Raw genomic sequence first — 72,089 nt, 5'->3', positions numbered from 1 at the left:
TTAAATTTCATAGAATCACAGATCTCCAGATTCTTAGAATTGCAAGGGACCTTAGATATCATTTAACCAAAACACCTTATTTCAAAGATAAGGAATCTGAAAACAAGTAAGATAGATTTTATTATCCTATTTCCAGAGAATATAAACTAATGAGATGCAGGCCCTAATTGAACCTTGTATGTTAAACAATATTAAGTCCAAGGCCTGTCTCAACATTGTTTCATGTTTTGAAATAGTAAGAGTGTATCTTCGATCTTTTTGCTCTTATCTTTCTATATTCTGTTTCCTTATAATACTCTTTCTAAATTTGCCTTGTATCTTAGTATTCTCCATTGTAAGAACTTGTTTACAGGATGAGTATAGCTGTCAGGCATTGTGGACTAGTAATTTTTTTATTTTTTTATTTTTTTTTTTTAGTGAGGCAATTGAGGTTAAGTGACTTGCCCAGGGTCACACAGCTAGTAAGTGTTAAGTGTCTGAGGCCGGATTTGAACTCAGGTACTGCTGACTGCAGGGCCGGTGCTCTATCCACTGCGCCACCTAGCTGCCCCAGTGGACTAGTAATTCTAATTCCATTTCTGACACTCACAAAGCTTTCCAACCAGAGTGAAGTCACTTAACCTTTGTGAACTTTGGGCAACTTTCTTAGATTAATCTTCTAATATACAGAGAAGGTATATAATTCTGCCAGAGGGGTTTGTTGGTTTATTTTTTTTTTTTGGTGAGGCAATTGGGGTTAAGTGACTTGCCTAGGGTCACACATCTAGTAAGTGTTAAGTGTCTGAGGCCGAATTTAAACTCAGGTCCTCCTGACTGCAGGGCCAGCGCTCTATCCACTGCGCCACCTAGCTGCCGCCCAGAGGTTTTGCATTTCAATATTTATTCCTAATTATGTTTAAAAAAAACCTTGTCCCTGTTAAAAAATTTTCAAGGGTCTATTGAATGAGGCCATTAACTGTGTCCCTGGAACACACAGCCACAATCCTTTTTGGTAGTGTGTGGCAGAGCTTTGCCCATTCAAGGTCTCTTCCTCTCTTCTGCAGGAGTATGGAAGGAAGGCAAATTGGCTTCAATAAATTTAATTTGTACATATTCAAGTTTGACTTCCCACTAATAGGGCAGCCACAATGCTAGAAATTGTAAGTAAAAATCAAAGACACTTAAAACAGTGCTAAAATAGGGGAAATGTAATAATCTCTAGAAATGTCTAGTGGACAGGCACTTTCCCAGGGTGTAATTCCTTTTCATTGTGGTGTCATTCTTTCAACGTTTGATCTCTATTTTCCTTTAAAAATGTATCGGAGGGGCAGCTAGGTGGTGCAGTGGATAAAGCACCAGCCTTGGATTCAGGAGGACTTGAGTTCAAATCCGGCCTCAGATACTTGACACTTACTAGCTATGTGACCCTGGGCAAGTCACTTAACCCTCATTTCCCCACAAAACAAAAACAAAAATGTACCTGAGTTTACTCAGAAACAATTGGTTAAAGTTCCACGTTAGCTTGGACATAATGGCAAGGGTCTTCTTTTATTTAACATCTGTGACCTTTTGTTGTGTCAGGTAAGACAAGCCCTTCTAGAAGAAAAGAAAGTGTTATGTGTGTAGACATAGTTAGCTTTGATTCCAGCCTAAAATAAGCCTTTAAGGGATAGAGACAGTGGGACATAGTGGAAAGAATGTTAGTCTGACAAGAAACTAGAGACTTATAGTGTTTTTGCTCAGCTCATAACCAGTTGGATGACTTTGAAGTAATGATGTAGTTTCTTCTTCCACTGATAAAGAAGACAGAGTTTTCGACAGAGTCAGAAACATCTGAAAGACCAGGTCAGCAAGCTCTGATCTTAGTAAAACACTTTCTAGCTATTTGACTGACCCTGGGCATCTCTCAGCCTCACTTTTCTTAACTGATAAGTTGGCATAATAATAATTATGGTACTTACTTCACTTCTTGTGATCCTAGAATTAAATTATGTGATATAAAGTGTTTTTAAAATATTAAAGTATTTCTATAAATGTCTGTTTTATTACTATTATCAATTTCTTTGGGCCTCATTTTCCTTATCTAGAAAATGAAGCAAAAGGACTAGATTAGGGATATGAAATATACATGCTTGGGGGGGGGGTGACTTATAACTTTCTTTTTTTCTTTTTTTTTGTAGGGCAATGAGAGTTAAGTGCCTTGCCCAGGGTCACACAGCTAGTGTCAAGTGCCTGAGAACTGATTTGAACTCAGGTCCTCCTGAATCCAGGACCAGTGCTTTATCCACTGTGCAACCTAGCTGCCCCTGGCTTATAACTTTCTTCAGAGTGTAGGCATTAAAATTAGCCTCAGGCTCCCTGAGCTTGATAGTGACAGTGACAGTGAGTCATTTTTCTATACCAGGTCAACAGAGGGAGACAGGGTTGTCTTCTTACTCTGGGGAGAGGGTCTAGCCAGGAATGGCTACATGTAGATCATTCTAGTGCTCAAAGAGAGATTACACACTAGGGCAAAAATGAATGTTCCACACTCCATGCTATTGTGCCCCTAGATCCACACGTGGCCCTATGACAGGAACATTTGTGAACTGGCAGGTGTCTTGCCTATTACACAGCTGTGGGGCATAGATCCAGGGTAGACTAAGCCCAGAGATGGCGTACAAGGGTAAAGTATGATTACAAACCTTAAACAGTGTACCAAAATAGGACTAAGTTTAGGAGGAAACAGCAGGAATCCCCAGGGGGTAGAGTAGAGTCTTCTAGCTCAATCTGAAATCTTCAGAGGCCTAAGCAGGGCAAGAATCCCAAACCAAAGGAAGTCTATAATTCTATCACTAAGAACCAGCAAGGCTTCCCATATGACTGACAGTAGCAGTCTACTGTTTTTCAGATTTAAATCCAGGTCAGGAATTTGCAGAGGTCAAACCAGGGGGCATCATCAGATTTTTTCTGGATAACACCACTCAGGGAGTGCTGAAAAATTTTAGGTGCCTAGGCTAAAGTGGTCCTGAGATTCCATAATACTACAATATAATAGCCTCTAGAAAGCAGCAATATGACTTGCCCAGATGTTCCCTCCAGTAAATAAGAGCCCAATTATAACATAAAGTCTAAATTCAGGAAGTAGGTTGGAAGAATGAGTAAACAAACAAACAAAAAGAATCCCACCATAAAAAGGTATAATGGTGACAAAGATGCTCAAGATACAAACCCAGAAGAAGAGAATAACTTGAAAACATTAGCAAAGTCTCAAATTAAAACACAGTTTAGACACAAATTCAACCAGAATTTCTAGAAAAGATGAAATGAGAGCATTTAAAAGAGTTCAAAAATGTTTTTATCAATGAAATAATAATCATAGATGCAAAACTGGGGGGAAAATGAGAGTTAAAAGAGAAAAAAAAAGACAGAGAATTAACCTTGCCAAAGATATAAACTTCCTAAAAATTAGAATGGACAAGTAGATATCAGTGACTCTATGAGACAATGAGAAGTATTAACACAACATCAAAAGACTGAAAAATATAGAATAAAATGTAAAATATCTCACAACAAAAACAACTGACTTGGGAACCAGATAAAGGAGAATGAAATTAAAAGTCATTGAACTGCCCGAATGTCATGACTAAAAAAAAAAAATGACATCATAATTCAATAAACCTTAAAAAGAAAAAGTCCAGATCTTTTTGAACCAGAGAACAAAGTAGAAAGAGGAAAAAAATCTACTGTTTACTTCCTTAAAAAATGAAAACCCCTAGGAATACCATAGCAAAAATCCAAATATCTCAGGGAATCTTATTCATCCCACAGCCCCTGGCTTCTAATTCCTACCTAATGAGCTTTCAAGAATTCAGTTTCTGAGGGAAGGATATGGTGAGATCAAAAAATTAAATATTTTCCTAATAGCTAAAGGAAAAGGGACTAGACCTGTGCCCTGAAGGTCTATACTTTCTCTGTGATTGATAGTGCTCTGGGGGCACAGCCAACATAGCAGAAAAGAGGAAGTAATCCAATATAACTCTCCCAACATTCCTCTCCAAGCAACTTTAAAATAATGCCCAAATCGAATTCTGGAGCAACAGAACCAATAAAAGGTCAGAGTGAGACGTTTTTCCAGACTTATACAACTTAGGAAATCAGTGGGAGAAATCTTTGACTCTAAGTTTGGAACTGCCCTGGAACAGATGGCAACACTAGTGGTGGGCCTGGAGACAACAGTGATAGCAGCTGCTTTGGGAGTTCTTAGCCCAGAGGCAGTAAGGGGTCAGACAACTGTCAGAAAGAGGTTAAAAGGGAACCTTTGCTGGCTTTGAGTGCAAGATCTGGCAGTGTTAGGCAACTTTATTGCCCATGTGCAAGTCTGGGTTGCATTTCTAGGACAGAGTGGTCCATCACAAAGGAGCAGTGTCCATAGTCACAGTTTCAAGGCAGAAATGAGCACTAGCATTTGCAACTGCAGGAAAACTGGGAATCTGGTCATAGTCCCAGGGCTGACAGGAATGTTAGTACTTGTGGCTGCAGGAAAGCAGGGCCCTTTCTTGGATAAAGACCAAGATGCAAATTAAGAGAGAAGTAACCACACCCCTCCCTGGATCATACTACCTTGGAAGCACTGAAAAATTGCAGACTCCTGAACTTAGCTCTGAAAAAAGCAGCACAAAAAAGCCTGAAGCTTGGGACAGTGCCTCCCCACTTCAAGGTAAGCAGAGCCCAATTTTAACATAAAGATCAAAGTCAAGAAATATGATGGGAAAATGAGCAAATGTCAAAAAAAAAAAAAAGAAGAAGAATCTGACCATAAAAAGCTACTACGGTTGCAAGGAATACAAACATACAAACTCAGAAGACAACAGCATGAAACAGCCATAAGAAAAACCTGAAAAAAAATAAAGTGTGAATTGGACATCAACAAGAATTTCTGGAAGAGTTAAAGAAAAACATGAGTAGGAAAGGAAAAATTGGAAAAAGAAATGAGAGTTATGTAAGAAAATCATAAAAAGACAATTAACAATTTGGTAAAAGAAACACAAAAATTCACTGAAGAAAAGAATTCCTTAAAAAGTAGAGTTGGCCAAATGAAAAAAAAGAGGTACAAAATCTCACCGAAGAAACTAATTGTGGAAGCTATGTTTTGCAGTGGATAGAACATTGGCCCTGGAGTTAAGAGGACATGAGTTCAAGTTCAGCCTCAGACAATTACTAGCTGTGTCAACCTGGGCAAGTCACTTAACTGTGCCTTCTCCCTCCCAAAAATAAAATAATTCCTTAATAATTGGAATTGGGCAATTGAAAGCTAATGACTCCATGATACACCAAGAAACAATAAAACAGTCAAAAGAGTGAAAAAAAGAAGAAAATGTGAAATATCTTATTGGAAAAAAACTGAACTGGAAAATAGATTGGGGCAAAATAACAATAATTATTCGACTGCCTGAAAGCCATGATTTAAAAAAAAAAAAAAACAGCTTATGGGACAGCTAGGTGGCACAGTGGATAGAGCACCAGCCCTGGAGTCAGGAGTACCTGAGTTCAAATCCAGCTTCAGACACTTAACACTTACTAGCTGTGTGACCCTGGGCAAGTCACTTAACCCCAATTGCCTCACTAAAATAAAACAAAACAAAAAAACAGCTCATCCATCATATTTCAAGAAAATTTATCAAGGAAAAATGCCCTAATATCCTAGACCCAGAGGGTAAAATAGATATTGAAAGAATCCACTGACTCCTGAAATTTACCTCCTGAAAGAGATCTCAAAAGGAAAACTCCTAGGAATATAATTCCAAATTTCAGAGCTGTCAGGTCAAGAAAAAAAGAGTGTGAGCAATGAGAAAGAAATAATTCAAATGCCATGGAGCTATCATCAGGACAACATAAGATTTGGCAGCTTCCATGATAAAGAAGCAGAAGGCTTAGGATATGATATTCTGGAAGACAAAGGAATTAGGATTACAACCAAGAATAGTCTATGCAGTTAAACTAAATGTAATGCTTCAGCAAGAATATTGATATTTAATGAACTAGAGGACTTTCAAGCATTCCTGATAAAAAGACCAAGACTGTATAGAAAATATAGTACTCAAATAAAAGCCTCAAGAGAAACATAAAAAAGATAAGCCTGAAAGAGAAATCATAAGGGACTCAATAATGTTAAACTTTTTATCTTCCTATATGATAAGATCTTATATATAACTCCTAAGAACTTTATCATAGGGCAGTTAGAAGAATTATACACAAAAAGCATGAAAGAGTTAGTTATGTTGGATGATCTCAAAAAAAAATAAAGGATTAAGAAAAAGTGTTACACTGGGAGAAGGTTAAAGGGAGAAGAAGAATAGGAAAAAATATCTTACATAAAAGAGTTGTTGAAAAAAGGAGCTTTTACAGTGGAGAAAAAAGGAAGGGGTGACAGGCAACACATGAACATCAATCTCATAAGAATTGGTTCAAAGAAGGAAGAATCTCTCTATAAATATGTGTGTGTGTGTATGTATGTATGTATAGATTTTTCTGTGTGTCTGTATATTCTCTATATTTTTATATTCTATATATGTATGTGTATACAAATAAATACACATACATTCAGTTAGGTATAGAAATTTATCTTACCCAACAGGGAAGCAGAAAGGGGAAAAGGGAATATGGATTAAGGGAGGTAGTCATCAGAAGCAAAACAAACTTTTGGGAAGGGACACAGGGTAAAAAGAGGGAGAGAAGTATAAACAAAAGAAACTAGGATGGAGGGAAATATACAATTAGTAATCCTAACTGGGAATGTGAAAGGGATGAACCAACCCATAAAACAAAAGTATGTAGTAAAATGGATTATTAACCAGAATCCAAAATTTTGTTGTTTATAAGAGACACACTTGAAACAGAAAGACACAGTGTTAAAATAAGGGGCTAAAGCATAATTTATTACACTTCAGCTGAAATTTTTTAAAAAGCAAGCATAGCAATCATGATCTCAGACAAAGCAAAGGCAAAATTAGGTATAAGTAAAAGAGATAATCAGGGAAGCTACATTTTGCTAAATGAAGTAATATCAAAAAAATTACAGTTCTCTGATAAAGGCCTCATTTTTCACACATGTAGGGAATTAAGTCAAATTGAGAAAAATAAGAGCCATTCTCCAAATTATAAATGATCAAAGGATAGTTTTCAGAAAAAAATCTATCTGTAGTCATATAAAAATGCTCTAAATCACTCTTGATTAAAGAAAGGCATATTAAAAGAACTCTGAGGTACTACCTCACACCTATAAGAAATGACAAATGCTAGAGAGAATGTGAAAAAATTGGTACACTAATGAACAATTAGTGGGGTTGTGAAATGGTCCAACACTCTGGACAACAATTTGGAACTATATCCATAGGTCTATAAAACTGTGCATACCCTTTGACCAAGTAATACAACTACTTATGGTGAAGCCCAAAGAGATCAAAGAAAATTGGCAAAGGACCTATATGTATGAAAAAGGTTTATGGCAGCCCTTTTTGTTGATGGAAAATAATTGGAACTTATGGGGATGTTCATCAACTGGGGAATGGCTTAATAAGTTGTGGTACATGATAATGATGGAATATTATTGTGCTATAAGAAATGACGAGGAAAACGATTTCAGAAAAACCTGGAAAGACCTGTATAAACTGATGCAAAGTAAAGTGAGAAGAACCAGGAGGTCATTGTAAAAAGCAACAGCAATATTGTAATGATGAATAACTATGAAAGACAGGTTTTCTGATTAATATAATAATCCAAGATAACTCCAAAGGACTCATGATGAAAAATATTTTCCATCTCCAGAAAGAAAAATATATGAACTCTGAGTACAAATTGAAGTATAATTTTCTCACTTCATGTTTCTTGCTTTTTTGTGGTGACATGGGTAATAAATATGTTTTGCATGATTTCACATGTATAATTGATATCATATAGGTTGCCTCCTCAGTATTCATCTGAGGGACAAGAGGGAGAATCTGGAACTCACTTTTTTTTTAGAATTAAAAAAAAAGAGTTATCACTAGAACACTGAGAATTAAGTGACTTGATGAAACTTTAACAGTCATTATGTCTCAGAAACAGGACATAATCCCAGGTATTCCTGGGCTCATATTAAACTCTTGATTCATCATGTCATATTGCCTTTGTAGTTTCTTAGGACAGAGAAGAATTGGGTGGAAAAACTTTTTTTTTAGGTCAGAATGTAAATAAACATAAGATATAATGTAGAATGTTAGTTCCTTGAGCATAGCTCAAGTTTTGGGTTCTGTTGTTTTGTTTTGTTTCATTTTTTTGTTGTTTTTGCATCTACAGCACTTAGCATAATATCTAAAAATAATAGGTCTTTAATGAATGTTTAATTAGTTATGTTTTAATTTGCAACTTATGTTCAAAACACTAAATTACCTCTATAAAGACCTTTTCAATTCTGATCAGAGAAAGAAAGAAAAATTATATATGTAAGTTTCTATTCTCTTTTTGTTGAAAATTTAGACAGGACAAAAAAACAAACTTCACAAAAATATATATGGTATTGCCCAATTAAGTTTTGTAAAAAGAATTTGCTTTTTAAAAAAGCAGTTGGAATACTATCAGCTTGAATGATCTGAAGCAAAAAATGCAAAATCCTGGAACAGAGATTGAGATAAAAAATATTAGAGTTTCATGGAAATGTAGTTATGTGCAAAAACAATAAACTGTAAATTCTAAGGCTGTTAGAGTCATTTAGATTTTTATGGTTTTAAACTGTTTGTAATGGGCCTATTTAACAGTCATTCTGGTCTAACAGTATTCTTCAGCAAAAACAAATAGCTTTCTTCTATTCAGTGGCACCCACCTATTAGCAGGCTCACTTGGCACAATCTGCCACAGACATCTGCTCCAAAGAAATATTGACGATTAAGTGGGAGAAAGAGATTCAGAATTCAGCCATCTCCTTTGAATGCTTTCTCCAAGTACTGAAAATATGATCATTGCTTTTATTTAGAAATGTCTCTTGCACACAGAAAAATAAGCAAAGCTATTAAACTAACTGATAAATTCAAATATTGATGCATTTATAAATTGACTTAACAGATTTTTTAAAAAATTGAATTAACTAGTTACATTTGTCAAAGAGATTAAACTGTAGGTACACTCTAAAATTTACTTATACAAAATTATACATATGTATACATAAAGCAGATAAATATGTATGTGTGTGTATGTATGTATACATAAAGAAACAGCATGCATATATACATAAATGAAAGCTCTACCTCTAACCTTGAGTAAATCATTTATCCTCCTTAGGCCCAAGTTTCTTCATTTCTAAAATGAAGGGATTACACTAGATCACTTTCAGGGCTCCTTACAGCTATAGATATATGTCCTGTGACAATAAATGCACAATGGAATGGCAGAGTAAGGAAGAGATTTGGAGTCATGAAGAAATGGGTTCAGGTTCCAATCAACAAATACTAGCTGAGCAACCACAGGCAAATCATTTACTCTTTGATGGCCCCCTGGTAGCTGTGCCACTATAAGCTGCAAATCAGTTGCCTAATGTGCACTGGTGGAAAGAGTTGCCATGTTGAGAATTTCTTACACCAATAAGAGCCCAAGTCCAGACTTTAAAAATAATATGGGTGGTGTAGAGAAAGGAGCACTGGATTTAGAATTAAATGATCTGGACTCAAATCCTGGCTATTCTGTTTATTACCTGTGTATATTTGAGGAAGTCAATTATTGTCTCTGGGCCTTAGTTTGTTCATCTGTAAATTGTCAGTTGGTCTACATGACATCTAAGATTCCTTCTCACTCTAAACCGATGATCCAAAAAGCATGCAATATATCAGTCTAATCAATAAAAGAGTATTCCTACAGCAGGAAAGAAAAATTCACATGTTTCATTAAAATCCTATTTACAGGGGGCAGCTAGGTGGCGCAGTGGATAAAGCACCAGCCCTGGATTCAGGAGGACCTGAGTTCAAATCCGGCCTCAGACACTTGACACACTTACTAGCTGTGTGACCCTGGGCAAGTCACTTAACCCTCATTGCCCTGCAAAAAAAAAAAAATCCTATTTACACCTCTGTGGTCAATTCCAATTATGTGTTTGTTTCAATTAATGTCTTCTTCTCTCTTAATTATTAAGGCCTTGGCGGCAGCTAGGTGACACAGTAAATAGAGCACCAGCCCTGGAGTCAGGAGTACCTGAGTTCAAATCTGGCCTCAGACACTTAACACTTACTAGCTATGTGACCCTGGGCAAGTCAATTAACCCTAATTGCCTCACTAAAAAAACGAAAAAAACAAAAAACCCCACAAAAACTATTAAGGCCTAGTTGATAACTTTAAATTTCACACAATTAGCATTTCAAAGCTAATTTACCTATTCAGACCCTGAATTTTGTACCATTTCTAGCCATATTCATTCATGGTCATTTTTCTCTTTCCAAGAACATCATGAACTCCTTGAGAATAAGGATCAAGTCATATGTTTTGTTCCTTTGAAGGGGCTCAGAAATGGCCTTTATGAATGTGAGGTGATTTTTGAATGGAGACAGAGATTCCCAAGGATGGTTATGAGGAGGGAGAATATTATAGACATGAGTGGCACCCTATACAAAGACCTATAAGTGGGAAATTGAATGTCATATATTGTGAAAAGTCGGTGGACAATTGTGGCTGTATCTTGAAGTATGTGAAAAAAAAGTAATGTGCATTAAGCTCAGAAAAATTGGTTGGACCAAGATTGTGAATGTCAAATGGGAATGTATATTTTATCTCAGGAAATTATTTAATATTTCTGAGTAGAATAGTGTCATGTAACACTCCCCTTCCTTTCTTTCATATGTAGAAAATTGTTTGTTTGTTTCCCATATGAGATATTGTCTAGGGACTTATCTTCTAGATTTGTTTTTTGTCCATTACTAATGTTAAGGGCTAAAATTCTAGCTAGTCTGTTTAAAATATCTAATGAGTGGTCGCCAATAAATTATAAGCTTTAGCAAGAGTTAGGCTTTTAAGCATTTATTAAGAAGAATAAGAATGGGGCAGCTAGGTAGCACAGTGGATAAAGCACCGGCCCTGGATTCAGGAGTACCTGAGTTCAAATCCGGCTCAGACACTTACTAGCTGTGTGACCTTGGGCAAGTCACTTAACCCCCATTGCCCCGCAAAAAAGAAGAAGAAGAAGAAGAATAATTTGGTAAAGAGAGAGAGAAAGGCCTACATTCATCTATCTATTAAAGGGAGAGCACATTTCTAGCTCCGTTCTCCACCAGAGTCCAAAGGAAAGACAGAGAGACAGAGCGCCCGGCTCCCCCTTCCTCCTCCCACCAGCAAACGTCACTTCCTGATGCCAAAGAAAAGACACATGGTCTTGCCCTCAAAGACCTTCCTTTCATGGTGGAGTTTTTCTACAGTAAGTCTCCAGCAGGTGGCGTCATTCCAATCATTACACTAACATTCACACAGAATCCTGTTTACCAGTAACTCTGTCAGTGAATCTCATTTTCCTTGGACTGATAAGGGGTCCAAAAACATAGATGGAGTTATAAATGAACTCTCATTTTTCCTGATTTCTGAAAAAGGCACTTATATAATTATAAAATGCCCATGGGCACTCTTCAAATTAAGGATAAAATCCAAGTGCAATTAAAAAAAATCAATTTCAGCCACCCTTTTAAGTAGATAGACATCATTTATATTGCATAAGAGATAAACAGCCCTGCTCTCCCACCCATTACCCCACATACAAATACATTTTATAAAAGGACATTTGTGAAAAACAAATAATTTTGTCCTTATTTCATCAAATTATTGAATCATAAATTGTTGGAGTAAAAGGTACTTTCTGTGGAAACTAATGCAAGCATTCATTTAGTATCAGGAACTCTTGTGCCACATTTCTGAGAAGATAGAGGAAATATGACTAAATGGCAGTAAGTTTTATTTTTTTTAATTTTTCCTGGATAATTCCAAGTAATTCACTACTTCACTAAATAAGCTTTTCCATTAGTGGGCATCTCTAATTGTTGTGTTGTCATGATATTCAGTGAAATATTTAATATCTGAGTCTCAGATATTAAAAAATCTCTATAAAATGAGGACAAGAATATCCATAGCACTTATCTCAAATAACAATATATATTATATTATAGGAATGCCAATTATTATTGTTATAAATAAATCCATGCCCTTACATTGAAAATATTATAAAGGAGACAAAAAAGAGCATTCTCATTTCATTCTAAAATGTTCAAAATTTTCCATTTGGTAAAATACTAAACTTTTTTAAAGTGCAATAAATCCTGATGAATAATTTGGGAAAAGTTGAGATTTATGTAACAAAACTCCTAGTTAGGTCCTTTCACTTTGAAAAAATTTTTTTTTAAATTGATTTTCAGAGACATCTCTGGACTACTTGATTGAACTTTCTTAATTTTAGCTTTAATCATAACTCATTTATATCTAACTGCTGGCAATCTTGGAAATATTTTCTTTCTTATTACAACTTGATTAAAGATGTCTCATCATTCCTTTCTCTGAGGCTATGGGGAACAATAACATATAGCATAGGGATAGTTCTCTGCAAGTCAAGGGTTGGGACTGAAAACTGAGTCTTTTCCACTTTTGATTTTAATAACTCTTTGAAATATTGTCTAATGCCAAATAATGAATACGACAGCAACTTTAAAAAAAGATGGAGATTGGCATTCCAACAACCAAAACAAGTGTGGTGTTTCCAACTGAAATAAAATGTACAATGCAAGGGAAAAGAAAATTTAAAATGAAGTTTAGCCAGTCCCTATCTAATGGAATATCCTCTATTTGAGGATGAGGGGATATTTTATTAGATAGGGAAAAGAATAAGCTTTAGATATTGTAGCCTGCTGAGATTGTAAAAATGACTTAGACTTGGATATAGATAGAAGATGACAAATGACATTTACTCTCTAAATTACAATTGATGATAATTTGTGAGGGAATTAGCTTCATAATTTTTCCCCTTGGGTATCAAGAAATCAATCAACTGTTTTAAAAAATTATTTCCTATGTGTGAGGTACTGTGCTGGATGCTATATAAATAAGGATGTTTGTATGTGTTTTTTCTACAATTCTCACCCCAAGTTAATATTTCTGAGAAGTGAAAGAGGTTGGGATAGATATGCACAAAGACACTGAAAAAAATATTTATTGTCTGGGAATCAAGACTAGGCACTTACTTAGAATTCTCCTTACTGGCTACTTATCTTTTCAAGCCTGTATGAAGAGCCTGTTGACAAAAGCTTGGAAGAGGAGGGGTCCTTGGGGTTCCAACTTAGAGAGAGAATACAAGTGGCTCCAGATTCTGTCCAAGGAGAACCTAGAGGGATAGAAGACCTGAAAAGAAGCTGACATGCAGAGGTGCAGGATCCTTGAACATTGTCCCTATTTATAGCTTGCTATTCTAGACACTTGAGGGAATTTGAGGAAAGATTGGGAATTTTCTCTTTCAGCTAAGCTGAAATATTTCTTCTTTAGTAAAAGAACTCATTCTGTGTGTGTGTGTGTGTCTATATGTAAGAATATGTATTCATACAAAGATATATATCACTTCTCTAACTTTTGTTTGCTCTTGGTTTGAATAAATGAGTTCATTTGATATCTACATCATGTATAGACTTCATATAACTGCTATTTGGTAGAAAAGGAGTCAAGCTGTAAGAGAGCTTGAGGCAGTCCTGTCCTCCTTAAGGGATATTGTTAAGAAGGATGATATGAACTTAAAAATTATTTCCCCTTAATTAATTTTTTATTCTTTTTTTTTTTTTGCAGGGCAATGAGGGTTAAGTGACTTGCCCAGGGTCTCACAGCCAGTAAGTGTCAAGTGTCTGAGGCCGGATTTGAACTCAGGTACTACTGAATCCAGGGCCATTGCTTTATCCACTGTGCCACCTAGTTGCCCCCCTTAATTATTAATGTTTAAAAGGATTAAGGGGACAAACTCTAGAAATATCTAATCACACCACCTCGAGAGCTGCATTTAGACAAGCCCACATAGATATACATAACCTACATTGGCAATACCCACACATTACATATGACAAACAAAATAACAAAACAATGAGACTTTAGAGAATGTATGTATTCATTATATAGACAATATAAACATAGGTATTGATAAAGCTTGGACCAGGCAGGGTATGTATACTGATACTTCATGGGAGAATAGTCTCATGGGCCCTTTCCCTTTCCCTCACAGAGAATTCATAGTGATTTAAGGTTCTTAAGGAAAGGATCAAAGGCAATCATTGCTCCAGGATGTTGTTAGATCTGCCTACTCTATATGAAAGTTAATCATAAGATCATAGATTCAAAGTTGGAAGAGTTGTTAGATACCACTGAATCCAACCCCCTCATTTTACAAATGATGAAACTGAAAGAAGGTAAGTAACTTGTTCAGAGTCATATAGCTTCAAAGTGTCTGAGGAGAGATTTTTAACCCAGGTCTTCCTAACTCCTAGTCCAGCAATCTGACTATTACACATTGCTGATCCCTGTGAGTATAGAACTGGTTCTACCAAAGTCAGGAAAATGGGAATTATCTCTTTAGGTGCCTTAAAATGTGCAATAATTCCTTCCATTAATGCCCACCACAACAAATTAGATCATTAAATAGTAAGGTTCTGTGAAATGAGTGTTAACTGATCACTTCATTCATTTCTTCCTAGCCCGATACTTATGACAGACATTGATAGATAAATAAAAAAAAGAGCTGCTCATTCCTGCCTCCCATTTTCTTCTTCTCTGTATTGATGAGGTTTAGAAATAAAGTTTCTCACCTCTGTTAACCTATTAAGGAGGCATCTGTGACTCAGCAGCTAAGGTGCTAAATAACACTGCTGGGAAGCCCAATCTGGCTTCTTCCACTGTAACACTTAATATGAAATCCTAGGCAAATGATTCTTATGACCAGTTTGGCCTTTTCAGGGTTGATATTATTAAGATGTAGCAACCTATTGTGACATCTTGGAGAACCCATCCTATATCCTCATTCTAATAACTCAGTCTCTGATTTACTCCACCATGTTTAAGCCCCTGCCACCAGAGCTAGAATCTTGTCTTATTCTCCTCAATCTTTCCAAATACTGAAGACCAACCCCAAACCACAGCTCCTGTGGCTTGGTGCACAGTGCATTCAACCAGATCTTCTTCTAAATTTAATACCTGCCTGCATTTGTCCTTATCTATCAGAGTTTTTCTTTCTTTTTTTTAAATTTCATGAAACATATGACCTTGCAAGGTCCATCAATAGCTAACCTAAAGTAATGATAGTTTCTACTTCCTCAAGAAATTAATTGGGAAGAGGACACTGGGAAGCAAGTGACAAGTTATATGTCAAAAAACATTGAGGACTATTTCTGGAGTATGGTGCCATTTTTATCTGGTCATTGTAATGAGTTCCTAGGATGCAACAGCTAATACAGTTAGCAGGTTTTGTCTGAAATTTGAAAAATATCTTGGTTAAAGAGACTCTTCAGCAGCAAGTCCCACCTACTAGCCAGTGGTTGATATAAGTACATAGTGATTTAAGGAACACATTGATTATTAAAAGTTGAATGTAAATAAAATCTAAGCAAATAATGCATGGAAATTTAGGAGCCATCTCTAGTTCTTTTTGACAAAGTATATTGGGGTTCTAATTTTTCTCTTATCCTGAAAACTGTGGAAAATAGATAAATTATGCCTATGATTTATATAGGAGTATTCTAATGTATCAGTCTCACAAGCCTGTTGAAAAAAGTGAAGTTAATCTGGCTTGTTCTTAATAAACTCATTTATGGTTTTTTAACAGGATAAATAGGAAATTATTATTTTTTGGTTTTCTTTTGTTTTTTTAAATAATAAAAGTATTTTGTTATTTTGCAGTTATATATAAAGATAGTTTTTAAAAATTTGTTTCCATATGATTTTGATTTCCAAATTTTTTCTCCCTCCATCCCTTCCCTCCCATCTCCTCCAGACAGAAATCAATCAGATATAGGTTATATAAACTCATTTAGGTTTGTTCCCCATTTTCTTTGCTAAGTGCTCACAGAAGAATTATAGAACTTCTAAGAATCAAGTCAAGCTTTTCAATATTCTAAAGTTTGAAAATTGGATGAAAATTTGTCAATATCCAGTCCTGTAACACCTTTCCAGTTCTCAATGACTTTTCAAAGATTACCAATAAAGACTCAGCAATAACCTCCATATACGCTGCTAGGTGGCAGAGTGGAAAAAGTAGTAGTCAGGAAAACCTGAGTTCAGATCTGGCCTCAGACAATTCCTAGTTTGTGATCCTGGGCAAGTCACTTCACTTCTCTTTGCTTCAGCCCCCTAGTCTATAAAATAGAGCTAATAATAGGCCCTAATTTCCAGGGTTGTTGTCATGGTAAAATAAGATAAATTTTGTCAACTATTTTGCAAACCTTAAAGTACAACATAAATACTGGCTGTTACTATTTTACTTACTTCATATCCTAGGGTAGAGTTTGTCTCAGCTTCTACCCAAGAATGATTAAGTATTTTGTGAAAAATTGGCTCCCTTATTTTGGCTTTTGATTCGCTGTCAACAATTTTGGTAAATATATTTCCCATCTCTATTTCCTATCTCCTGTCTTCTGCCTTTGCACTGGCTGTTGGTCACCTTAAATGCTACTATTTCCCACCTCTGCCTTTTAAAATCTCTGGATCCCATAAAAACTCAACTCAAGGGGGCAGCTAGGTGGTGCAGTGGATGCGCTGGCACTGAATTCAGGAGGACCTGAGTTCAAATCCAGCCTCAGACGCTTGACACTAGCTTTGTGATCCCGGGCAAGTCACTTAACCCCCATTGCCCTGTCCCCCCAAAAAACCCCAAACAAAACACAAACAAAAAACACCAATTCAACTCAAGTACATATTACCTTCTGGGGCAGCTAGATGGCGCAGTGGTTAAAGCACCGGCCCTGGATTCAGGAGTATACCTGAGTTCAAATCCGGCCTCAGACACTTAACACTTACTAGCTGTGTGACCCTGGGCAAGTCACTTAACCCCCATTGCCCCGCAAAAAAAAAAAAAATTACCTTCTGATAGAGATTGCTCTTTTTTTCCCTACCACTAGTGCTTTATCCTCCTAGATTACCCTCTACCTACTCTGTATATATTTCATGTGTGCCTAGTTATATATTGTATCTCCTCCATTAGAATGTAAGCTCTCTGAGGAAAAGGACTTCTTGCTTTTCCTTTGTATCTCCAGTGCTGAGCAGGAGGCCTGGCATATCATATCTGATTAGTAAATGGTTTTTGTTGGTTGATTTCCCAGTAGAGTACATAGAAAGAAAAGACAAGTGGAATAGTTACATGTTTTTTCTCTATCATTCATTATCTACATTTTCTCCACCTTAAGCTAGTTTTGCTAGCCTTTCTTATTCTTTGTTGTAAAACTCTACATGGTGTAATGGTTAGAAAGCTGACCTCAGAACCAAGCAGACCCATGTTCAAATTCTACTTCAGGTACGTAGTGTCAACATGATCCACTAATACTGTTCTCTGTACTATTGCTTGATCAGGACTTGGGGTTCTGCCTGCTGACTACCTCAAGTCACAGCTTAAATCCTACCTTCTAGAATGTTCTTCCCTATCTCCTTTAGTTCTAGTGACATCCCTCACTGGATTATCTCCATTTTATGCTGAATATAGCTCATCTGGATGTATTTGTTTTCATGTTTTCTTTTGGAGGACATTGATTGTCTTTTACCATTCTTTCTATCTCTAACATTTAGCACAACAATTGGTACATTGTAGGAATTTAACAAATGTTTATTAAATGACTGGTGGTGAAATTGTAGGTTCAGTCTCTGTTTATCTTTGGTTTTTTATTGTAAAGGAATCTCTTTGTGAGAGGGAGGGCTATACTTGAAAATGTAGTAAGTATATAAAATCCCATTCTTTACTGGAAAAAATCCCATGTTTTACTGGAAATCTCCAACCCCTCTTAATTCTAGTGTCTTACCTTTATTATTTCCTATTTTTCCTGTATATAGTTTCTTTGTTCTCTCCTCCATTAGATTATAAATTCCTTGAGGGCAGGGCCTGTCTTTTTACCTCTTTTTGTGTCACTTAAAACAGTGCCCAGCATATAGTAGATACTTAATAAATATTAATTGACTGATTGAAATAAAACAAAAGCCATCAATACAACATGAAACAGAGAAAGGAGAGGGATTCTCTCATCTTTTCTTCAGGGCTAATTTGGTCTTTATAATTACCTGACATTTAGTTTCCTCTTATTGTTTTATGTTTGGTTGCATTGTTCTAGTCATTATGTACATTATCATCCTGCTTCAGCTTCCTAACCTTAGTATCACTTCCTTTTCTACTGATCCTTTCTCAAATATTCTTCACCTTATTCCAATACTCTTCTGAATCATAGACTTTCTCATAGGATTATATTTTCTCAGTATTAAATTCTACTCAACCACACCTTTTGTCAAATCTAGTTTCAAAACACATTTTCCAAAGAAAGGCAATGTTAAGTGTGAGTTACACATTGGTGTGACCTTGGACAATTCATCAGCCTTCTCTGGGTCTCTGTTCCGTCATCTATAAAATGAGGGGGTTGGATATGGGAACCAGTAAGGTCACTTCTAAATCTATGATGCTTTTATAAAGAATCCTCTTGTAAAGCAAATAGATCTTTCCTAAATTATGTCTAGTGTAAATCAAGATTTTCATTTGTAGCATTGGCTTTGAGGAAAGCTGCACCTGTAGTGTATTACAAATCCTTGGCCAGATTTAAGCTGGCAATGTAACAGAAGGAACATCTATTTCCCATTATAAAGCCCCTTAGCCAGCCAGTCCCCCAGCTGTTTAACCTTGGTAGATAAATGGAAAGATTTCCTTCCTAGGGCAGACAACTGAGCAGTAACTCCCATGAGCAGTAAATTACTTTAATAAAATACAGATTAAATAATTTTCAACAGTCTTCACTCATTCCCTTTAGAAAGGAAATTTTCAGTTTTGATCACTACAGTTTTTTTTTTTTTCCTTTCATGGGTAAGGGGATGGGGAGACTTTAAGAACCTTTTAACTAGAGTTTCAGATTCTTAATCTTCATGGACCCCTTCTCTAAATCATGGTTTTAGAGAATAGAGAGATATGCTAAATTTCAGTTAGTGAAAATTAAGATACATTTTTTCCCGTCAAAGTTTATGTATCTCTTAAAGTATTCATACTCTCCATGGACCCCAGGTTAAGTATCCCTACTCTAAATGCAGAGAAACATAGACATTCCAACAACAATACTGACATACTTACACCTTCTAAATGAGTTCCTCATTAATGTGATATAATGCCTCATTAAATATATATATATATATATATATATATATACATTTCATTCTTTACTTCACTAAGAGCCTCCCAATTTAGGTTAAACAACAAAGCATAGACCTCTATTACTTGTGGATGTTTCATGAGTCATATGTCAATGATCACATCATGGAGTCTATCCCCATACAGATTTTATTCCCCAAAAATAGCACTGTTGCTTCTTGTCAAATGACACTTGTCATTCCACCTTTATCCTTTCGTGTTTCTTTCCCATACTCCAGGATGAACCACAGACAGCTTTAGGTTCTATTTTTGGTACAGTTTTAGAACAGAAGGCAACATTGGTGTCATTGTTCTCAAGTTTTGATAAGTACTTTGGTGATGTATCCCTTTATAATAATGATTTCTTCTTAGCACATATTCCTGAAGCTCTGATTTCCACATGAAAAATTAAGTCACTCATAATTTTAAAATTAAAAATAGATTTCTCTTGGTGCCCAAGGAAGGTGGTGTAGTATAATAGAAAGAAGGGGGGGGGAAGGAAAAGGAGGAGACAAAAGAAGGAAATAAAAGAACTGAGCCTCAAAGAGATGGACTGACTGGTCCAGGGTCACTCAGGTACTAACTGTCTGAACTGGGATCTGAATCTAGGCCTTTCAACTAGTTGTTATTGTTTCCTTTTTTCTCTTTCAGTGATATGCTGTATTAGGTATATACATTTATATGGATGGATGTCTATACTCATATATGGATGAGTTTTCAGCAATCACTGAGACCAGTGGAGCAGCAACCCTTCAAGATCGGCTGAGAACAATTCCAGCTGCAAACCACACATCAGATTAGGATACACATGCCCAGAAAAGACCAAATGTGATGCCCCATGGGAAGCAGGCAAGGCAAGAGTAGCATGATCACATAACCAGAATACATATTCCATAACTACGTGCCTGTGAATACATGTGCCCTGACATGTTTTCCTTTCTGCATGTCCTTCCATGTGCATTTAATCTTCCTTCTGATGGTGCAGGAATTTATTTAGAGGGGAAATATTCTATTGCTACTTTTATTACTATGGGTTTTTTTTAATTAAGTACCTTTACTGTAAACTAACTGTGTCCTTAGGTGGAGTAGTAAATACTTAAACTACTATGGTTTCATCACCTATGGCTTTTGGATATAGACCATTGGGAGTATCTATTCTCAGGGTTTCATATGAAAGAGTAGAGTAACTCCAAGTGATACATTTAAAACTTTCAAAAACCCCTACCTAGAAGAGTGACTTAAATAGAATAAATTCTCAATAAAGATTCTATGAATGAAGTAAAAGGGTATAAGACATGAAGAAAGGTTCAGCTGATAACAAGGGCAAACCTCTGAAAATCTATCAATCTTGGGCTTAAAATGGGAGCATGGGAGGGACTATTGTTGACATTGACAAATCATTTCTGCTTTCTTGTACATGACCATACATACATATAAACTATTCATTCATTAGTGAGACAAAGGCATCTAATTAACACCTGAATCTACCTGTTGTGGGGGCTGGGTAGTTATGTGTGCTGAGATATATGAGCAATGATTCAATCAATAAATCTTTATTATGCATATACTATATAAGTTCTCAAAGGGGAAATAATTCCATGATGCCATGAGGTAATTGGGAAAAGCACATAAAGACAAAAACATAACAAAAGAGCTCAAGAACATCACCACAGAAAAACATCATCAAATGGAAATTAACATGTATACTAGGTACATCAATATTGGAGAATACCCAAGTAAGGAAAAATATTTTGCATCTTACTCTTACTCTTGAATGGTTATAATATTCCTGTTCTATCAACATTTCTTTAAATTTTGAGAAAGTAGGCCATGATCTACTATTTGCCTTCTTTTTTTTTTTAATTTAATTTTAATTTTTTTTTTTGCAGGGCAATGAGGGTTAAGTGACTTGCCCAGGGTCACACAGCTAGTAAGTGTCAAGTGTCTGAGGCTGGATTCAAACTCAGGTACTCCTGAATCCAGGGCCGGTGCTTTACCACTGCGCCATCTAGCTGCCCCTATTTGACTTCTTTAACAGCAAAAACATGCTATAACATGGTTTGCTAAAATATGGATTTTGCTAAACAATAGATCAAATAGTGTCCTTTATATAAAGGATAATTTATTGAGTAGATGATGTTTTGCAATGAAAAAAAATTGGGCCCAGAGTTACAGTGTGTTGTTTGAATCTGACTCCCATATGATGGGCAAATTACTCCATCTTCAAGACTCAATTTTCCCAAAAATAAAATGGGAACAACAATAGTTGTGCTACCTACCTCCTCTCTGGCTAAAGCTTAAAGTGTCGTATAAATAATAGGTTGTTATTCTTTTTGTTTGGGACTAACCCTGGGCAAAGCTGAGAAGTCAGAAATATTTCTCTTTGGTCTTTTTCCTCAATGTCCCCTCTCAACACCAAACTGATGGCTTTTTTGGTTTGGTTTCGTTTTTTGTTTTTTGTCTGTTGTAGAATTCACCAAGGAATAGGTATCTTATTTCTTTTGGTCCTTGCCAACTACCCAATGAGCCTGTATCAAAATGCATACTTGATAAATCATTCTATTTCTTTACCAGTAGATCTGAAGTAGGATGTTGTGGATATCCCAGTAGATTTGAGAGTGGGTAACGTGCAACTTGCTGAATAGTTTATACAGGGAAAGGGTGTTTGATTTTTAAGCAGCCTACTTCCCAAAGGATACAAAACAAACAAAACTCCTACTCATTCTACACTGTGCTCACGTGGAAGTCCGGAGTAAGGTTAGAAAGGGTAGGGATTGCTTGTGCAATTGCCTGTTAAGAGCACAGTAGTTCCAATAATCCCTTATATTCAGCCCAATTCTAAAATGCTATAACCCTCGATCTCTTTAGAAGTACCTAAGATAATACAGGGTGGGCCAAAAGTCACAAAGGGGTCTGATGTCTTAATAACTTTTTTAAAATAATTTTTACCATTTATAAGATTTGATTTTTCACATGTAATATAAATTCATTTCGTATATATACTGTATATGATACTATGGTACTGTAAATTAAGAATAAAAAATAAAGGAGTTATTAAATATTTGTGACTTTTGACTCACCCTGCATATGAAATCATATGTTGAATAAATAATTATCATACATTTGTTATATCCATTTCTTAGATTCATCATTTCCCTAGATGTCTAGTTCAAACATTCCTCAATAATCTCCCTGGCTCTTAACCTGTGCGAACTTTGGTAAGTAATTTCACCTATGAATTTCAGCTTCCTTATCAGTAAAATAAAACAGAGAGCATTGAACAGAGTATCTCTTGGGTCCTGCCTAGCCTTAACATTCTGCAATTCTCTGATTCCACTATCACTTCCTTCCCCATGGATACCTAATGCTTTCCTGATGACCAGCTCGACAATTCCTTAATTATTTTCCTATGATGAAGTGGACCTTTTGTTGATCAGTCATCCAATGGTGTCCAACTCTTCATGACCCCACAGACCATACTGTCCATGGGGTTTTCTTGGCAAAGATACTGGATGGGTTTGCCATTTCCATCTCCAGTTTTATACAGCCAGTAGTTAAGTTACTTGCCCAGAATCACAAAGCTAATAAGTGTCTGAGGTAAAATTTGAACTGTGGTCTTTGTGATTCTAAGCACAGTGGTCTATGCTCTGCACCACCCAGCTGCCCTCTTTTATTGTTCCTCAAATGCAAACATATTCAAGGAAATCTATTTTGCTTATGTATAAACCCAGCCTTGTGGGTGTTTCCTTCATTATAATATGAAAAGCATATAGAATGTTATAATGAAAGTTCTTGAATGAAAGTAGGAATCCTTGCCTTCTTTTTGTATCCCCAATGCCTAGCACAGGGCTAATCTTAAGCATACACTTTAGTAAATACTTGGCTGATTAATGAAAAGTATACAGGGTGCTTGTGTATGTGTGTGTGTACATATTTTCTGCTCTCATAGAAGGTAAGAATAATGGTTTGTGTTCCCAAGAAGGACTTAGCATATGTCTGGCACATAGTAGGCATTTAACAAAATACTTGTTAATTGATTTAATGTTTCATATGTCACTGAAGAACAAGGTACACTTATAGCTCTGTGACTTCTTTCCAGCTGTAAACCGTATCTATAGGTCCAAAGCAATCCACATTCAGTCAGTAGTATAAACAGAGCAGGGAACTATCTGATTAAAATCATAGTCCACGTAATTATTAGTGATGCCCTTAATGACTCTTTCTGACCTAAAATCTGGGCCTAATATATCTTACCCATGACACCTTCTGTGTTCTTCAAGGACTATCACAAAATCCTCTCATACTTGCCATCTTGGCTGACTGACTATAAGTATTATGTGGACCCTCCTGTTGTGACTTGGGTCCTGATGTGACAGGAACCAATTTCATGACAGATGTTCATTGTACATATACATAGTTAAAATGGAAAAGCTTTTTCTTAAAAAGAACAAGGACTAAACATTTATCTAATATTAATCAAAATTTGCCATAAGAAAAAAATGTCACAAAATGTATCCATGGTTTGGTATGAATTAAGGAGCAATTTTTCTTAAATAGCTGTAACTAAGATATAGGTCCCTGTCCTTCTAAAACATCAATAGCAGCAACAATGGCAGCAATGGTAGCAACATAGCTAACTAATAGTATGCTCTATCACACAGCAAAGCATTAGGTTGGGTAATCAAAATGGAGAGGTATCATAATAGCCAATAGCAATCTGGTTTCAGATTCAGAAAGAAAAATGTTCAAGTCAATTTCAGAGACAGGGTCTCAGTTTCTAAATCTATAAAATAAGAGTAAGAGGCAATATGATATAGTAAATAGAGAGAAGGTTTTGGAGATGGGAAAACCTAAGCTCAAGTTTTACCTATGACACACTGTTGGACCTTGGGCAAGTAAGTCACTTAGTATCTTAATGCACCTAGGTACTGAAATGATAATCTATGACACTAAGCTACAGAACAACTAAACATTTGCATTGATAGGGAGAGTTTCCTCACAAGATCTTTATAACAATGAAATCACAGGCCTGGACCACTACCTTTTGTTCTCTTCCATCCCCTGGCCCCCAAATAAATGACGGACAAGCTACTTAGCTAGATAGGATCATTGTAAGTATTCCTTGTTAGCAGCTACATGGCACAGTGAATAGAGTGCCAGGCCTGGAGTCAGGAAGACTCATCTTCCTAAGTTCAAATGTGGCCTCTGATACTCGCTAGGTATGTGGCTACAGGGAAGTGACTTCACCCGGTTTGCCTCAGTTTTCTCATCTGTAAAATGAGTCCAAGAAAGAAATGGCAAACCACTCCAACATCTTTGCCAAGAAAACCCCAAATGGGGTCAGACAGGACTGAACAACAATAATTGCTCTTCTAACATGACATTTTTGTTATAAAACAGAAAGTATTTCTGATCCTATTGAGAGGGAAGGACTACAATAGCAGATGATTTTTAATCATTACATCTTTAGAAGGAGTAGAAGAGGTAGAAATGGGAAGCTAAGGTTTTCTGTTTGTAAGATCCTGAAAATGTATTTGTTCTATCTCAGTTCTAGAAGCTAAGCTCTGCTTCTCATGCTCCACAGGCATTGGGTATCCAATAATCTTTCTTTCAATCAATGAAGAGAGTCTTATGCAAATATCTATGCTTGAGTGTTGTGTTACATAATTCAACTTCTCTTAGAATTGTACTAAAACAAAAAACAAACAAACAAAAAAATACCCCTCAACAACTAATTCAGAAAGGTCAGGGCCCCTGGACTGAAGAACTGACCCATTAAGGACAGTTCACATATTCTTGAGCCATATAGGTCAACATCTTAAGGAGTTAGGCTTCTATGTAAGGTTAATTGTACTGAATTGTAAAGCCATTTCAATACAACTAGTGTTATTCTTCATACTCCTTCAGTAAACAAATAAACAAAAAACTTATAGAAGATCCCAACTTCTTTTTTTCAGTACTTCATAGGACAGAAGGTGGTCTCTGCCACTTACCTTGGTTTTCTCTTCTATGCATATCTAAACTTAAAAATAATGATACCACTAAGTTCTATTTTCTAATAAAAAAGGAGGTGTTACTTTGAAAATAGTCTTCCTTCTCTGTCATTCTGATTGATCAAACAGAGAAGGAATATTCCTCAAACCACCAGGTTGCCATTGGTTAGGGCAGTCCTTGAACTCCTCAAAAACTCCCTAAATAATAATTTAAATTGAAAGAGCCATTTATAGTTTACGAATTGTATATATTATCTCATTTGATCCTGATGACTGAAGATTGATATTCAGATGGTTTAAATATCTTTCCCAAGTTCACCCAACTAGAAAGTAACATACTTGATTCAAATTTTATGACCCCAAACCTAGCAATTTTCTTTCTACTCTCTCCATGATAACTACCTCAATCATTGGAATTTAAATTATAATAATAATTAATATTTATATTGTACTCCAAGATTTAAATGGTATGCTACATATGTAGTCTCTCTCTTGTTACTCACAACAACCCTGTGAGGTACATGCTATTAGTGTCTCTGTTTCACAGATTAGGAAACAAAGTAAGAGAAATTAAATGTAAATATAAATGTATGATGAAGGATTAGAACTCAAGTCTCCTAGATGCCAAGTCTAGTACTCTGAATAATTAAAGTTTACTAGTCACCCATTTGACAATGAAGAGACATATTATGGCCTGAAAAGCATGTACCATATCACCAATGGAGAATTATATGGAAGAAGCAATGTGAATAATTTTATCAAACAAATGTATGAATAAAAAAAGGAAGTGAGCCAGTGAAGCTTCCAGATGATCAAGGGTCAGCCCATGATTTCCACTAGTACTGAAACAACATCAAGGGATCAGAGGAAGGCCCTCTAAACCCCTCAGATTTTCTCACCATGACTCAGTTAACTTCTTACTCTGGAATGTTCCTACAGTGACCCTCTTTTCCCACTGGTAAATTCCTTCGGAAGGTCTCTATTTGGGGGACAGGCCCAAGTCAGCAGTGCTTCATTCCCTACTAGGCTATGCTTTTAACTCTCCAGATTTCTCCACCATACCACCCCCGCCCCCATCCCAACTGCAATTGCTTATTATGTACTGCTTTTTCTCACTAGAATGCAGTTCAGTGAGTTCAGGGATTATTATCTTTCTTTTTGGACTTTATTTGTAACACTATTTCTTAGCACAGTTCTTGGTACATAGTAGGCATTTTAAAAAAGCTACTCTTATCTGCCTGCCTTTGTTTTAAGCTCCTTGTAGAGAATTAATAGGAAGATTAGTGGATGGGTCATGATTGGAGTACCCACAATGATGAGTTTACAATCCACTAGATATCTATATAGCATTTGCATTAGTAAGTTACATTAATAGTTAAAATAGCAGAAGGGAAAGATCAGGCTGAGCTATAATCTAGGTTACTCTACCTGAATATAAAAAGGTCTGGGGGATTTTTTTTTGGTTGTTGTTTTGTTCCCTTTACATATAATAAGTGTGGCTTCTGTCATCTAATAAATGTTGTGATTTCAAATTAGTACTCTGTTTAAATAATTTGAAAGTAATTGAATGTTTGAGAAAACTGTGAGAGAAATTGCTTATAAAATTGGTGTTTTGAGTCATTCACCACCCCTCCTCCCTATGAAGGTCCCAATCCGAGTGATCAACTTTCACGCTCAAAGCTTTTTTTCCTTCTCTTCAGATGATTTCCATTTCAAAGAACATCACTGATCATTTCTATGAAGCAGACTCTGAAATTCAGCTACTTTCAATAGTGTTGGTATGAAAGAAAAACATGCTGTCCAATAGATGCAGTATGATGATTGAATTGAGCTTTTGAAGTTTATTGCAACAGTGGAGGTTCAGTGACAAATAAATTGACTAAGTTGAAAAGGAATGGCTAATGGTATTTACCACTGTGTTAATAGTTCCTTCAAGTCCTGACATTTTATGATTTAGCAGAGCTAATGAGTTTAAACTTGCAACATGAATGTATTTGTGTCTGTCAAGTAAACCATTGAGAGAAAGAAGCCAGCATTGGAGATATAATATTTATCACACTGAAATTACCCAAGTGGTTGAGTTTCTCTATCATTTCAATACTAACCACACATTGATTGATTCACATATCTCACATGCTCCTGGTACAAAAGTACTGGTTTTTTCCTTAGAAGAATATATTGACTGAGTGGAAGAGGGATCCAATTGCTATCTTTCTTCTTAAATATCTCTAGGGACTGCTGCTTCTACTACATAGTACTCTGCCTCATATACTCTGCCTCAGAGTACATGCAAGTAGAATGTTATTGGCAAGAGATAAAGGCCTGTCTACTAAAAATATTCATAACAGCTTTATTTGTAATAGTAAAAAATCAATATGTTCACTGAATGTCTCAATAAATTATTGCATATCAATGTAATGTTCATATGAAATGAGAAATATTAAGAAAGAAAAAAGCATAAAAAGATTTGGGGTCAGAACAATGAAGTTGAAATAGCACTGAGCTTGGAGACATGGGACATAAGTTTGAATCAAAGCTCTGCTCCTTACCATCTGTGTGATATAGGGTCAATTAACTTTTCTGGGTCTTGGTTTCCTTATCAATAAAATGACAGGGTTTGATTAGTTTAGAAGTAAGGGTTTAAAGTAAGAATTACTCATTCATCTGTACTTCCACCTTTGGAATTTGGGGGTATTGCTTTTTTTCCTCATATCACATGGAATTACTCCTCAGTCACTGCCCTGTCTCTCTCCACTTGGCATGTATGAAAAGAGAACAAGGAAGGGTAGGTAAGGAGGTACATACCTATCCATCCTCCTCACCAAAACACTCTTGCTATACTTTCATTGTTTTTAGTATGAGAAGTAGCAAGAGAAGTTGAGATCCAGTTTTGATGCTGTTGTAAGAAGTCTATCAAATATGATTAATAGTTTTAAAATATATAATATGTTCTATTATACTCAGAATCCCCAAAGTAGATTAAAAAAGAAGCACCAGCTATTTTAGACATAGGAATAGGTTCTATGTCTTTTATCTTTACTCTGTACCAAATATAAGCCATTGACAGGCCTTCTCCATTGATTTCTCATTGTACTCAATAATAAGCATCAATCTCAGAGACATTATGAACAGTCATAGTTTTGTATCTAAAATCCTGAATTAAGAACAGGTTAATGAAATAGAAAAATCCCATAAAAATACCTGTTCCCTATAGGTGGTGAGGGGGTTAGGGAGGAAGTTTCTCTATTCTTTTGATCTCAATTCCAGTATAATCCAGCAATCTCTTCCTTATCAGGGAATTTGAAGAAACAAAGGCAAAGAAAGTTGGGATTGGGGAATGGGGAGAGAAGACAGAAACAGAGAAAATCAGAGCAGAGACAGAGGAAGTCACCCCACTGCTTGAGTCTGAATCCCTATTCAGATTATTTGCACATGCGCGCACGCCCACGCACACACACACACACACACACACACACACACAGAGGCACTGCCTAAACAAGGGAAATTAGTTTTTCCATCCACAAATAGAGATAAAGCAAAGGAAAAGTATAAAAGGTAACCCACTTTCTGAGAGCCATAAAGACCTTTTTTTTATCCCAGAATGTCTTCTGGAATTGAGGGGAGTGCAACCCCTGTGATATAAGTATGTAATTATCAGTATCTGATCCTTATCAATGAAGAGGATTAGACAACTGGACAACAATGCCCTTTGGTATTTTTTTTAAAGGGAAGAAAGTTTCATTGTGAAATGATGCAAAGGGATTTAAAGAGGCAGAGAAAAATCCTAATATATATCATGAGAGGGTGGGGTGGGGTAGAAATATATCACAGAAAGAGAAAAGAAAACCATAAATAGTTGGAGCTAAGAAATAAATGAGACTATGAAGAGGAAGAGGAGAAAAAACAGGAAGAGAAAAGGGAGCAATAATTTGAGTAAAAATCAGTTATTAGCAGAACATACAGAAATACCTGAAGTTATTTGTTCTTCAAGAAATAATTCTGAGGGGCAGCTATATGGCGCAGTGGATAGAGCACCGGCCTTGGAGTCAGGAGTGCCTGAGTTCAAATCCAGCCTCAGACACTTAACACACTTACTAGCTGTGTGACCCTGGGCAAGTCACTTAACCCCAATTGCCTCACTTAAAAAAAAAAAAAAGAAAGAATTCTGTATATTCATAGGACTTGTCCATTAAGAGATCATTCAGCAACGGTTAAAGCCAGAAGAAGTGAAAAGTGGTGATTGGTAAGTAACATGAAAAACCAAGTATTTGTCAAATGGTTAACAATAGGGAATCCTGATGTATTTCCAGGATCCATGTTCAAGATGTGAGAGAAGCTCCCAATATTTATCAAATTGAATGATGACTGCTAACTCCTTGTGATTTCTACTGGCAACACTGATATTTCCAGAAAGAATCTAGAAAGCATTGCTAAAATCTTGAGCATAAAACTGAAGACCTTAACAGTACAGGTGGTGTTTTCATCACTGCTCATTATCAAAGGCAAGAGTTCCAGAAAAGAAAGACTGATTTAGGAAGTGAACAGTTGGTCAAAAAGATGGCATCTGCAATTGAGATTTAGATTTCTGGAGCATGACTTAAAATATAAGATATTATAGGCTCCTGACCAATGAGGGAGTACAGCTACATACAGTAATGTATTTGCCTAGAGACTTGCAAAATATAATCCAAGGAGCTTTAAAATGAAAACAAGGGGAGGACGGGAGAGACTGTAGAACTCTACTGTTAAAAAAATATTTGTTTTGGAGTTGGGAGGATAATATTCAAATCTTTCCCCAATGCTCACTGAAAAAGTTCCTTAATCTCCCCAGACCTCAGTTTCCTCATTTTTAAATGAGGGACCTAGAATAGATGGTCTCTGGATTCCCTTTCAATGCTCTTTTAATTATCCTATGTATACAGCAAACAAGCTACCAATTAGAGAAGATACAGTGTAGGGGGGAAAATGTCAGGAAAGATGCTGAAAACTCACAGGAGACAAAATCCAAGAGAAGTTTAAATGCACACACAAAAACACACTAACATGCCCATATTATGGTCTCAGATATCTATATAAAAAAAGGTTAAAGGAGGGGCAGCTAGGTGGCGCAGTGGATAAAGCATGGGTCCCGAATTCAGGAGGACCTGAGTTCAAATCTAGCCTCAGACATTTGACACTAGCTGTGTGACCCTGGGTAAGTCACTTAACCCTCACTGCCCCCCACCCCACAAAAGGTTAAAGGACAGATAAAAGCACAGGAAATAATGCAAAGAAGCACATTTGATATTATACATACCTCTCAGGCTAGATGTGATAAGACGAGTACCTGGACAGGGTTGGACAAGATGTCCATTTGGGTCACTTCTGGCTCTAATTCTAGGAATAACTCTAGAGGAATAAGTCATTCCACCAATCATTTTTGCTGAATGACAATCATTTTATTAGTCTTATGCAAAAAGTTCCATAAAAGTTTGCTTTACATTTTTTAAACAAACAATTTTTGAAAAGCTTTCCAAAAGGGAAACTGGATATTAAGCATTTAATGTCATTCTTGAATTCTCCACATTACATTGTGAGAGGAGAGACAAGAGAGTTAATTACAGAATGATGAACATATCCAATAATCAACATAATTAAAAATGTAGGCTGAATACGACACATCTGGTTTAGGAAATACATATGCAACTACCCAGTCTCATAAAATATTACCTATGGAGCAATCCAGTAAATTCCCTTATCTGTGTTTCCAGAATAAGTATATCCAGCAAAACAACTGTGGTGGTAAAACCTCAGATTTATAACCCATCTGCATGGGGCAGGTATAAAATTCTCATTTGTACAGTGAAACACCTACTGTTTATTTTCTCATGAACTGATTCTTGTTCTGATCAATAAATGCATCAGGCTAGTTGTTCATCTTTCTAGAGGGGTCAAAGAAATGACAGAGGTACATCTGCTTTTTGTGTCAAACAGTGCCCAAGGAAAGGAATCCTATCCAAGTAGAAAAACAACTTCCCTGCTATTGTCATCTAAATCCCTTCCATAGAGAGGAACATGATTGAGCTTAAAGCATTTGGGGACTTGCAAATGTTGGCGCATTTGTTTTTTTCCCCCTAAATCCCAAAGTTAGATTTGTTTCTGTAGTATTTGCAATAGTTGTCAAAGAAGTGACCTGATTGCATAATATACATATAAAATTATTCTGTTTATGTAATTCATTTACATAAGAAGAGAAAATGTGACATGAAGATAATATCAAAATATTTCCAGTTTGAATGAAAGCACTTCTTTTTGCTTACATTGCATTAAAATACTTTTGGAAAACAGATATCACACTTAGATGGAGCTGTAATTTCATTGATATGAATGCTCTCTCCAGTGGTACAGAGCACAATCACTTCATACTTCTTGCTTATATTAATCAATCAATCAATAAGCATTTATTAAGCTCTTCCAACATGCCAAGAACAGTGTTAAGTGCTTGGGATAACAAACACAAATAAAACTTCCATAATGGATCCACCCAACATAGAATGCCTTGCTTTAGATTTTTTGACATCTTGTTGATAACAATTAAGCACTTAGACTGTTTATCAGTTATTCCTTTACTACATGACTAGGATACCTTATTCTCAGTCATTCTTGTCTGATGATATCCTTTTTGATGCTTGCCCTGAATAATTTTTTGCTGTTATTATGTTACAACCTACTCACCTCATGCCCCTACCTCTCCCTCACTCCTGCCATCTGTCTTTCCACTGCCCTTTGGATAATCTGTAATTTCAGTTCTTCATAAACTACGGCATTCCATAACTCAAAGCCATATAGCATTACCAGAATACTACTAAAACACTAAAAAATGGGCTTTGTTTCAGGAAGAAGTCTAAGGTCATTAAGGACACAGCACTATGTCCCAAAGCCTGTGCTCCGAAATTTTTTTTTTTTTACCATTGAAAACTGATGATCCTTGCTTGGCAATTACAATCATTACAACTTTTTATAAACCAGAAAATCTAATTAATTAGGGTGAATAGCAAAGAGTTCCCAGAGAATATTTTAAGAAATAAAAAAAATAAAATAAAACTATGTGAATTGGGTTGATTTTGTCCAAGTTACTAAAAAGGCAAAAGTAGATCAACATGATGAAAGGAAAATGCATTCAAACCCTGACACAAATTAAAATCAAAAGAAATTAATATCAGAGCAAATTTGGCTGCAGGAACTGCGATTAAAAAGAAATGCTATCAGGAAAATAAATGTGAACCAAATATATTTGCAGGCTTTTCAAATGAAGTAAAATAGACTATTAAGATAGCAACAACAGGAAAATAATACATAATTAAAGGGCTAGAAAGAAAACAGGAAGATCAAATGCAGCACATCAATGAATCTGGAGATTAAGGGAACATAAAACATAATACAGAGCATAAAAGCTCTTGAAATCATAAAGTGAACAAACAAACAAAACCCACAAGTTATGAGGAAAGAAAAACACATTTTGAGGAGGGTAGATGTAAGATTTGCCCCTTCTCTTTTCAATTTTTGAAAATAATTTTTTATTGATGCTTTTTGTTTCTACATCAAACATTTTTGGAAGTACCCCCTGGCTCTCATTCCCTTCAATCATTCCAAAATGAACCTTCTCTTTTAATAATAATAATAAAAAAGAGAGATAAGCTAAAAAAGCAAAAAACCATCCCAAAACAAACAAAAAACACCCAACCCATCCCATTACCTTGTCTGACAATGTATGCAGCATTTTCCCTGAGCAGTTTCCCAATGATCTGTCAAAAGAAAGGAAGCATGCTTCACTGTCAATCCTCTGAAATCATGATTGATCATTGCATTGATCAGAGTTCTGAGGTCTTTCAATGTAGTAAAGTCATACCAAGTTTGTTTGTTTTTTCTGAATCCTTCAAATTTATCATTTTTCATGTTAATATTACATCATATTCATGTGTTATAGTATGTTCAGCCAATTGATGGGCAAGTCTTTCCAGTGTTTGCTACTACAAAAAAAATGTTGCAGTAATATTTTTTGTATAAACAAGGACCATTCCTCTGTATTTGGACTCCTTGGAGTATATGCCCACAATTAGACATATACTCAAAGGAGTCATGTACAGTTTAATGAACTTTTAAGGCATAATTCTAAATTGCTTTCCAGACTAGCTGGAACAAATCACAGCTCTCCCAACAGTGCATTAATGTGGCCATCTTCTCATAGTACCTCTAACATTTACCAGTTTTGTCTTTTATAATTTTTGGCAAACTGATAAGTATGACATGAACCTTCACAGTTATTTTCATTTAACTTTCTCTTACTATTAGTGAATTGGAGCAATTTATCATATAGTTGTAGATAGTTGCTTTTTAAAAACTATCTGTTCAAGTCCTTCTACTTCACTTATTGAGGAATGATTCTTGTTGTCAATACTTATATAAATTTGCTATATATCTTCAATATTGAACTTTTATCAAAGATATTTATTTCAAAGATTTTCTCCAATTATCTGCTGCATTCATTTGATTCATGTAAAGGCTTTGCAATTTAATGTCAACAAAAGTATCTATTTTATTTTATCACTTCTTTATTTAGTTAATAGTATTTAATAAATTAAATTCTAAATTAATTTTAAAGTTAACTAATTAAATTTATCTTTTCAATCAATGAAAATCTCTCCTCCCAAAAAATGAAAAGTGAAACCCCCCATTCTAAACATGTGTAGTCAAGCAACAGAAGTTCCCACATTGGTGACTCTTCAAAATTATTTTTATATAAAACACATCGCCAGTTTAATGTTAACATTCAGTATAACTTCAAATAATGCTACAAACTCCATGGGACTCTTTATTCCCATTAATTGAGACCTAGTTGTTTATTCCCCTACTTGTTCCTCTGGAAGAACCACAAAGACATCATGCTACATTCTAATAAAGAACTCTCAGTGGAAAAGTGAAGAGTGCTAAACTGGGAGTCAGGAAGCCATGAGTTCTAATCTGTTCTCAGATATTTAATATCTGAGTGATTCTGGTTAAGTCACAACCTCTATCTGCCTCAGTTTCCTCATCTATAAAATGGGGATGATAATAGCATCTATTTCCCAGGATTATTGTGAGAATAAAATGAGATATTATTTGCAAAGTGCTTTGCAAACCTGAAAGCACTACATAATTGTTGTTGTTGTTGTTGTTACAGATATATAGAAAAGTTTAATACCTCATAGAATGGAAAACTGAAGAGTTACAAGTCGCCATTTTTATATTTCTAGACTATGAAAACATATTTAGAGGTACCTGGAGCAGAAAGGTAAGTATAATTTCTAAATATTTTTCAATTGCAATCATTCTTTCTGGAGTGTGATTAAACAATAGGCATTGGAGAGGTGATATTTTCTGTTGTCCTCAATGATTTTCCTTGTTATACATTTAGAAGTTACTTCTTTTATCATTAGGTTTGTTTATGGTTTTTGCTCATTATTTTCACCTAAGCCATGACAGGCTTTCTTTCACTTCTATTTAGCGAATATGGTGAGGTTGTGTTGATTCCTGACCAACCAATTCTTGATATGGTTGGATATCATTTTAGTTGGTGCTGTAAGCTTGCTTGGCCTTTGTCTCAAACCTTACTTTTCTGTTGGGATAGTACATTCAAAGCTGGTTTTGTATGAAAACAGAGGCAAAGGTTGACTTGAACATTTTGCATTTGTGTGACAATTGGTTCCTTTTCTGAAATGATCTCACTTAACTCTAGACATTGGGACATTTTATGATAGAAACAGAATTTCAGGCTACACTTCTTGCATTAAAATCAAAAGGTAGGATTGTTGGTGAGGGTATTACCGTTTCTTATTTGTTCTGTCAAACTATCAAATGATATTTATTGAATGCACATTATGTGGAAGACCTGGTGCCAGGTATGTGTTGATAAACATTCAACAACCATCTCTCCAATAAAATAAAATAAAATTTTGGGCAATACACATTTTGAAGTTTAATCTGTATTGTCATTTTCTCCATTGCTTCACATCTATTTAATAAACAAAATAATAAAATAAGCCTTTATTTGACAATGTCTAAGGTATAAATGCTCACACTGAAAATTTAACAGTCAGCTCACCAGAGTCAGTTCAGAGTGGCTCCTGCACAACCCTGCTGTTAAAAAAAAATAGGGGGTGGCTAGGTGGTGCAGCAGATAAAGCACCGGCCCTGGATTCAGGAGTTCCTGAGTTCAAATCCAGCCTCAGACACTTGACACTTACTGGCTGTGTGACCTTGGGCAAGTCACTTAACCCCCATTGCCCCACACAAAAACAAACAAACAAACAAAAACAAAAACAAAAATAGTTAAAGTAGGGAAAAGGAAAGTGCTGAGTTTGAAGCCAGAAAACATGGGTTCAAATTTCATCTCTACTGGTTTCTACATTTGTGAATTTAGGCAATTCACTTATCCTCTCTTGACCTCAGTTTACTGTAAAGTGAGATTATACTAGATCACCTCATAAACTATAATGCTAAAGTCAACTGACTTGTTGAGTAGAATTAGAGTGTATATTAACTTGTCATTTTCACTGGAAGAATTATTTTCCTGCAATATGAAAATATGGGAGAACTAATTGTAGATGGGTTGTTTTCTCATTCATATTCAGACAATTCACAACCAGTTGATTTCATGAGAAACAGGAGAATTTAGTAGAAAGAGATTTGGAAGAGGAGTCAGGGAATTTAGATTAATATTATCAAATTTGTAAAAAATTTACCTTTCATTTTATAATCTCAAGCATGGCACTAAACTTCCCTGTGCCTTAATTCCATCACTGGCTTATAATAAGCATTTATTAATAGTTTTATCATATTACTGCGTATGTCTCCTATGGCAATAATAATACCTGAACTGCTGCCTCAGAGCCTGAGTGTATTCAATGTGAAATTATGGGAAAGTATTTTGAAATAGTAGAATGCTATATCTTTCTATCTACATACACATATATACATACATATATACATATGTCTATATAACTACTGACAGTGAAAGGCAAACCATTTAAGGCCAAAAAAAATGGCTGTACTTTGGATTTAATGTTTTATTGATCTCTTTCCTTTCCTTCCCCTTCATCTTTCTCTACACAGGATTTATGAAGAAGTATTTAGAAAAGCTTTTCTTTGTTTTGGGGATAATACTATTCCTAAAGGACTTGCCTGTTTTTAAAGCATTTCCCTATTAATGCCCCTCTGTTCCACACAACTGCATAAATCAATCAGTAAATATTTATTAAGCCTCTATTGCATACAAACTCTACAACATAGACAAAATTGAAAGTTGTAATAGGTCTGCTTCTACTTTCTATTTTTGTGATTTTGAATAATAATAATAATAATAATAATAACTTACAATTAGAGGTACATAGTATTATTTTCCCCATTTCACAGATAAGGAAATAAAGGCTGTTAAGTGATTTGATCACACAGTAAGTAGCTGAGATGGAATTTTAACTCAGGATTCATGTCCAACACTCTTTAAATCTTGCCCTTTCATATTTGGGGCTTCATCTATATGGCAAGGGGGTTGGATTAGATCAACCTTTTTCAAAGTGTTCTCTGAGGACCACTGGGGGGTCCCTATGGCCCATTCACTGGGTCTGCAAGTCAAAACTATTTTCACTATAATACTAGGATATTTTAATTTTTAATAGAGTAAATATAAATAGGCATAAACCACATAAATAAAATCTCTATAGGATTCTCAATTTTTTAAGAGTGTAAAGGCATCCTTGAGACTAAAAAGGTTGAGAACTACTGAATTAGCTGATCTCTAAGATTACTTATAGTTCTGAATATACTACACTACCATGATGCCTCCCCTCAAGAAGTTTAGCAATGACATAGAGATGTAATAGGCACACATAACATAAAAAGAAAACCCACAATACAAGGCAGTAAAATGCAAGTGCCTATAGTGGGATAGATAAGAAAGGTTATAGGACCCTAGCAGATTAAAAAAAAAAAAAGACAGTTTAGTATTTAATCAGAGAATGCCATTTATTTCACTACCACCTGCTACTTAGAAATATCTCAAACAATAAAAGCAGATCCATGTTTGGTTATGGGAATGTTCCAGTAGTTGAAAGAGGAAAGAAATGGCAAAGCTAATTAGGCTGGTTGTACAACCATGGCTTCATTTTAATTTTTTAAAATTTCAATAAGAATGAGCTTTTCTAGGCAGCAACCTACTGTGCACTGTTTACCCCCTGAGCTGTCAAGGCAACATCCTATTCTAAGGGGAGAAAACTTTTCCTCTCAAAATTAATTCGACTAAAAATAAATGCAGGGAAATGCAGCCACCCAAGTTCACCCTGTACCCAGAAGTCTCAGATGAATTTTCAATGCATCTCCCTGACATCCTTGCAGAGCAAGGGTTGAGGTATTTTCTGTCTGGCTGTCAGTTTAGTCACTTTGCTGGGCTTTGGGGGTGGGGGGGTGGGGGGGTTGGGATGGAGAGAGAACAGAAAAGGAGTTATTCCATCTCTAGCTGATCTCTTTTAAACAGACACAGTTCTTCCCAGGAGGTTCAAATCTTAATGATAATTAAAGGACTGGGAGGAACACTCTACTAATGGAGAAATGCCCTTTCCTTCATGACAATTAATGTTGGAGCAAACACCAACCACAACAGGAAGGCACCAGTGTTACCAGAATATATGAAAATTATTAGCAGGTTATACGTAATACTTAATTTAAAAAATCCTTAATTAAAAAAAAAAGAAAACTCAGGAATTTTTGGGTAACAGAAAAAATTAAGAGGAAAGAAACAATACAACTCTGGAAATTACCTAAAACTGACTTATTTGAGTTAGGAATAGATACACCCCCCCCCTTCTCTTCCAGTTATTGATGGAAGTGTTCATTTTCTGTGGTATCTCTCTGACATTACTAACCCCTAGCATACAAGCAAGAACAACAGCTGGTTCTATCTGAACTGTGTGCTAACCAAACCCAAATAGAGGAACAAATTAATTAGGAAGTAATAAAGATATAACAGAGATAGGTTCGATGTCTGCCCCCTTCCATTTTCTGCTATAAAGTAAATTTGCTGTCATTAAAGATACTGTTTTGTATTTCTTTACTTTTTATTAATTGAATTTTGAGATTATTTTGTTTGGGGAATACATAGTTTTCTTCACCACTGAAGAAAGTTCAATTTGATTATTTTATGCAGGACCTCATTATGACTTCCAAATGCATTTCACTTCCAACTTCAGTCATGAATTGGATAGATACATGGTCTTGCTTTATTAGTAAGCTATTGAAGTGTATTCATGTTTTATCTAGAGGCACTTCAGAAAGCAGGGTCAAGGATTTTAGAGTGCAAATGCTTAATCCTAAACCTTGGTTCTCAGCCCCAGACTTTACATTAATTTTTTAACAGCTAAGAAGCCATAAATTCTTTTCTTTGAACAACCCAAACTAAAGAAATCCCCTTTTCTGAATCTTAATTTCAACAAGATTGCTTTAAAGAAGCAAAGTGTTACTTAAAATACTGTAAAGCAGTTTATAAATTCCACAGAATAAAAGAATTATATCTTTTTCTTTTTAGTTTTCAAAGTATTTTCATAAAGATCACCTCTGAAGAAATATTTATACACAATACTTTATAGGATGCAGTATATTCTATAGCTAATATCAAGTGAGCTTTAAAATAGTTTTTCTTCTCATCTTGCTGCTATTTAATTAGGCTACATGACAAAAAAAAAAGACCCTTTCACTACTTTGAAACTGAATCTTCAGCCTTTAGTAGCTGAATGATCTTGTCATTGTTCAGTGATTCTCACTTTCCTAATCTCTAAAATGGAGCTTAAAATAGTCAACACTACCTCCTTCATAAAGGTTGAGAAGAGAGGACCTAAAAAATATAGAAATCACTTTGCAAAGTGTAGCTACTGCTGCTATTAGAAAGTGAATATTGCCATAGGCAAAGATAGTGACTGAGAAACAACCAAACATCTCTGTAAGAGAAGTGCAGTATAAAAAAGAAAACATGAGATATACATCACAGTATATAGTGTAAAATTCAGTATTTATAGTATAGTTAATGAAAAATGGGTTAGAATTTTTTTCTTTTTTTTTCTTTTTTTTTTTTTTGCTAGAACTCAAGAAGACAAAACTATGAATGGGGGTGGGTGATATGGCAGAAGAAAATACTTTTGGTTCAATATGAGAGATTTTCTAACAGTTATCCCCAAAGGGAATAGGCTGCTTTTTGCAGGAGGGAATTATTTCCCCATCAATAGAAATTTTCAAGTAGAGTTATTTGAGCACTTATTGGGTAAATTTTAGAAGAGACTTCTGTTCAGATATAGGTTGGATTAGGTGACCAAGTGGGAGTCAGGAACCAGAAGTTGTAACCAAGGCTCTACCACTAATTTGCCCTGTAATTTTTGGGCAAGTTGGTTTCCTCATCTGTAAAAGATGATTGGACAAACTTGACCTCTAAATCCTTTTTAGATGTAATTGTCTGAGATCTGTGCGTCTCTGAATTCTCTTCCAACTCTGAAGGATCTATGATTCTAAAAACTTAAGTAGGGTCCAAAGAAACAATTGCACAATTATTAAATGATTATAGGATTAAAGCTAGGGAAAAGACATTGGGTCTCTAGCTTGATGAAATGAAATCTCAGGGCTACTAAATAGAATTTGTCAAATATAGAAAATTATATCACTGAGGACAGTGCAAGAAGAAATTACCTTACACTGTGAGATGACATGCTAATCCTTGCAAAATGCTTATCATTTAACTAAGAATGCCATAGGTACAATATGACTCAATATGTTGTGGATTCTTTCTCCCCTTTTGGCAGGAACGCTTTGTTGTTTTGTTTAACGGTTGGAAGGGGGTTCACACCAGATTGGCAAGGTAGGCCCAGCTACCAGACCCATGTGAAGCTTAGCCTCTCCACCAGGTAGGTACTCACCCTGGCCAGCCCGAACGGGGCAGGGCACCTGCAGGTATTGCAGGGCGGTCAGGTGGTCACCCAGATGCTTCACTAGCCTCAGCTGCTCACCCCTCGATGTGAGTCTCCCGCAAGTACACCGCGGCTCCTGAGGCTGGAGCCTAGAGTGCTCTACTCCCGGGAGGCCCGCGTCAGGTACGCTCCAGGTAACATCAGCCTTCCTAGCACGTGGGCTGTGGCCCCATTCATCTTCCGCAGGCTCCTGCCCAGTCTGAAGGAGGACCAGGCCCCTACACTGGATCTGGAACAGCAAAAAGCACTCGGTACACTCCGCTTTTCCTTCACCACATAACAAGTTTGACCCTCTGGGGAGGGCAACGCCGTCTTGGTCGAAACAAGAGCGCAGGTACAAGTAGAAGGCCTGCAAGTAGTTAAAGGTCACGTGTTTGACGGCAGCCTGTTAGGGAGTGGGGGCAGGGAAGGAAGCTGGAGGGAGCATATCTGCCAGGTAAAGGATGGCGGAGGAGGGGAGCAGCAAAGTAGGCAGCTGGTCCGAGAGAAAGGCAGGGGAAAGGCGTTTGCAGTGGCCAGTCCTAGGGGTTGGTGAGACGTTGAAAGGTTAAGGGCTCCGGGAGTGACCTGGATCCCTCCCATCCAAGCACTCTAGAAGGAAGAAACAGCCTGAGTGATGTGGTCTGACCCATGACTCACTTTTATATATTCATCATATCATTCAAAATTAGCACCAATTGCTAAGGAAATTCGTAAAATATTTCTTAGAAAGCAGAGAATCTCAGAATTGTAAGGGACCCCAGAAACCAGCTAGACCAATGTAGACCTGAACAAAAATTCCTTCTACAACATCCTTATGAGAGCCATTACTTAAAGATTTAATGAGTGGGACCCTACTAAGGCAGGTCATTTCACTTTTTAATATCTCAAATTATTTGGAAATTGGATCAAATCAATGGTTATATCCTTAAGGGTATATCCAGATTCCTTCTCTTTGGCACCCTCTTAGCCAATATATGCCTCACCCCTTTTCCTATCTCTTTGCAATAAAGTTTTGAAGGATTCGCCTACTTTTACATAATGTCCCACTAACAATTTTCTTTCTAAGACAGCCCTAGAAATCAATCAACAAACTTTTATTATGCCTAGAAACATAAGAGAATTGATTTTATTATTAGATGTTTTGTAGATAATTATACATCCTTTCTTTTCTTATGTTTCTCTTGTTATATTTTTGAATTTGAATCCCCTAAGGAACTCTCTGTCTTTGTCTCCCTCACATTTGCCATCTTTTGCTGAAAAATAGTCTCACTCTGTTTTTTTGTGCATTAGGTTGCTCTGTTTTTGTTTTTGTTGTGTTTGTTGTTGTTGTTGTGGGTGGTAGTGGTGGTGGTGGTTTTTTAATGGCATTATTTGGGAGTGAGTGAACAGGTTTATCTAGAGTTTGTGGGAGTCACAGCCTCTCCTCTGCCATCTTGGCTCTGTCCCTTAATATCTTCTTATAAAAATTTCTTTAGAAACATTTTGGCATTTTTTGCCATTATCTCTGAGGAATCTGCAAAAATCACCCACACACATATATACATACACCATTGGCAGTTTTCAGCTCATTTTCCTTAAATTTATGATATTTGATCAATGTGTTATGACCTTTTTTGGAATTATTTCTTATTCCCCTTCTGTTTTTATAAATCTTACTGGAAAGAGCCTGATATGCATCATTACTTTCTTTGATTTATTTTTCTTTCATCATTTTTCTTCTGTTTCTAATAACTTGCCTCTGACTTCCCTCCTCAACCTTTGACCTCTTCTCTGCCACTTTGTGGTATACAGATTTTTTTGTCTTTTTTCCTAAAGACCCATGGCTCTTGGCATGCTTAGCATTCTCAAGTTAAAGGGTGTGGGTAACCTTGCTGGATTCACATCCAGAGTAAACTATGGTATTAAGGATAACACATCTCTGTTTCTAATCAACTTTTTTATTAAACATAAAAGATCCATCTCCATTATCGACATCTCAATTATCAGTTCTTCTTTGTCTCCCCACATACCCTTGTCCCTTATATTCAGTTGCACTCCCATTCCTTAAAATGGGAAGGCAGAAGTCAATATTTTCTTGCTTCTTATACGGAATGTGATATTAGTGAAAGGAGTTTAAAGTGCTGAAATGCAAACCTCTGGGCAGGGTGGACTGGGAATAGAAAGTGTGCGTGATAATATTTTTCTTTCAGTCCAGTGATGTTATTTTATTAGGCTTTTGCCTTAGACAATGTTTTGGTTTTATTGTGTTGTAGACACAACTTAAATTACTACACATTGGTGTATATTTCCTTGTTATGAAGTTGTCAAGTGAGAGAGTTGTGAAAAAAGCAACTTGGTCCTTTAGTTGATCACATATATAACTCACCAATATTTTTAGATTAATTTAGGATCATAGTACCATAGGCTGAGGAGTGCAAAGGACCATAGAAGTCACATTTTACATACTTTCATTTTTACAGTTGAAGAAAGTGAAAAAGTTAAGTGACTCACCCAGATTCACATTGTTAACAAGCATCAGAGGTGAAATTTGAACATGAATTTCTGATGCTAGAGACGTATCTTTCTCTACAAACCCCGTTGTCTCCTCTGGCAGGAGCCTATCCTTATGAATGACCAAAATGTATATTATTAATGATTTTTGACAGATCTTGGGAGGTTTCTGCCATTTTGTTGTTATTTGTCCATAAAGAGTAACCCTTCTGGGGTAGCTAGGTGGCACAGTGGATAAAGCACCGGCCCTGGATTCAGGAGGTCCTGAGTTCAAATGCGGCTCAGACACTTACTAGCTATGTGACCCTGGGCAAGTCACTTAACCCTCATTGCCCTGCAAAAAAATTAAAAAATAAAAATAAAAAATAAAAAAGAGTAATCCTTCTTTTCTTAAAGTCAAAGAGAAAAAAAAATGCAATGCTCAGCAGGTCGTACTCAACTTCCACTATTCAACTTTTGACCCTTGCTAATTGATTTTTCTCTTGAGAGACACCATGGAAGGGAAAGGGAAGGAAATAATCATTTATATAGTGTCTATCATGTGCTAGGCATTGTGCGAAGCACTTTAAAAAAACAGCCATTTTATTAGATCCTCACAACAATCCTATGAGTTCCAACTTCCCTTTTTCAGGAAAAACTTCACATTTATTAAATAGTTTCAAGTAGTTTGTTCTCGGGGCAGCTAGGTGGCATAGTGGATAAATCACTGGCCTTGATTCAGGAGGAACTGAGTTGAAATCCAGCCTCAGACACTTGACACTTAACTAGCTGTGCGACCCTGGGCAAGTCACTTAACCCTTATTGCCCTGCAAAAACAAAAAACAACAACAACAAAAATCAAGTAGTTTGTTCTTCTTTCACTTTTCTCTTTTGTATAATTTTTCCATCTCCTAGGTTCTGGGTTAAGGACATCATTCATCTTGACGCCTTTTGATCTTTTTTCTTATTAGTTTCTACTGTAAAGCCTTTTCTTCTAGTTTTTTGTTTGTTTGTTTGTTTTGAGGGGCAACGGGAGTTAAGTGACTTGCCCGAGGTTACACAGCTAGTGTCAAGTGTTTGAGGTCAGATTTGAACTCAGGTCCTTCTGAATCCAGGGCCCGTGCTTTATCCACTGCGCCACCTGGCTACCTCTCTTCTAGTTCTTTTTAAAAGAATATTTCATTCTTCTTAATAACTTACAGAGTCAAAAGTCATCCTGCAAGTAACTTTACTTTGTTTTCTAAGGAGAAAAGCTTATAATATGAACAAAGGCAAAAAGTATATGACATCTATTATGTAAGACATGCATCATAATCTAATGCATAAAATAAATTCCTATGTGACACTTTCTCCAACCTACTCCCCCAGGATGAATTTACACTTTCAGATTAAATTCCCAGACGTTTGACTACCAGAATGTTTATGGGGTATTCTCTTGATATTTACTCCCAACAGTATAACAGTCAGGCAACTAGAACCAGCCAAATAATATCTCCATAGGCCAATCTATAAAACTCCTATATATGATTTTTTTTTAATTGGGGAATGACTATTATTTCTATAAATTTGACCTAGTTCCCTAGATATCTCAGAATCAGAGAAACCTGCTGCAGAAGTTTTCCCCCAATTTCCTACTTTTTTTTTCAATTTTATCTGTCTTAGTTTTGTTTGTACAAAAACTTTTAAAATTTTACATAATCAAAACTGTCCATTTTACCTCCTGTTACTTCTTTATCTCTTGTTTGACAGTGAACTCTTCTCGTATCCATAGATCTAATAGGTAATTTCTTCCATGCTCCTCTGACTTACTTATATCATCCTTTATCTAAATGATGTAATCATTCAGAACTTCTCTAGGTATATGATGTAAGAGATTAGTGTACACTCAGTTTCTGCCAGACTGTTTTCCACTTTTCCCAACAGTTTGTTGAATACTGAATTCTTGTCCCAATAGCTGAGGTCTTAAGATTTAACAAAAATTAGGTTGCTGTCTTCATTTACTTCTTTATATTATATACTTTTTTTGTTAATCTCTCTATTTCTTACCTAGTAGCAAGTTATTTTCATTATTATTGCTTTGTAGCACTGTTTGAGTTTAGTTACTGCTAGACCCCCTTTTTCCCATTTTTTCTATTGATTCCTTTGATATTGTTGACCTTTGTTATTATGTTTTCTAATTCTATAAAGTAATTCTTTGGTGGCTTATTTGGTGTGGAACTGAATAAACAAATTAAATTTACATTGTCATTTTTCTTATGTTGACTTGGTCTACCCAGAAGTAATTAACATTTCTCCATTTTTGTGCATCTGCCTCTATTTGTGTAAAGAGTGTTTTGTATTTGTGTTCATATAGTCCCTATGTGTCCCTTGGCTAATCGAGTACCAAGTATTTATTACTATCTGTCGTTATTTTAAGTGGACTTTTCATTTCTATCTCTTTCTACTGGTTTTTTGGTTATATACACAATGATTTGTGTGGGTTTATTTTATATCCTGCAGAACATCATTCCCCCCAAAACATGGGTGAAAACCCATCACCACTACTAGGGGAAAAAACAAAACTTTAGTGCTGATGCCTTACTGATAGTGAGTGAATAGCCTTCCTTTATAATGGCAAGGTGGTGTATTTCATGGTTTATCAAAAGAAAAAGGCACAAATTTTCTTTATCTCATAAATTTTCTATATCTCATAATTATTTACTAGTTCAGGCCCATTTTAATAATAGGGGAAAATATTTAAATAGGTAGGAGCTAAATACAAGAAAAATAGGGACTATAAGGAGTAATAAACACTTGGAACTTAAATTCAATGTGATTTTTATAAACACACTGAAGAAATAATTTTCCACAGTTTTGTTCTATTGTTCCCTTAATGTCAGGGAACATTGGTTTCCTGAACATAGAGTAAAGAGAAGCCTTTGTCCTACTGTTCTCCCGGACCCAAGTTTGCTCATTATGACTCATTATATATCAAATAACTATATTGAGGAAAGGACAAAAGAAAATGTCCTTAAATTATGTCAGAAGCAATGCTTTGGAATATGAACAAATGGCTCAAGCCAATAGTTTGATGTCCATAAGAATCTATCTCTAGTCTTCTCATCTTTTCAACACCCACTCACTCTACCATAAGCCTCAGCCACCCCCTCTCCCTTTGCAATTTAGTGAGTTGGAGAGAATGATCAGTCTTCTTGAGAACAACATTCTAATTAGAACTTTGAGCACAGTTTAATCTTCAAGTTTCTGTCTATTTGGTACTCCTTCTGCTCTAGAACGAGAAGTTTCTACCTCTTGCTGATGAAATTCCTACCTTTGCCTATTAAGAATGGCAAAAGTCAGAGGCAGCTAGGTGGCAAGGTGGATAGAGCACCGGCCCTGGAGTCAGGAGGACCTGAGTTCAAATCCAGCCTCAGACACTTAACACTTACTAGCTGAGTAACCCTGGACAAGTCACTTAACCCCAATTCTCCCCCCCCCAAAAAAAAAAGAATGGCAAAAGTCCAAGTAAAAATGCCTTTTTACAGCCATCTTTCCCTGAATTGTCATGCCTTTTCTTTTGAACCCTACCCTTCCCCAGTCCCATTTCACTGCACTTTCTGCCATCTCTTCCCCTTCTTTGTAGAATATTATTTTTCAATTGAAAAGCATTTATTTCCCCTCCTCCTATTCACCCCCAATTTATTTGTTTGTTTATTTGGTTGTTTTGTTGTTTTTTTACAGGGTGGTGAGGATTAAGTGACTTGCCCAGGCTCAGGTATCTGGAAGTGAGATTTGAACTCAGGTCTTCCTGAATCCAGGGACAGTGCTTTATCGACTGTAACAACCAGCTGCCCCCTTCTGCCCCCAATTTTTAAGAAAAATGAAAAGAAAAACATTGTATCAAACACCCATAGATAAAAACATTCCCATATTAGCCATGTCCAAAAAAGCATGTCTCATCCTGCATCTTGATATCTTACAATCATTAACAATCTCCTTTCATCCTTGAATTATACTTTTCATACTGCTTACATATTGTAGCATTCACTGAAATTTGATTTTCTCCTGAATATACCTCCTTTTTTGCTTGAATCTCCAAAGCTGGTTATTGTTTTTGACAGATTGGTTCCTCCAGTTCCCCCACAGCCAGGAGGAAAAGTCTGTATGCTACTTGCTGCTAATCTCTCTTCCTCTGAATTTCAATTTATCCTTGTATCCGGTTGCTTGTTGCTATCATCCAGTAACTTCCAGACTACTCTCCATTCAATTGACTTTTGACTAAACATTTCATGCTGGCCTTGTGTATAAGATGGTGAAATGTGGACCGGATGATAACATAGTCACATGGTTTTATAACATTAAATAAGCAAAACCAAAGAATTAATATGTCAGTGTCTAATTTAGAGTGCTATCTCTAGTGGTGTGTGTCTTGGTCCTATTTTATTCAACATTTTATTCAATAATGACTGCAGATGACATAAAGCTTAGAGCTAACTCATTGGATAATTAATAGTATCCAAAATTATCTTTAAAAATTAAATGGGAGGGGCAGGTAGGTGGCACAGTGTATAAAGCACAGGCCCTGGATTCAGGAGGGCCTGAGTTCAAATCCAGCCTCAGCCACTTGACACCTACTAGCTGTGTGACCCTGGGCAAGTCACTTAACCCTCATTGCCCTGGAAAAAATTAAATTTGACAGATGAGAAAGAAGAAACTTAATAAGGATAAATGCAAAATGCTAGAGTTAGATTTTAATAATCAACTTCAAAAGATGAGTTACAACATGGCCAGACAACTAATTATGTTCAAAAGATCTGGAGGTTTTAATGGACTTGTAAACTCAAAATGAGCTAACAATGTGACATGACAACCCAATACATTATAGGTTTCTTTAATTATTTTATAATGTCCAGTATGAAGGAGATGATAGAGTCACTGCTCAAACCATATCTGAAGTATTGTGATAAGTTCTAGGTTCCCGATTTTAGGAAGTACATTAAGAAAGCATACATTTATAATATCCAGAATGTGACCATGATTTTCGTGTATGTGTGTGTGTGTGAGGCAATGGGGGTTAAGTGACTTGCCCTGGGTAACACAGCTAGTAAGTGTCAAGTGTCTGAGGCCAGATTTGAACTCAGGTCCTCCTGACTCCAGGGCCAGTGCTTTATGCAGTGTGCCACCTAGCTGCCCCTGACCATGATTGTGAAGGAATTAAAGGCCATGCATGTTATGGATTGCCTCTTCACTCCTACCTATCAAAATTATTTTTCTTCTTCAGAATCCAGCTTCAATTTTATCTTCAGTTTTGTCAGTGTCATGGAACCCTTTTCTGATCTCTTCAAATGAAAGTCATATTTCCCTCCTCAAATTTTCTAACAGTAGAAAACTTTGGATCTGGATTTAATCTTTGTCCCTATAATTTTCTATTGACTTTATTAGTATTCATTTTACCCTACTATTAGATTATGTGGTCCTTAAGAGCAAAGACTGTTTTGCTTTCCAGGATTGTATCTAAAGCACCTAATACTATGCTCTTTACACAGTAGGTGCTAACTAGTGTTTGTTGGATTGGAATTCATTTGCCTATATTCCACAGATATGTAAACCAGGATTGAACACTGGTTTATCCCTTTCATAGTGGCTTATCTAAAATCATATGATTTAGATCTAGAAGTCCTAAAAATCATCTATCCTAATCCCTTCATTTTATAGATGAAAAAATGGAGTTGCAGGGAGGTCAAATGATTTGTCCAATATCATAGAGGTAGAAAGAAGGAGGGTCAAAATTCAAACATAGGTTCTCTGACCCTAAATCCAGTGATCATGCCATTACTAGAATATCCCTAGTATGTGGCATAGGTGCTACCCTCTCCATCACCCCTCTACTCTTCCCAACCACCACCACCAAACAGTGTGAAAAAATATTCTAGTGAGTTTGGCCAGTGGAATTTATAGCCTGTAATTAATTATGTAAATACAGCTGTTATCAAATTATTTAAAAATGCCCAAAGTATGTGCATATATATACATATATATTTATATATCTAATCTATATCCAGATATATAGAGACTACATATATACATATATATAGAGAGAGACTATATTATTGATAGAGATAGATAGATAGATAGATAGATAGATAGATAGATAGATAGATAGATAGATAGATAGATAGATAGATAGATAGATAGATAGATAGATAGATATGGGGGATTTTGCAAGTGAGATTTTTTTCTAAATGATCCTATTACTTCTGTCATATCTTCTAACTCAGGTAAGTACTAGAAACCGAATTTCATCATGGCTGCAATAATACAAGTGACCACAAAGAGGCACCAGGCACCTATATTCAGCATCATTTTCTGAAATCTTTCTTGGAAAATGATGATAAAACTTCATTGCCTAAGAAGCTACCTGTTCAGTTTTTCCTTCATTCTAATACTCAATCAGGATTATCAGTTGGATGATGCCTTGTCCCAAAGCCATGCTTAAAAGTCAAATCTACAACCCAAATTAAACAAACTGAAGACTTTAACCTGCCTGTAGATCTTTTGCAACATTAATAAAACATTATAGGTGTCTCACATAATGGCAAAAGCACAGCACTGTCACAGTTAAACTTCACTTAAAATACGTAACTTGTGAAGGGTCATTCTGGATTTTTAAAGTATTTAAATCATAAAATATTTTTTAAATGATGAAATTTTATTACTCTCAAGTATGTGCTGGCAAGGCTACCTCTGATGGGTTGTCAGGATCAGGACCTTTCTGAGAGAATGGTGGGGAATTAAGAGCAAATCATATTACAGTTTATTCTCCAACATCACCCCCTCCCAACTGCATAATGTATTTATGAAGTCAAAGAGGCAGCTATTGATTAAGGTGAATGAAGAGCTTCCTTCAAGTCAGAGCTCCAGGACTTTCCCATCAAGAATCTCTGGATTCAAGTCCTTCCTACGACCTATATGACCTTAAACAAGTCACTTGACATTCAGGTGCTCCAGGCAACTTGCAGAGTAAAAGTAAAAAACCAAGTAGCTGACCTATATTAATTGAAGGAATTTCCATACAAGAAATTGTCCAGGGGCAGGTAGGTGGCATAGTGGATAGAGCACTGACCCTGGATTCAGGAGGACCTAAGTTCAAATCCGGCCTCAGACACTTGATACTTAACTAGCTGTGTGACCTTGGACAAGTCATTTAACCCAAATTGCCCCCCCACACACACACACACAAACAATTTGCATGTTGTGGAGATTGGTATCTCAGAGCCATGCTCTCTGCCATGCCTTCTCCCCATGAGAAGAAGTGTAAGGATTTTTCTCTTGGTTTCCCTTCCCCAGCCCCTAAATAAACTATTATCTTAAAAAAATTGTCCATAGCAGTGTACATAAACATACATTTATGTATGTTTTATATATATACATATATATTCATGTATATATCAATATTCTGGACCTGTTTAACATACCTAACATACAAATATATATCTGACATAGCTATAGTATTTATAAAAAAAGTAAAGGACCCATGACTTCATCAATGTGGGTTCTCCTTACACTTATGTAGATTACAATTACTTTGTACCTTAATGGATAGGCTTAATAAAATTATTATTCCTCCCTCCCCCCAAAAAAACCCCAACACATACACACATATCACTGCCTGGTGGCTACTCTTCTGATGATATATCTGTCCAAACATAGTTAAACTCTCTCTTTCTCTCTCTCCATACACACATACATACAGATATACATATATGCATATATGTGTATTTATACATATGCATTATATATGTATACACAATAATAATTAGCATATATATTAATTAGCATGTTTGTATCTATGCTAACTATATATATGCTATATCAAATTGAAATGAACCATGTTCAATCAGTGATTCATTTGACAAGCTTTCATTAAGTCCCTCTTATGTGCCTGACACTGGAGATATAAATTAAAAAATGAAAAAAAGGCCCTTCCCTAAAGGAACTTATATTCCAGTGAAAAATATACACATTCAAATGCACATATGTGTGAACAAGTGGGCACAAACACATACATACACCTTCCATTGAAATATATATTCCTTTAGGGCAGGGACACTTGTGTATGTATACACACACACACACACATGACTATATATAGTATATATGGATGACTATGTGTATATGTATAATACATACATACAAACAAAAACATACAAAGTGATTGGTAAGGAGGGAGCAGTAGGAAGAATACACTAACAGGTGAATAAATCAAGAAAGGCCTCAAAAAAGAGTTAGTGCTTGAGCTAAACTTTGAGAAAAAACTAAAGACTTAAGAAGTTGACATGAAGAGGGAGTACATTCCAAGCATGGGGGATAAACTTGTAGAAAGTAAGGGGATAGAATTTCATGTGTGAGGAAGAACAAGAACTATGGATATATGTATATGTATGTATACATACCCACATATATAATATATGTACATAATTGTATAAGTATATATATTTGAATATACATACAAATAAATTTATCATTGTTTATTTACTTATATATCTTAAGAGGATGTATATAGAAAAGAGTATATATAATAGAAATGTATCCATTATATTTATAAATATGCTGGGAATGTAGTATAGTTGTATAATAAATATATTAAAAATGGTTGCATAAATTAGTGTTACAAATTATATAAACTCTTACATAATAAATTATAAGTTTATAATATAATAATACAATATAATTTATACTATAATATATTGTTTATAATATCATGTTATAATTTTTAATTATAGAGTATGTAATAAACTTTATTAATTTATATAATAAATAGGTAAATAATATAATAATTTTATGTTGTTGTGCATATAATATTATAATGTTTAACAATTATATTTCCATACAATCCCTCTTCTAATCTTTATACTCTCTCTTATGTACTTCATCAGTTCCCATGGATTTAATTATTATCTCCATGCTTATGATTCCCAGATATTTATATCCAGAACAAGTATAAGATGACATGGATAACTAGCAAAATGTGTCTGAAAAAGGTCTTGGGGTTGTAGAGTACTGCATGTTTGTGTATACATACACACATACATACATATACCACACACATATACCACATACAGGCATAACACAGACACATACATACACACATATGTGAGCCCCTCAGCTCTTTTTTTTTTTTTTTAGCACCAGCTGGCAAAGGCACCTAATCCCAATTTATCATACTGTAAGGACAGGCCTGTATATAGGAACACAGCATAAATGGTTGAAGAAGGTCCCTAAAGAATTTCATAAGTACTTTCACAAGAAATATAAGAATAACTTACAAATAATATCTTTATCATTTGAATACATATACCATACTAAAGTGGTATTTGAAAATATTTTCTTATGTTCATAGATTCAGGGCTTGGAAGGCTCTTTAAAGATTCTCTAGTCAAACCCCTTCATTTTAGAAAAGAAGGTACTGAAGCCCAGACAGTCAGTTACTTGCTTAAGGTCACATGTGTGTGAAATGACAGAGCTTGGATTCTGGACCTGTCTTCTGACTCCAAAATCCACTGCTTTTATCATAGCACCATGACTACTTTTAGTCAATAAATAATCAATCCACAAAAATTTATTTTCTGCCTACTCTGTACCAGGCACTTTCAATATTTACTTCAAATCCCTGATCAGAGCTTAATTATAGCTATTATTATTTTCCTCATGTTGTTACAGTAACAGTTAACAATAAACTCATATAAGTCTTATCTTCTTCATTTGTTGTTGTCATTTCAGTCCTGTCCAACTATTCATGACCCCATTTGGGGTTTTCTTGGCAAAGATACTGGGCTGATTTGCCATTTTCTCTCCAGCTCATTTTACAGATGAAGAAACTGAGGCAAACAGGGCAAGTGACTTGCCCAGGGTCACATGGCTAGTAAGTGTCTGAGGCCAGATTTGAAGTCAGATGTTCCTAACTCCAGTTTTCCCAAGGATTATTAGCTGCCAACAACTCCCATTAGAGTCCACTGCTTTCAGTTAGCTCTATTCCAAAGATTTACCATGGCAGCCTCAGCTTCTCCTCTTAAAAAATATTTCCACATTTACAAAAATCTTCAAACCATAATTTGGAAATTTACATCAAAGATAATACATTTCAACTACAAATTAAGTCTCTAGTTTATAATGCAACAGATTTCTACAAAACAGGAAAAAGTTTTTCTTTATTTGCTTGTCTGACTTTATCTCTGTAACCCCAGACTGGGACTGAAATGACAGTGAAAAAGTATCTTCAGGTTTTTTTTTTCTTTTTTTCTTCCTAAAATCTTATCTCTTGCTGAAAGTCTGAAGTGGGAGTAAGTCTTTGCTTAGTGGGATGGAGAGTTTAGCATCAGATTACAGAAAGCTAGGAGAAATGTTTCAAGTATGAAACTTCATTAATCTTCCTCAGCATTCTACAATCTTTGGCTGCAATTTTTTTATACTGCAGTCTTTATGGTTAGCTGCATTTTCCCTTTAGAAATCTTCCAAGATGGAATCTGTGAATACTAGACACAACACAAGACACAAATTTTCCTGAGATGCCTGTGGGGAGAGTAGAGAGGGAGAAAAAGAGGGGTTCCCCTCTGTTGGGATTATGAGCATTCACCTCAGGAATGGCTTAACCTGGTCAATAGTTTATTATTACTAGCACACATATGAGCTTCCCTCATTAATCTAGGGTCATCCTAAGTGAATGTGTGTACAGATATTAGGTGACAGGTTCTTCTCAGTCACTCAATCAACTTAATGAAGAAAAGATTCCCTCCCAACAGGTCATGTGGTTCAAATCATAGCTCTGGTGTTTGCAGTTACCAGTGTATATTCATAGACAGTATATCCAATTTATTTTCTAATAGACATGAAAGGAAAAGAAAAGTACAGGAAAAGAAAGAGAAGGGGAGAGGGAGGCAGAGAGAGAGAATATCTGCTGGAGGACTAGCTCAATTAACAGAAAAAGAATCCTTCCCTCCACTCCCACTAACTCTTGGTTGATCAGTCCAAGAGGATTACTTGTTTGCCCATGAGGGTGACTAGGCTAAAACTCCTTGACTAGTTCCCCAAGATGGTACACAGACCCCTAGCTTTCTCTGTACACCTGGAGTCCTCAGTCCTAAGACCTAGTCTGGGGCTCCATCCTAATCATGAGGGTACTTACCTAGTTCCTCACTATGCAGAGTGAACTTGTCCAGGTTGAATCGCTCCTCTGTGGTCAATCATGAAATATCCCACTTATGACACCAATTTATTAGCTGAGAACAAAATACGTGACTGAAATAATTTAGAAAGAAATTTATTAAATTATTTAGAGGAGAAAGACAAAAAAGGAGTGATCAACTCCTTCCCAAGTGTCTGTAAGTTATACAACATATAAGCTTCAAACAAAGGAACAAGGGAACAGCAGCTGATTGGCCAGTATAGAGGCATTTTCTGTATTGGACATGTAGGTTACTTCAGAGGAGAAAATTCAGTGTATTCTTTGCAGCAATCTTTGAATCTGATTGGGTTAGTCGTCAGCATAACCTAAATCCTGAGTTAGGCATTAAATGAATCTAGTCTCTGAGCAACAGTCCTAGTTTCTCAGTTATACAAAGCTAGCTTCAAACAATAATAAAAGTTTTCCCAAAACCTAAGGAAGAAAAAAAACATTTATTAAGTACATACTATGTTCCAGTCAGTGTGCTAAGCACTTTATAAAAACATTATCTCATTTGATCTTTATAACAACCCTGAGATGTTTCTTCTCCAATACATTTTACAAATGAGGAACTAAGGCAAATAGCATTAAGAGATTTGCCCAGCTAGTAAGTGTCTGGGGCCAAATTTGAACTTGGGAAAAATAGTCTTCCTCATTCCAATCCAGTGCTCTACCCACTGCACTATCTAGCTGCCCTCTCTGGCAGATTAGGAAGTCTTTAAGATCCAAGCAAAACACTGTCTACTGTGTAGGGAGCAATCTAGTTAAGGATAGACACTCCCATGAGCAATAAACAATCCATTTAATAATGAATTATTTGGCCTAGGCAAACCTCACTTTAAGGTCTCATTGTATTTATCTTTGGATTAATTAATCAAGAACTTATTGAGGGCCTACTAGATACCAAGCTGTGTAATGGGTGCTGCTGATACAAGGACAAAATATTAGAATCACAGGTCAATTTAGATGCTATCACAATAGTTTAGGGAAAAGGTGGTGAAGGCCTGAACTAAGATGAACAAGGGTGGTTGTGTGGGTGTTGAGAAGGGAATAGGAAAAAAAAGAAATGGTGAAGGAAGAATAGACAAGGTTTAGAAACTTATCAGTTACATGGGTACAAGGGAGAGCCAGGAGTATAGGATTCCTGACGTTTTGAAACCCAGTGACTGGATGGATGGTGGTGCTCTCAACAGAAATCAGGTAGTTAAGATAGTTTTCAACTGTAACTAGGATTTCACAGCATGTATATTAAAGTTTAGTAGGTAGAACAATCTGTGTCCATTTTCTGGAGAAACATGGTAATATCGGGTTAAGAGACAAGAATAATGAGATAAACTTGTGAGACCATTTAGATCTGAGAAAACTAGAATTAGACTTCAAAGCCACCATCATCTTTTTTGTGTAGATCTGGAAACAACATTTTTTTCTTTTGGAATCCTTGTGTTTCTAGGCTGCCTGTCTTAGATTCATAAGACCCACTAAATCTGGGCAGCTAGGTGGTGCAGTGGATAGAATGTTGGGCCTGGAGTCAGGAAGACTCATCTTGAGTTCCAATGTGGCCTCAGATACTCTCTGTGTGACCCTGACAGGTCTTTTAATTCTGTTTGCCTCAGTTTCCTCATCTGTAAAATGAGCTAGAGAAGAAAATAGCAAACCACTCCAGGATCTTTGCCAAGAAACCCCAAATGGGGTCATGAAGAATCAGACAGGACTAAACAACAACAGCATACGTAAAAAGTTTATGTATAAAGCAAACTATAGAGTAAGTGTATTTGGAAAGGCACATATGTGGTATATAAAGACTTAGATGCTTTGCTAAGTTTGGAATCTATCTCATAGATTAGGACTTCTTTAGATTATTTATACCTTCTCACTGCCCCCACCCCAGAATCAGCGTCTATAACCATTTTTTCAGAAAAAAACACTATAGAATTTATAAACAGATGAACAGATATTTATGAAAGTCAACAGAGATTAGAGTAATGAGGGAAATACATCGTTGATATAAACAATACAAACCTACCGTTAGAATTTTAGGAAAATGCTATTGATTATATGGAGTCATTGAGCATCTCTGAGCTAGGTTGTCAGGTCTTTGGAGCATAAGATCATCACTCAACTGACACTGGTAAAAAGGAAGCGGATTCAGGAGAAAAAAAATATTCAAGAAGGAAAGCCAAAATGCACAATCAAGATCATAAATTACTATGTACAAATAATATTTAAAAGATCCACTAAACTTGACAGAAGTGCAGCATTGCATAAAAAATAACCTCCTAAAAGACTCTGAACATCAAATCAGCATCTCAAAGTCACCATGTCCCAAACTGAGCTCATTATCTTTGTCCTTCAATCTGCTATTCCTTTAGCCTTCACTATTAATGTCAATGACATCACCATTCACTCTGTCTCCCCTGTCTGAAATCTTGCTTTATTGGGCATTTCTTATTCCTTACTTCACATATCCAGTCACCTACTGAGTCCTGTTGATTGTACTTCCATAATATCTCTAGCCTCCATTTGTCTTTTCCTATTCTAACACAACCATTCTAGTGTAGGACTCCATTGCACTTGTCTTATATTTATAAATATGTTTTAGCTCATTAAATATTTCCCAATTACATATAAAATTTTTGACATTCTTTTAAAAATATGTATTCCTTATTCTCTCCATCCCTCCTGCACCCCCCTATCTCATTGAGAGGGCAAGCAATATGATGTTGATTATATATGTAAAGTTATGCAAAGCATAGTTCCATATTAGCTATGTTACAAAAAAAACCCACAGAAAAACCCCAGAAAAAAATTTTAAGTGTGTTTCAATCTGTACTCATAGTTCTCTCTCTGGAGGTGGATAGCATTTTTCATGGTGGGTCCTTTGGAAATGTCTTAGATCATTGTTTTGATCAGAATAGCTGAGTCTTTCACTCTTGATCCCCCTTATAGTATTGCTTTTACTGTGCACAATGTTCTTCTGGTTCTGCTCACATCACTCTACATCAGTGTCTGAGCTGTTCTAATAGCCTTGTAACAAGTAGTCCTACATTCATTATTTCCTTTTTTCCAGTTATACTACAAAATGCTTCTAGATTTAGGCTCCTTATGCACTAGGGATATGGGTAGGTAAGATGACTTTATTGAGATAGAGAACTCCCAGGTGAGGAAACCCTCTCTAGCAATGCAAGTCGGCACCTTCTGTGCAGTTTTTAATCTTAAGAGAGTTAGTTACCTAGAATATTGAGATGTTGTCATTTGCCCAGAGTCACATAGACAGTATGTATGGTAGAGGCAGCAAGCAATTGAACCCAGGTCTTCCTGATTTCAAGGGCACCTCTGTTTTCCCTATGTCATGCTTTGTCTCTCTTATGCATAGGTATGATGTCACTCTTCTGCCCAAAAACCTAGTTGCTTCCATATGTCTAAAAGATAAAAGTTCAAATTCCTTAGCCTAGTATTCAAGACCTTATATAATCTGGAATCATGTTACCTTTCTAGATTTATCTCATATTGATCACTTACATTTACTTTCTGGTCATATTGAACTATATAAAATCTTTATATATAACACGCATTCTATGTTTTTGTCAACACTATTTCTTATACCTAGAATACCATCCCTGATTTATCCCTAATAAATTTCTATTCATCCTCTAAAACCCAAGTCAACTGTGGCCCTCTCCAGAAAATTGTCCTTCCTGTCATTCAAGACATTGTCCCTGTCGGACCTCATACAGTATTTTTTGTCTACCTGTCTTACAGTCATTTGAAGTTTTTGTCATATTCCCCCACTAGATTGTAAATTCTATAAGGACAAAGTTTCATCTAAATCTCACATTTTTCTTATCCAATAATAGCAAGAGAAAAAAGGTCTGCATGCAAATTTTGTTAAGTTGATATTAAGAAGTTAAAATAGTATATACATGTTGTTTAAATCCATGAGCAAACATTATTAGTCTTAGAATTAGGATCCCTAGACTTTATTCCTGACTCCAATGTTCATTAATGGTGTGACTCAGTCAAATCATGTTCAGTTTCCTTTTGCAGTGAGGTAGTGTGAAGGGTAGTGTTCTGGACCTGGAGTCAGGAAGACCCAAGCCAGCTTCAGACACATTATCTATGTGACCCTGTGAAAGCCACTTATCCTCTATTTGACTCATTTTCCTCATCTGTAAAATGAAGCTAATAATAACACCTCCCAAGGTTTTCATGAGGAGAAAATGAATATTTGTAGTTTTTTGCAAATCAGAAAATATCATACTAATTCTAGATATCATTATTATTATGCATTAAATGGACATAGTCATGCTTATATGATTTGCAGGGGATTTTGTGAGAAATGCATTCTAGGGGGTAGCTAGGTGGCACAGTGGATAAAGCACCAGCCCTGGATTCAGGAGTATGTGAGTTCAAATCCGGCCTCAGACACTTGACACTTACTAGCTGTGTGACCCTGGGCAAGTCACTTAACCCCCATTGCCCCACAAAAAAAAAAAAGAAAGAAATGCATTCTATACACCTTGAAGAGTTACACAAACATGAATTATTAATGCTGATTAGACATATACTTGAGTCCATTGTAGGGCTCCATTTGTACAGGAAAAGTAAAACTTTGAAGTGTCAACCACAAAGAGAGAGACATGACAAAATGCTAAAAACAAAACTGAGTAAATCTCTCTGGACAAAGAGAAGACTCAGAAATTTGCCATGTCAATGGGATTAGTATTGTGGATTATATGTCATTGAATACTGCAATCTGCAAAACATTGAAAATTGAGTATTATTCTACATAGTCATTGTAGAGGGACATAGTATGTGTGTCATACACATTGCTCACACAAAAACAAAACAGGAACTACAAAGAAGAATTCAAGTAAAAGGGGTCATTAAAGAAATGTATATTTGAAAAAGGAGATCAGCCAGTCATATTATATGAGTAAAATATAATCAGTGGAAAGCCCACTAGTGCTCCCTGGTATCCCATGCTGTCAGAAAAAAAATGGTAGGAAGGTCCAAGTACATTGGGAAGTACATTGGGTGAACTTGTGGAAAGATATTACCGGGTATGAGGATGGGTGGGCATTGAAGGGTTGCAATAGATCTTGGATCTATTTGAGTATCTAAGTATATAGGAGATGTCAGGATTTGTTTTCTTATTGACATTAGTGGTTCGAATTTGAAAGATATACACAAAGAAAGTTGTGAGATCTCCCTTGGAAATCTAAAAAAGTAAGCTCTGTTTCTATGTTTCTGATATGGCAAAGTATATCCCTGAATAAAAGTAAAGGGTAGAGCACAGTATAACTAATTTCTTTCTACCTCCATCACCAGAGGTTTCACAGGAGGCAAAATTGCATGGTAAAAAGTATGTTGGATCTGAAGTCAGAACATCTCACTACCCATACAACCATGGACAAGTCTGTTAACTTCTCTGGGCCTCAGTCTCCTGATTTGGAAAATGAGAGAATGGACTACATGGTCTCTAAGATCTCTCCGAAGCCTAAACCTATCTGTGTATTAGTCTTTATAATGTTAGCAATGCTAATGATTAAGATATTTCAGAAGAGTTTAGAATAGAACCTCTATTACAAAAGGGACTGCATAACCCTTTTTATAACCTAAGGCATCTTAGTTACTTAGCAACTGTTGAATAGTAGTAAAATTGATAATAGCCCCGAATATCAAGCTGTAATCAAAGTCCCCTGAACTTTTTTCTGTCAAGATAAAGGGGGCTATAAAACGGCAAATGTGCTTTGATATTCAAGTGAGTATTTAATGACAATCACTTCTGAATGTCGACAATCATAAAAATTTCAGACAAATGATCACATGGAAACAAAATGCTGTTTTGTGCAAGTCAAAAAATAGTTCCAGGAAAATTACCAAAGAGCTCCTGTGGTCACTATTGGTTGTGGGTTTTACTGATTTTGAATGTAAATGACAATTAATTCTTGACCTGGAAAGTAAAAGGAAGAAGCCAAGTAAAAATCCAATCATCACCACATAGAGGAGTAGAAGCAATTACGTAATCAGCCAAATCGATTTTTTAAACTTTCCTGTCAGACTGATCTAATTTGTTGCTTTGAGAGAGGACCAAACTTGATAGATGAGGGGGAAAGTGCTAATTTGATAAACAGCCTCCCTGTCCACTTGACCTTATTCAGCCTCATTTTCTACATTTTTAAACTTATTTTACCCAACGTAGAGATGATTTTGGAAAGCCTTGTGTATTTTCTTAGCATATAACCTTTGATTTAGTTATAGGACTTCTGTCTGGGCTAAATGTTTGCAATAATATCTTAAAATTAATTCATTGGGGATAGAGGATGTCACAGGATTGTCTACATATTATCAGCATCATTGACGGGAAGGTGATGCAGCTGAGAATTGTTCTATTTACCAGATGATTCAAACAATCTAGCCCTCCATTCTCTCTGCCTCTCTCTCTTTTTTTCCTGCTATTCACCTGGTACCCTTGCTGTTCCAACCTAAATATAAACTAGCTGGCTCAGTTTTGAAGAGTGAGCCTGAAGGAAATGTTAGAAGTGGAATCCCCAAGGCTATCTAGATATCGAAAGCTTTGTGCAAGTGGGATCCAGTGGAGTTGAAACAAAAGCTGGTCAGCTTTCTCTAAACTCAGTATTACAGGGAATAGAACACCACAGCAGTGGCCATAGTTTTCCCTCTCTTGCTTCTGGGCAGGGATTTTCACTTCATTTTGGGCTGACCACAGTTGTTTTCGGAAGTCGATATATATCCTTTAGGTTAAGTTCAGAGAGGGGAAAAAAAAAGAAATCACTATATCTTGCTTTTGAAATCTGAACGTTTTATTCCAAACCTGTCTGTCTTCATTTAGTGCTTAATTTCGATCATTTCTTTCACAATCCACCCTCTCCAAAAAATTAGTTCCCTATTTTATATTTCATTCTTTTTTATGTTTGAATATATCTCCACAGTTTAGTATACTTTAGTGGACTTAAATTTCACCTCAGACATTTCATAGTTGTATACAACTATGGAACTTAAAGTGAGTCTATTAACTGTTCTGTCCTTTGGTTTCCTCATCTGTAAACTGACAGGATTGGGTTTGACTCTTAATTTCTCTTAGAACACCAATGATATTATACAATATCTTTTTTAAACTGCAAAGAACTCTATTATATAATAAGTAAAGTATTATTAATAATAAAGTATCAGCTCCTACCTCCATAGGACATTAAGGGCTTGTGTCTCTGGTGCCCCCAATAGATCTTAAACACACACACACACACACACACACACACACACACACACACACACATATACACACAGAGGTTGGTTACAAAATTTTTGATGTGCCTCAAGGTCCAGTTTGTATGGAAAGAACTAAGCAATTCTGAACTTCTGGATAGACCCATTGTTTTTTCTGAGTACTTAAAAGTCCATATCTTAAAGATGAGAGTTCATTTCACATTTGTGACCAACTGAATCCTAATCTCTTCCGGGACTCCCACCAAGTCTATGAAAAATCACTGAAATAGAGGTAGCAGTTTCTATATTGTGAACATATGTTGACTAGGAGCTAAGCTGAAATTTCACTTTGGTCTCTAAATGGCCATCTGTCATAAAAACACCTGAAGGTTCCATATTGTCCTGACAATTTCCCAAGATAGATGTCCCTGTTATTTGGGATTTATGACCATACTGATGAATAGTAACAATATATAATGCAAAAATTGACATTTGCCCTTGCATTGAAACACTATCATTTTCATATTTTATCAGTGTCTGTACCTGATTTTTAGAACATTCTAATTAATTTGTCTTAATAAAATAGGTAGCAAGATGAATTCATTAACCAACAAATTAAAACTAATTAGAATATTAATTATGAGGAGTAGCATTTATTATAAGCAAATCTCATAAAATGAAATGTATCTATGTCAGTCCTGGAACCTTTCTTTGGGTTCCCTTATATTCTCAGTATGTTTTTTTGTTTGTTTGTTTTGACTAAATATGACAATCCAAAATCTATTGGAATTACTTAGAGAACATCAAGGGAGGCAATATGGTTCAGTAAAAAGAGTGCTCCAGTTAGACTGATCCATTTGCAATAAATGGACTTGAGTTCAAATCTAGCTTTTGCCACTCATTCCGTTTGTGAGCTTAGACAAATCATTTAACTTTCCAGAGTTCAGTTTCCTCAACCAGAAAATGAAGGCAACTTTTCTGGAATTAGGAAGACTTGAGTTAAAAAATAGCCTCGGATGCTTAGCTAGCTGTGTGAGACTGGACATATAACTTAACCTCTGTCTGCTTCAGTTTCCTAAACTGTAAAACAGGGTTAATACCACTACCTATCTCTCTAGGTTGTCATAAGGATTAATAGAGATAGTATTTGTAAGGCACTCCACACAGAGCGTGGCACTTAATGGGTACTTAATAAATCCTTAATTTAAAAAAAAATCCTTGTTTCTTTCCTTCTATATTATAAAAAATGTTCTATCTACTTAAAGGTGTCATGCTAAGAAGCAGTTTGGATAAAAAGAAGATTAGTTTAAAGACAGACCCTATAGGATATCTAAAGTTTCAACCTATGGTATAGCCTTATCTATTTTCAAGAACTATTAGGAAGTTAGAAAATAACATGGGGCATCATCCAGAAAGCAGAAAGTGATGTCTTTCAATTGTGCCATAAAAGCAGGCTGAGCTTTCATAGGATTGAAGGCTATTAATTCATTTACATAGGATTGAAGGAACTTAGATGTCGTCTAATCCAGTACTCTTATTTTACAGATGAGGAAACTGAGGCCCTGAAAGACTAAAGGCCTTCTACAAGGCCACAAAAGGAAGTAAGTAACAGAAACAGGATTCCAGCTTAAGTCTTCTGATTCCAAATCCTGCACACTGACTCACATTACAAAGTTTAAGCAATGATCAACACTGTGATTTCAGAGCTCTGGGAAAGAAACAATTATCTTCCCAGTGAAGGTACCTAAAACATCACCATTAGAACTACTCATTTTTTTAGTTGATTATTACCTTCTTTTTCAGTCTTTCAAAATGCAAATAATTGTCCTCATGAAGGAAAAAAAAGCGCTGTCACAAAATTCTCAATGGGAGTTTGTTAATCGATATTTCTGTCTGAATAGAAAAGCAAGGGAACACTGAGGTTGATCTGAGAGCAAGTATTCTGTATAGGGATGGAGGATGTTGTGGTTGCTGAAGGTGCAGCAAGGGATGTGGGGAGGCTTCAAAGATGAATTTTGTCTACTTCCTAATTTTGCCTCTAGCCTGGCTTTTCTTTAAATTCTAAATTCAACACCAAATAAAATGGGCATTTCCATATACAAAGTAGACTAGAAAAAGAGGATTTGGCATGAAACCACAATATTCTTCTATGTACAGTTTGCTTTTCCTTTTAAATATATAATTAATTCAACATATAATTTTCAAAGCTGCCCTGAATATCTTTGTTTTCTTTCTGGCTTTCCTTCTGTTCTCTCCTGTGCATGGCTGTGTTTAATGTTTTAATGGACCCTTTTTCTTTCTTTTCTTTTTTAAATGGCAACCTTTTCTTTTCTTTTTACATATAAAGTATTTTATTTTTTCCATTACATGTAAAGATAGTTCTCAACTTTTGTTTATACAAGCTTTACAATTTCAGATTTTTCTCCCTCTCTCCCCTCCCTCCCCCCTCCCCTAGATAGCAGGTAATCTGATATAGGTTATATCTATATATCTATATACATATACATATATTTATCTACACACACACATATATATATCCATAATAACATTAATCCTATTTCTGCATTAATCCTGTTATAAGAGAAAAAAATCAGGGCAGTAATGCAAAACCTCCAAATAGAAAAAAAAAAACACAACAGCACCCAAAACAAAAGAAATAGTATGGTTCAATCAGCATCTATACTCCACCGTTCTTTTTTTCTTTTTTTTTTTCTTGGATTTGGAGATCCTCTTCTATCACGAGTTCCCTGGAACTCTTCTGTACCATTGCATTGGTGAGAAGAATATAGTCCATCACAGTAGGTCAACACTCAATGTTGATGATACTGTGTACAATGTTCTTCTGCTTCTGCTCATCTCACTCATCATCAGCTCACATAAGATCCTCCAGGTTTCTCTGAACTCCTCTTGCTCATCATTTCTTACAGCACAATAGTATTCCATTGTATTCATATACCACAAATTGTCCAGCCATTCCCCAATTGATGGGCACCCCCTCAACTTGCAATTCTTTGCTACCACGTAAAGAGCAGCTATAAATATTTTTGTACATGTGGGTCCCTTTCCCCTTTCCATGATTTCTTTGGGAAAAAGACGTAAAAGTGGAATTGCTGGGTCAAAGGGTATGCACAGCTTTATTGCCCTTTGGGCATAATTCCAAATTGCTCTCCAGAATGGTTGGATCAGTTCACAGCTCCACCAACAATGAATTAGTGTTCCAATTTTCCCACAGCTTCTCCAACATTTATTATCTTCTTTTTTTGTCATTTTAGCCAATCTGATAGGTGTCAGGTGGTACCTCAGAGTTGTTTTAATTTGCATCTCTCTAATCATTAGAGATTTAGAGCATTTTTCATATGGGAATAGATAGCTTTGGTTTCTTCATCAGAAAACTGCCTGTTCATATCCTTTGACCATTTCTCAATTGGGGAATGACTTGGATTCTTATAAATTTGATTTAGTTCCCTATATATTTTAGAGATGAGGCCTTTATCAGAAGTACTGGCCTCAAAAATTGTTTCCCAGCTTTCTGCCTCCCTTTTAATTTTGGATGCATTGCTTCTGTTTGTACAGAAATTTTTTTTAATTTAATATAATCAAAATCATCCATTTTGCATTTTATAATATACTCTATCTCTTGTTTGGTCAAAAACTGTTTTCCTTTCCAAAGATCTGATAGGTAGACTATTCCTTTCTCTCCTAATTTACCTATGGTATCACCTCTTATGTCTAAATCATGTATCCATTTTGACCTTATTTTAGTATAAGGTGTAAGATGTTGGTCTATGCCTAATTTCTGCCATACTATCTTCCAGTTTTCCCAGCAGTTTTTTGTCAAATACTGAGTTCCTATCCCAGAAGCTGGAGTCTTTGGGTTTATCAAACACTACATTACTAGTGTCATTTACTACTGCATTTCCTGAGCCTGGCCTATTCCATTGATCTACCACTCTATTTTTTAGCCAGTACCAGATAGTTTTGATGACTGAAATGGCAACCTTTTCATAGCCCTCTATCACTCCTAATTCTTCCCCACCACCACTGCTGAAAAAAAAAACACCAAGAACTTTCTCATAAAAATAAATAGTTAAGCAAAAAAAATTCCCTTATCGGCCATGTCAGAAAATGTATATCTTATGAACTGATGCAAAGTCAGGTGAGCAGATCCAGGAGAATATTGTACACAGTAACAACAATGTTGTACTATGAAGAACTGTGAATAACTTAGCTATCTCTGCAATATAATTATCTAAGATGATCCCAAAGGACTAATGATTAAGCATACTATATGACTTTGAAAAAGAACTGATAAAAAAAGAAAAAGAACTGATATTGTCTGAATACAGACTGAATCATGCTACTTTTTACTTTCTTTCATTCTTTTTTTGAGTTTTCATGTACAAAATGAGTAATATGAAAATGTTTTACATGATTGCACATGTATAGCCTATAGCTGATAGTTTATCATCTTGGAGGGGTGAGGGAAGGATTGGATTTGGAACTCAAAACTTTTTTTAAAATGTTAAAAATCATTTTACCATGTAATTGGGGAAAAATAAAATATCATATATCCATATCCATATATGTATATATGTGTGTGTATGTATGTGTGCACATGTATATGTGTGTATGTGTATATATATATATATGTATATATATATATATAATATGTGTGTGTGAAGGAAATTATTATGTTCTTCTGTACCTTAAAACTATCTCCTCTGTAAATAGGTGAATGACATTGGTCCTGAAATCATGGTTGGTCATTGCATTGATCAGAGTTCTAAAGTTTTTCAAAGTTGTTATCCTTTAAAATGCTATTATTAGGGAAAGGGGATAAGGGAAGTGTTGTGTGATAGAAGGGAGGAAAGATTGGGGGAGAGGGTAATCAGAAGCAAAACACTTTTAAAGAGGGACAGAGTGAAAGGAGATAGAGAATAGAATAAACTGCATGGGAACGGAATAGGATGGAGAAAAATACAGTTAGCAATATCAACTGTGAAAATTTTTTGCAGCAAGTTTGTCTGATAAAGGCCTCACTTATCAAACATATAAAGAACTTAGTCAAATTTATTAAAATAAGAGCTATTTCCCAATTGATAAATGATCAAAAGATATGAATAACTTTCATATAAAGTAATTAAAGCTATCTATAGTCATATAAAATGTTCTAAATCACTATTGACTGGAAAGCTGAAAATCAAAACAATTCTAAGGTACTACCTCATACCTATTGTATTGGATAATAAGACAGCAGAGGAAAATGAGGAGTCATTAATGCACTGTTGGTGGAGTTGTAAACTGATTCAACAATTCTGTAGAGCAGTTTGGAACTATGCCCAAAGAGCTATAAAACCAGGCATCCTCTTTGAACTAGCAATACCACTACTAGGTCTGTATCCAAAAAGATAAGAAACGAAAAGGAAAAAGACATATAGGTACAAAAATATTTATAGTAGCTCTTTTCTTATGGAAAAAAAATTAGAAATAAAGGAGATGCCCATCAATTAGGGAATAGCTGAGCAAATTGTGGTATGTAATTATGATGGAATACTATTGTGCCATAAAAATTTATGAGTAGAATGCTCTCAGAAAAACCTTGAAAGACTTACATGAGCTGATGCAAAATGAAATGTACTGTATGCAAACTAACAGCAATGTTGTGGGACTATTAGCTGTGAATGACAGCTTTTCTCAGTAATGCAAATATGATCCAGGATAACTCTGAAGGACATATGTTGAGGAATACTATCCATCCCCAGAGAAAGAACTGATGGTATCTGGGTACAGATTTAAGCAAACTTTTTATTTTACTTTATTTCTCTTGAGGGTTTTTTTGTCTGTTTTCTTTCACAACATGACTAACATGGAATTGTTTTTTGCATGACTACACATGTATAACATATTGAATTGCTTTCCTTTTCAAAGGGAGGTGGGGAGAAGAAGGGAGATGATTTAGAACTCAAAGTTTTAAAAATGGTGTTTAAAAATTATTTTTACATGTAATTGTGGGAAAATGAAATGCTAAATAAAGTGAAAATAAATAAATAAATAGATTTTCTTTTCAAAAACAAAAAAAGCTATTATTGTATAAGTTGGTTTCTACTTACTTAATTCTGCATCAGATCATGGAAGTTTTTCCAAATTTCTCTGAAACTATCTCTTTTGTAATTTCTTATGGTACACTAATATTCTATTATATTTATATGACATAATTTGTTCAGCCATTCCCCTGTTGTTGGTTATATCATTAGGTTCCAGTTCTTTTCTATAACAAAAAGGATGCTCTAAATATTTATGTATTTTTGTAAATATGTGCCCTTTTCCTCTTTCTTTGATCTCTTTAGTCTAATAGAGGTATCTTTGGGTCAAAAAGATATTCATAGTTTTGTGACTAGGTGGGCTTAGTTCCAAATTGAAATAGAGAAAGTAGCATAGGGTTAAATAGCTTTCCGTAGAATTAGGATCAATAAGACGTGATTTCTAGTCCCTGGGCTATTCATTTAACTACACAGTGCTCTAGGCAAATCTCTAAGATTATAAATTACAGAGACAGAGCCAATTTACAATAGGAGAGACAATTTCCACACCTGAAAATTCCCTATACCAGTGAAATGAAGGGTGCAATATGTATTCATATCCCCTTCTAGATTTTTTTGGGGGGGCAGGGGTATATCAATAGCAGCAGCAACAGCTTCAGTGAATAAATGAATGAAGCAATTACCGGATGCTTAACTATGTACAAGTCACTATGCTAAGTCCTCAAGATACAAAGGAAGCTCTCAAGGAACTCACATTCTAATAGGGAAGATAACAAAAGTGGGAAGTTTTAGCTACAAGTAAGACAGAAAACTCTCAAGGTCCTTGGGTTGCAATGGCAAAGATGAAGTTGATGACTCTTCTTTAGCATCATTACTAGTAGGGGGGAAATGATATGAGCATCTGATGTTGAATCATTTGATAGCCAAGAAGTCTATTGGCAAAAACTTTCTTTTATTCAGTATCTGTGATGGCAAAAACTAAAGAAACAATTACTAGGCTGCATCTCCACAAGGCTACTTTCTTAGGATGATTGAAAACATTTCTATTTCCAGGATTCTTGTTTTCAGGGTCCTAGGCTATCCCCATCAGGGTCTGAGGGGAGGTGGTGGTCAAGGATGTGGTGGTGGTTTGACTAGTCTAGCCCATGCTTTCCCTCAGAGTGTTTTGCTGCTTTGGCTAGGGTGGCTTGCCTGCCATGTATGTGCCAGTTGGTTGGCAGTTGGTGGGGATGGTTGGCCTATTCTCCCCAGATGATGTTTGTGAGGGCTAAGCCAGAAACAGGAATTATGCTACTCCTAGAGCTCCTGTGCCCTGTCTGTTGGTGGCAGGTGGACAACAATAATTTCTGCTTGGGATGAGGAAAACAGGCCCCCTTACTACAATGATTTCCCCCCTCAATAGTGGCTGTGGGTTTGGAGCTTGAATGTACTGAATGCTAGGTGTAAAAAGTCTCCATTTATTTCTCTTTAAGTCAACATTTAAAATCTTAAGCCATTTATAAAGAGTTTTATGGTATCTGGGGCATCTTCACATTCTTTTAGGGATTCCTCTACAGCTGATAATTTGGAATTGGAATTCTTGGAGTATTAGTTTGAGGAAAGTGTCATTTCCAGCTGCCTAGCAAAACAGATGGTCTGTGCTGAGGTGCCATCATGGGTGGAAAACAAAAATCTTTGACTGACAGGAAAAGGCAGTCTACTTATATTACTGAATATTTCTCACAAAAAACTGAAACCCTTTATTCAATAATATCCCCTTTTTTGCTCCCTTTTCTTGATATCACTAGAATACATATTTAAAAGTAAATATCTCTTCTAACTAGATAGTAGATAAAAGTGAGTAATGGTTAAGGAAAAGAATAAAGTTTGGGAAGACTGAGAAATACATCTGAAAATCTAGCAAGGGGGAAAAAATGTCAATTACCATGGCCTCATTATTGTCAGCATTTAAAAGTAAAAGGGCTCTTTTATTTTAATCACCATAATGATTCAGCACATCTATCTCAATATGCTCTTGGAAAACACAGACTTTTTACTAAAAATAACATTTTGACTTTGCTGATTAAAAAGAAAAAAAATTATCACAGATATGGACATCCATAGGATTGGGATCAGTAGGCAGTTATTTTCAGTGATCCTTTAGCAATAGATATTATGTTCCTCAGCAAATTGTCTTGTTTTTCCTTTGGGGACATGGCTATTTTGTGATATCACAATTCTATATGTCTCAAAGATAAACTGGAATTTTTAATGACTAAAAAAAAAATTCATCACTGGAAGCCATCATTTCCCCATAAAGGTAGAAACTCAAATTTCTTCTTTTCTGCTTTATACTCAGAAAAATAAATAAATAAATGTACCAGATTTTGTTCTCTAAGGACACATTCAATTTAAGCCCTAGAGTGAACTCATCTTTTCAGTTTTGTGAAGAATATAAATCAAGCTCCATTTGATTTATTGTGTTGATAGTACTTTAAGAACCTCTTATCTGCTTTTAAATTAAAAATATCTTGTGAGTTTTCAAAAGAGTGAGCATTAATGTTCCTGGGAGAAATTCAAGAATTCGTGAGAAACTATTAAAACTCTCAACTTTTGAATTAACTTGGTATGAAGGTATACATTTTCCAAATCAAATGTGTATTATAACTGTAACCTCTAGAACCAGTTCTTTCTTTTTACAGGCCTGGGGAAAGCTTTATACAAAGTACCACCAGCTATAAAAGCATGAAAGGAACTTGCAAATCAACTTTTTAAGATGAATTCAATTGTAGAAGGCAGAGGAGAAGAAGATAGACACCCTCACTCTTTCTTCCAGAGTCATCAAATTCCATTGGTAGGACAAAAGTAAGGACTACTGGCAATGGCCTAGAATCCAGTGAATGACCTTGGAATCTTCAGAGTCTGACCAAGCCCTAAATGCCCCACAGTGCCTGCTTCATATGCCTTCTTAGCCATTGGAACAAATTGTTCTCATCTGCTTTTACATGACAACATGTTAGGGAAAAGCCCAAATCATCCTGACTTACTTATACCTCTTCTCCATCCCCTTTATATATCAACAAAATAGATTCTTAACCATGTGGGTGGAAACATGAGTTTGAGAACATTTATTTCACAATAGGACAGAAGTAATTGGCAGAGGTTAGAACAGCAGGCAGCTGGGTAATAGTACAATATCAATATTGCTAGATTTCTAGTCAAGAAATATGAATTCAAATTTTACCTCTCACATATAGGGGCTATGGAAAAGTCACTTAACAATCCTGAGTTTGGTTTCTTCATTTGTAAAATATGAATAATTTTACCAGCAGTTCCTGCCCTTTTTGTGAGGATCACATTTCACATACATGTAACTATATAGACACATACACATATATACATACGTACATAAATACATATGCATATATATATTTCTTAGCAAATTTATAGCACTATCTATGTCTGTTTTTGTTAGAGTGCTTATAGGATAGGGATTTTCAAAGGTTATACTTTAAGCAAAACATAATGTTTAAAAAATAGGAACCAACATGACTTGAATGAAAGCATGGCCTTGAGTAGCCAAAAGAACAGCATTTTGTTTGTTTGCTTCCATTCTGTTTGCTTCCAGAAAGGATTCAGAGTGTTAGGAGAACAGCAGTTGGAAAGTCAAGAATGAAAGAGAGGGAAGTAGGAGAGAGAAGAAACTGAGAAATGAGAGTTTCGAGAGGGAGAATAAATCTTTGGTGGGCAAGTTAGGAGGGGGAGGGTAAGTGAAAAGACAGTTAATCTAGAGATGCTGAGAAGTATTCAGAAGAGCAAACAAACTGCTCACTTAATGGCTTCAGAGCAGGGAGTTCTTATTTAGATTCAGGGAGTGGACTTAGGGGTTTGTAATAAGGAATTGAGTATTCCTGAGAACAGGACCAGGAGAAACCTGCCTAGGCTAAGGGAGGAACTGACTGAAATTACCAAGTATAAGAGAATATACAGTCTGTATTTAAGGTTAAGAGTCTGTATTTAATTACAGTTTGTATTATAAGGATGTACTAGAACCAGCTCTCTCTGCAGCAAATTGCTTTTTCAGTGTGAACATTAACACCTTGGAAACTGAGGCTCCAAACCAGGGCCTGATTTATTGTTTTGCTTATTGGTTAGACCTAAGAAAATGACAGAGAAAATATCAATATGGGGCAGCCAGGTGGCACAGGTGGATAGAGTACTGGCCCTGGAGTCAGGAGGACCTGAGTTCAAATCTGACCTCAGACACTTGACACTAGCTGTGTGACCCTAGGCAAGTCACTTAACCCCAATTGCCTCACACACAAGAAAGAAAGAAAGAAAGAAAGAAAGAAAGAAAGAAAGAAAGAAAGAAAGAAAGAAAGAAAGAAAGAAAGAAAGGAAGAAAGAAAAAGAGAAAGAAAGAAAATATCAATAATGCAATATGAATTTAAAAATGTGTCCTGCATACATTTCCCCCAACCCCACCCCTAAGAGCCAGTTCTTAAACATTTACAAGCACAGCATTAAGATTTTCTCACTCTATTATAAGATAAGCATTTTGCTGTTAATGACTGCCTGAGCATGTAGCATCATGTTTAATGTTGGAAAGAACCCTTAGAGGTCTTCTAGTCCAAATCACTACCCAAAAGAGGAAGCTTCTTTACAAGTTCTTTAGCATGTGGTCATCCACCCTCTTTGTGAATATTTCCAGTGATGCAAGACTCTTTACCTAGTTAGGCAGCTTGTTCAATTTGGGGATAATTATAATTCCTAGAAAGTTCTTATATGTCGAATTGTCATCTGCATCCCTATATTTTTTATCCGTTGATT

The sequence above is a fragment of the Dromiciops gliroides genome, chromosome 5, assembly GCF_019393635.1.
Source record: "Dromiciops gliroides isolate mDroGli1 chromosome 5, mDroGli1.pri, whole genome shotgun sequence".
Lineage (NCBI taxonomy): Eukaryota > Metazoa > Chordata > Mammalia > Microbiotheria > Microbiotheriidae > Dromiciops > Dromiciops gliroides.
This window is presented reverse-complemented; position numbering follows the sequence as displayed.